The 71,087-nt window shown below is 50.7% G+C and overlaps 1 protein-coding gene across 1 annotated transcript; it reads right to left on the bottom strand.

Annotated features, from left to right (window-relative positions):
* Nucleotides 1-32,165: 32,165 nt before the first annotated feature.
* KRT8 (keratin 8) lies at nt 32,166-40,173 on the bottom strand. The gene is made up of 8 exons (XM_016923352.4): nt 39,632-40,173; nt 36,838-37,046; nt 36,133-36,193; nt 35,562-35,657; nt 34,749-35,039; nt 33,653-33,873; nt 33,435-33,493; nt 32,166-32,593 (listed from the first exon to the last, which is right to left on the bottom strand). Exons 1-8 carry the CDS (start codon nt 39,953-39,955, stop codon nt 32,403-32,405), a joined length of 1,452 nt encoding a protein of 483 aa, XP_016778841.1. The 5' UTR covers nt 39,956-40,173; the 3' UTR covers nt 32,166-32,402.
* Between the last annotated feature and the right edge of the window lie 30,914 nt (nt 40,174-71,087).

Below are 71,087 nucleotides of genomic sequence, written 5' to 3'. Positions count from 1 at the left end.
GGCAACAGACTGAGACTCTGTCTCAAAAAAAAAAAAAAATATATATATATATATATATATATATATATATATATTTCCCATAAGTGGGATCATATTACACATATGAATTTAAGCAGGCTTTCCCCCCATCTCTGTCAATAAACACATTCTTAGATTACTGTGAAAGGCTCAGAATATTCTGTTGCAAGATTCTCAGGGGTTTTCACAAGTCCACTGCCTGATTTCTTCCCCAGAGGAGATCTGAGCCTTGGTCTAGAAACCTCATCTGATCACAGACACACAAACGCACAGGCACACGATCACGCATACACACTCTGGAGTCCATAGGAGCCAGATGGTGGCTCACCAGGCAGCCCAGTTTAATCCAGTCCTGCTCTCAGACACCTGTCCAGGATTTTCCAGGGCCCAGACCCATTCCCGGTATTTCCTTGCAAGCAGGAGCAGGAGCAGGAGCCAGTTTCTCCCACTCTTGACTCCCCCTGCAGGTGGCCAGGATTCTTGCAACCCAGATGCCTGGGAGCTGGGCTGGACGCCTGGAATGGAAGCAAGGGGCAGTTCATGATCTTCCTGGAAGCCTCTTCTCTGCCACCACCTCCCTGGTGCCTGATGTGGGGATAAGGCCAGAGGCCCCCAAATGGGGACTCAGAGCGCTGGTGATTCCCAGGCCTTTTTCTGGACCTTGAGAAGTCCAAGTAGGCCCTGGGCCAACCTGCGAAAATTCACAGTGCATAGACTCTCTCAGAAGCTCTCTTGGGATCCTGGAGACGCCTTGGGCAGAACACAAAATGAGGCTGAGGATCAGGGAGAGAGGGGCCCTAGGGGCTGATGGTCAAGATCAGATCAGGGGTCCGACACTATGGGTTCAGACACTGTCTTCACTACGGCCTAGCCATGCGGCCTCAAGCTAGCGACTTAACCTCTCTGTGCCTTCCTCCATTTTCCAGCTATCATAAGGGGATAATCGGCCAGGCATGGTGGCTCATGCCTGTAATCCCAGCACTTTGGGATGCTGAGGCAGGTGAATTACCTGAGGTCAGGAGTTCAAGACCAGCCTGGCCAACATGGCAAAACCCCATCTCTACTACAAATACAAAAATTAGCCAGGCGTGGTGGCAGACACCTGTAACCCCAGCTATTCAAGAGACTGAGGCACAAGAATCACTTGAACCTGGGAGGCTCGGGTTGCAGTGAGCCAAGATCGCCCCTGCACTCCAACCTGGGTGACAGAGCAAGACTCAGTCTAAAAGAAAAACAAAAAATCCGGGCGTGGTGGCTCATGCCTGTAATCCCAGCACTTTGGAAAGCTGAGGCGGGTGGATCACCTGAGGTCGGAAGTTCGAGACCAGCCTGACCAACATGGAGAAGCCCCATCTCTACTAAAAATACAAAATTAGCCGGGCATGGTGGTACATGCCTGTAATCCCAGCTACTCCGGAGGCTGAGACAGGAGAATCACTTGAACCCGGGAAGCAGAGGTTGCGGTGAGCCGAGATCACGCCATTGCACTCCAGCCTGGGCGACAAGAGCGAAACTCTGTCTCAAAAATAAATAAATAAATAAGGAGGGATAATCATTCCTATATCCTAGGGCTGTTGTGTGTGTTAACCAAGATGACACGTGCAGAGTGCTCAGAACAGTGCTTAGCACAGCAGTGCCCACCAACTATTCGATTTTTTTTTTTTTTTTTTTTTTTTTTTTGAGACAGAGTCTCGCTCTGTCACCCAGGCTGGAGTGCAGTGGTGCTATCTCGGCTCACTGCAAGCTCCGCCTCCCAGGTTCATGCCATTCTCCTGCCTCAGCCTCCGGAGTAGCTGGGACTACGGGCGCCCGCCACCAGGCCCAGCTAATTTTTTGTATTTGTAGTAGAGACGGGGTTTCACCGTGTTAGCCAGGATGGTCTCGATCTCCTGACCTCGTGATCTGTCTGCCTTGGCCTCCCAAAGTGCTGGGATTACAGGCGTGATCCACCGCACCCAGCCTCGATTTTATTATTATTATCATTATTATTATTACTATCTTCTGAGCCCCACTCCCCACCAGGCTTGGCCTACTAGATGCTGACTTGCCTGGATCTCCTCTTGCTCTCACTGTCATCTGAGGACAACCATCCCTTCTGGCTCCCTGAGATGAGAGGGGAAGAGACAGAGAGAAAGAAAGAAAATGTGTAGGGACAAGGGTATACAGGGAGCTTGTAGGATGTGTGTAAATAAATGGGGGGGGCATGAGTGCGAAGGTGCAGAGATCATCTATGATCATGCAGGGGCATGTGCGGGCCAGTAAAATCATAGGGGCTATGAAAGTGACACAGTTATGTGTGAGTGCACCAGGCATCGGTGTATGTGGAAGGGTGGGGTGGGAATGTGTACCTTCTGGGATGGGTATAGTGGATGCTTGCATGTATCAGTGTGCACGGGTGTGTGTGAGAAAGACAGAAGCTAGGCATGTGAGTGTGTATGGGGGTGTGTTATAAATGTGCAGGTGCGGGTGTGTGAAGGTTGTGTGTGAATGTTCACCTTCCCCACCTCCACCCCAAACACGTATCTCTTGGTAAGGTGGCTTCAACAGAGACAAAAGTACCCCAGGCTGAGAGAACAGTGTTCCTGACTCTGGAACAAACGATATTTTTCTCTTTCAAAGCTTTCAGATTTCCTGAAGAAGAGCTGCTAGCTCAACCAAGCTCAGCCTTAAACCCGCCCCTCTGATCGAAACTAAGGAAGGAAACCAGCACCAGCCACCCCCGCCCTGCACCCCCACCCCTGCCAGGGAATGCTCTATGCCAGCAGAACGCACGCCACGCCCCCCATTTCTCCCTCCCCGCTTGGGCCCACGTGCTCTCCCCAGCCACTCAGGTGCCCAACCACCAACAGAAGTTTAAGCCCCTCTCCAGGCTTTGGGAGCACTTTGCTACCTGCCCAGGCAGGCACTACCCCAGGGCAAGCAGGCCACTCCCTGCCAGGGGGAACTGAGAGGTGGGGGGTAGGGGGTGGCAGCTTCAGAGCACACAACCAACCCCCTTCCCGGGAGGCAGGCACTCCACCCCACCCCGCATCTCTTCAAGAAGACAAAATCAGGAAAGAGGGCTGGGTGGGGAGGGCATCTCAGGAGGAAAGGGTCACTTAGAGGCAGGGTTTGAATGTCAAGAATGTCCCTTCCTTTCATTCAAGGGTCCCAAAGAAGACCATTCTTCCAGGAAGTTGTCTCAGTTGTCAGTAGTATTATATGTATCAAGAATAATTAGGCCAGGTGCAGTGGCTTACACCAGTAATCCCAGCACGTTGGGAGGCCGGGGCAGGTGAATCTACTTGAGCCCAGGCATTCAAGACCAGCCTGGGCAACAAAGTGAGACCCCCCCATCTCTACAAAAAAAAAAATGAAAATTTGCTGGATGTAGTGACTCATGCCTATAGTCCTAGCTACTTGGAAGGCTGAGGCAGGAGGATCACTTGAACCCAAGAGTTTGAGGCTGCAGTAAGCCATGATCGCACCACTGCACTGCACTCAGCCTGGGAGACTGAGGGAGACCCTGTCTCAAAAAAAAAAAAAAAAAAAAAAGAAGTAGAATTATCACTTAATGTGCAACTACTACATGCCAGGTGCTTTACATAGCATACCTCTGATTAACCGCATATTATAGATGGGGAAACTGAGGCTTGGTTGTCCTAGATCACACAACCAATAGTGGCAGAGTAAGAATTTGAACCCAGGTCTATCTGTAAAGCATTTCTCAGGTCTATGCCTGCATCTGTCTGTTCTCCAGCTGGAATAGCCACCCCTCCACCAGAGGGGATGAAGGAATCCAAAGAGAGAATGCACTCAGGCCAGATGGGGCAACTAGCAGAGCCATGGGCTGGGCAGCTGGTGAAGGCTCCAGTGAAGGGGAGTGTAAGGGGCCTTGGGAAGAAAGGGAGAGAGATTGTTAAGTGAAAGAAGGGATGAGGAGGGGGGCCAGGCCTCTGTGCCACCTGATTGAGAGGGCAGGCGCATGGTTGCATGCAGTGTGGGAGGGAATAGGGTGCAGAGATGGTGGAAAGGAGGCCTGTGGCTGAGCCCAAGTGCCTACTTCCCTGTGCTGTCACTGCCCCAGGGAGGCCTGGGCCATTTGCCTCAAAGCCAGTGGTGGGCCAGGGGCCTCAGACCCCAAGGAGTGTACATGCTGGGAGCTTCCTGAGCAACCAAGAGCCTCCAAACTCTGGAACGTGCCAGGGTTTCATTCCTGGAGCCACCTCATTCCCAGCCACAGAGAGGAGTGCTCAAGCCCCGAGGGTCTCCAGGGAAGAGAAATTCAGTGGGACTCCAGAGTGACCAGCCAAGAAGGTTCCCAGAGGGGGAACAGAGAAGAGGGGCACCTGGCTGGAGATTCAGGAGACAGGAGATGGGCAGGGAGCAGGGAAGGTGCGGAAAGCAGCAGAGACAGCAGGGGAGGGGAAATGAAGAATGTGCGAGGAGGAAACTGGAATGAAAGTGCCAGCTGGGGCTTGAGCACATCACTTTGAGGAGGAGACAGAGCAAACCTCACCTAAGGCCACCACCCCCAGCCCCATCCCAGCTTCCCCAGGCCCTGCTAAGTGCCAGGAAGAAGCAGTGTCAAATGCAAGGAGGAGCAGGGCATCAGTTCCCCACAGCCCTTTCCAGGTCTCTGGAGCTCTATTCCGGAAAGGAGAGGGGAAAAGTGTCACTTGAAGCCCCCAGGCCTCATGAAGGCCTTTTGCAAGAGGGAGGCACAGAACTACATCAAACCCCCTTTAAAAGTTTCTTGGCAAGCCTGATCCACCACAGGGTAATAGGCTGGTGATGCCACAAAGGGGACTGAAGTTAGGTGACTACAGCCATCTCTGAAAGGACAAAGTCAATATACAGAAGGACTAGGTCCAGGGACCCTGGTCAGGCAGGGATAGGTGGCCCCATGGAAGCTGGGAAATAGTCAAAATGTCTTCTCTAGATCCCCCTCCCACATTTGACCCTCTGCCCCAGTCTTTTTGTGCCAAACCACAGCCCAGAGTCCCCATTCTCTGGGACCTCTCAGAGGAACTCTGCTCTCTAGGTGGTGGGGGTGGGGCCCCCGTTACATTATTTTCAGACTCACTAAACACCTATTAATTTGTAGGGGGCAGGAAGACTGGGAAACACTAATCCAACCCCATGGGAGCCATACAGAAACCATATGAAAAAATGAGGATAATGGTCCCTGCCATGGGTTATAGTGACAATTGAGGTTTCCAAGTACTTAGCACATGCCTGGCGCAGTTGGTTACTTGTGGGGAGGGGCAGAGAAACCGACCCTAACGCACACAGACAGGTAGAGAAGAGGCAGACAATTGCAGGGCTGCTGGAGACAGTGCCTGGGCCCAGACACCCTCTGGCACTGGCCAGGCTCATTTGCATGTCATTTGGATGTGCTCTGACACTTGTCACTCCTGTCGCTTCAGAGCCTCTGGGTCACACATTGTCTCTGTCCCTTCCTCATGTCACTTCCTGGATTCCCAAGGGCTGAGGGGACCCCACAGAGAGAAGAGAACCCTGAGTCTGGGGGTCAAGGAGCCTGAGGGAGGACCCGGAGTCTGAAAAGGGTGGGTGCTTTGGCCGCCTGGAAGCCTGGCTTAGGGCGACCCCTGCAGGGCAATCCTAGAATGGAGGGAGGAGGTGGAGAGGTGAGCTCGGGCTCCCCCCAGCTCCCGCTCCCCCCAGCTCCCAGGGCGGCACCAGCCTGGCCCTTTTACCTCCAACACGCCCTATGCTCCCTGGCACCCCGGAGTCTGAAGGCAGTCCACCGACCTGGGCCAGATAGAATCCAGAAACTCACAGCTGCCCCAATTAGCTAAAACAAAGGGGGTCAATGTGGGTTGTACCAAGCATCAAAGCAGGAATATCTGGGGGCTCTAGGCCATCAGCAACACCATCCAGATACCACTGGACCTGCACCAGTGCCTACCCTGGGTGCCACAGCCCCATCCTGCCACCCAGCACTGGAAGGGATTGTGATTTTAATTGGGGAAGAATTTAGGGAACAGAGAGGATTGTGAGGGACTGGAGAGAACCTCACATAGCCTGTACTGAAGGTGGACCCACCAAGGTTTCTCCAGCTGGGGTCCCATCCACAGAGGACGACATCGGTGGGAATAGACTGCAGCTGGCGGGATTGAGGTCAGGCCAGGGAGGGATTCCCCACCATAGTGGCGTTATTTGGGGCCCACTGGGAGACACCTAGTTCCCTTCCCACCCAGAGGCAGTTCTGCCTGTCCAGTTCAGCCGGGAGGGAACAGCAGAGGAAATGCAGCGACTGCAACATTTGACTAAGGGGAAAAGAAATGTCAAAAATGCTCTGAGCCTGCAGTTTGCTTGTTGACATACACAGATGCTCACACTTTTGCCATTGGGTTCCCTCCACCCACCGCCCCTGCCTTGGCTCAGCGTGTGAATGGGGGCAGAAGGGAGGGCAGGGCAGAAGGGTGTGTGTGTGAACAAGTGAAGTCATTCTCTCTGGGTGGCTCCTTTTAATTAGCACCCTGAAAAAACTCCCAGCCAGCAAAATTGAGTCTTGCCAACTGGGAGCCCCATCATTCTGACTCATCCAGGCCCTGGGGGCAAGAGTGGGGGCACGAAATCTGAGAGTCAGGAAGGGGGTTGTTGAAAGCCTGGGCATTTGAGAAGGCTTCTCAGTCCTCTGGAGGACCCTCAGGAAGGACGTGGTCACATTTGAGAGTCAGTTGGCCCCTGGGAAGCTTGGACTGAGTTGGTTCAGAGCAAGAGAATGGAGGTTGGCAAGGCATCAGAGAAATCACCGCTTTCCCCAGCTCCCCCGAGGAGACCAGCCCCTGAGCTTGGCCAGGGTCAGCCCTGGAGGTCATACTACAGGACATTACATCAGGTCCAGGCCTGGGTGAAGCATTTGGGCCATTTCAGTTGTACTCAACATTCTAAGCAAAGAGTCACCTGATATCTTATGGCCAACCCCCAGAATCTAGTCCCCGGAACTGGAAGCAGCAAGTTTACTCTATGAAGGGGACAGAGCAAGCCTCAGGCACCTTCCCTCAAGACCCCTCGCCCCATAGTCCAGAGGACTGTCCATGCCCCTCCTCTCCCTCAAAACTTTTCTGCAGGCAACTGCCTGATAAACCTCCCAGAATCTGTGCCAGCCTCCTGGCCTGGTGTGTTCAGTTGCTCCACTGTTGCCTGGATCTGACACTCTCTTCCCCTATCAGGCTGGGAGTCCCAGAGGCCAGGGCCCAAGCATCTCCTTGCTCTGGTCTTCAACAAAAGCCCTTAGGACCATATAGTCCACGGGAGGGGCACAAACCTGCTCCCTGTGAAAATGGGCAGTGAGGGAGGTGGTGGGAGCCCTGAGACTCAGGGCTTCTCTGGATGGGGAGACAGGAGCCCCAGGTTCAATCCCACTGCTGCTGCTACAGAATCACTGTGTGACCTCAGATGTGAAATTTTCTACCTCGAATCTAGACCCAGTAGCCTTGGGGGTCCCTTGCAGTCTCTGATACTAGGATTATCTAGTAACCGAGGGTTCATTGTCGGGGGAAACACCAGGGTAATGGGAAAACACTACTTGGAAGACCAGGCTGGTATGGCCGTGATTGAACAGGAAAGGATTCTTACTGCCAGGGTCAGGAGCAGGGATGCCTTCTAGCTCTCCCTGGCTCTAGAGCACCATTTCCAAATGCCCCCAGCTCCAGGGAGGAGTTCAGGCAAGAGCTGGGGAGCTGCACAAGGCAAAGTAGAGCAGAGCTGCCTAAAACTGTCCAGGGCCCAGAGGGCCATTCCCAGGGGCTGCCGGTCCCCCTCGGGCTACTTCCCAGGCCAAGCAGCCAAATCCCCAAAACCGGAATCCACCAACCCAGAGGACCACCGCCCCTGCTGACCCCCAAACCGTCCCTGGAGAACCAGACCATTGTGCCCTCCCACCAACCACAACCACCCTGGGGGCCCCCACCCTGGAGCTCATGCTGTTGGGAGAGGGTAGGGCCTGATTTCAGGTGATAGTGGAGAAAGGATGGGGTGACTGCTCTTGGGGACAGAGAGTGGCGTGTTGGAAGAATGAAGGCGTCCTGTCCCTGGGGCTGAGTGGGAACCTGAGCAAGGCAGGCACCGCCCGACGCGGAGGCCTCCACCCCCAACCCAGCTGGGCTGCCTGCTCCCATCACACCCTGGGCAGTAAAACTTGCTTTTATGGTTGTTGCGGGGGTTGTTTTCCTTGGTGGTGGGGGCAGGGGGTTCTGTTTGTGTCTTTGTATCTTTGTGCAAATACACCTGTGTTGATATGTGCCTGCTCCTATACATGTATTGATGTCTGAGGTTTTGTGTGTGTGTAAATCTGCATGTGTCCATGCCTCTGTGTGTGGATATATCTGTGGGGGAGATCATCATAGCTACCATTTATTATTTCAATGTACTCTCCAGGTGTTGTTTCCTTTAATCCTCGGACAATCCTTTAAGGAAGATATTCTAGCTATCCCCATTTTACAGATAGGGCCATAGGGTTGGAGAGATCCGATAAGTGACCCAAAGTCAGATCACCAGTAAGAGGCAGAACCAGGAGACTTCCCTCTACTGCTGAATGTGTCTCTCTGTGTGCCCGAAAATAAAGAGCTATATATGAGAATCGTGTAACATCTGTCTGTGTGTGTGTCTGCACCGTCTAAACCTGTGCATGTGTGTGGGGGGTGTGTGTGTGTTTTGTGGCCCAGGTGCAAGTCAGGTGCACCTGCCAGCAGCTGGCATCACCAAGGTCTTAGGGACAGTGACCCTCTGAGCATATTTTCTGACTGTATTGTCCCTAGGACATATCCCTACCGCATTTTCTGAAGCAGACAACAGCGTGTGGTGTTGCTGACTGTGGACAGAGAACTTCTGCCGTCAAGACCGTAGCAGGAAATGCCCCTGTGCCCCTGAGCCTGGCAAACAAGGCAGCCTGTCTCCTTCAAGGAGGAGCTAAGTGCCCCGCAGAGACATTCCAGGAAGAGCTCAGAGGGGGGTAAGAAGGAAGAAGAGCGAGGCTGCCTCCCAACCCCCGCAGAGCCACCCGTGCCCCTAATCCACAGGTGGGAGTGGCGGGGAGTGGCCCCTCGAAGAGGAGCTGAGACGTCTCCGCTCGGTTCCCCTGAGAGCCTTGTGCTCCGTCACCGACAGCCTCTCTCCAGAAGTAGAGACCATGGGGTCTGGCTGGGTGCCGCGTCAGGGGTCTCTCGAGGCGGCTAGATGCCCTGGGAACCTGGAAGCCCGCGGGGCGCGGCGGGGCGGGGCAGAGCGCTAGGGCCGGGTGGCGGCCGCCGATTGGCTGGGCCCGAGCGCTCCCACGGCGGCCGGGGGCCCAGGGCGGCGCCGGCCGCGCCCGCTCCGCGGTGACTCATCCAGCACCCCACCTCTGGAGCTGGACGGGCGCCCGGCCTCTTCCCACCCCAGACCCGCCCGCTAAGCCGGGAGAGCCTGACTCAGCAGGGGGAGCCTGGCCTGCCTTCCGCCCCCTTCGCGTCCTCCCCCGGGGCAGAGGAGAGTGTTGTGGGGAGAATGCGTTTCTGTCCCTGTGGGAGAATTTGTCCCGCTCTAGGGAGGAGAATCTGGTATCTGTTCTTCTGGGAGACTGTGTGTCTGTCCATGGGCGGTGGGGCCTTCTGTCCCCACAACGGGAGGTTGTGTGCCTGTCTTTCTGGGGGTGTCTCTGTGTCTTAAGATCTTTATGGGTGTGGCTGATGGACTGTGATCTTTTGGAATCTGCCTGTTGGTCTCTTTGGAGCATCACTGACCTCCACCACTCCAGATCATCTCTGCGCCCCCCTACACCCCACTTCCCCAGAAGTGGGGAAGAGCTTAGCAGCTCTGTGCCTCTGTCTCACAGCGGCCAGGACAGGCCCCTCAGGGGTTAGCTCTGGGTAATTCTCCAGCTCTGGCTCTGCCCCCTCCACAGTGCCAGGGCCCCTGAAGGTCAAAGGCCAGATGCTACCCTGCAGGCCAGGCTCAATCCCTACAGCAGTGCCTGAAATATCTCAAAGTGATTTTAAAGCAAGATCTCAAAAGTGATCTTAAACCAAGTGATCCCTCAAAAAGGGAAAAGGACCCACAATTGTCCAGAGACTACTGTGGGCCATGTGTGCCATGCTAGGAGCTTCGTGTTCACCTTATCGATGCTTCTCACAGCAACTCCAAAAACAAACATAATCCCCATTTTACCAGGGAGAAACTGAGGCCTATGTGGTGGCTCAAGGTCACACTGGCACAGTATGTGAGCAAATCTGGATTTGAACCCAGGACTCTCTGGCTCTAAAGTGTATGCTCTTTCCACGGCTGTGGCTGTTCCCTGAGCGCCTTAGCCAGGAGTGGCCTCCACCTGGCCCCACAGCAAACCTGGGGGAAACTCCACCACCTCCACAGGGAGACCAGCCTTCAACTTCATCCAGGCTTTCCCATACCAAGAGAGGATCCCCCAGGACTGTGAGAGGGACTGGGGTGGGAAGGAGAAAGAAGCCAAGAGTCAGTACATGTGGGGTTTGGAGTAGGCAACAGGATATGCCAGATCCCGGGGCTGGGGAAGAGGACCCTGCAGCTCGACCCACGCACACTTTGTAGGACACACACACACTCACATACACATGCACAATGGCTGCTGGACACACTCAGTGCACAGATCCAGCTGTGGGGGTCATTGCAAAGATGCCCAGACACACACATGTGCATGTTTCATGTGGTGCACACCTGATATATAGAGCTGTTACCAACAGACATGAAGGAATCAGTGGAGTCATTACACACAGATTCACAATGGTGTGCAGGTCATTACACACACACACACACACACACACAGTCAGAACCACCAAAAAGAGGATGATGAGGGAGTGAGAAGAACGTTTGAAGCTGTTGTAGGAACAAATCAGCTCAGGGGCCTGACCAAACCCACTCAAGCCCCGACCCAGAAAACCTAGACCTCTTCCTCTGCTCCCCACAGGCACTCACAGTGGACAGCCCACCGGTGCCCCTCTGCCCTCTGGGCCTAAGACCCGGACTACTGATATACACACAGAGGAACAGGCATGCACACACACATGCCTTTGAGAAAACACCTATGTGAACACAAACTCACAACAGATGTGTTCCCCAAACATAATATGCAAAAGCCACATAGGCCTTTCCAACAAGCATGTACACACAACAGTCACTTGGGCGCACAACCATCCCACAAACATATATCCATGCAAGACTCTCACACAAGCACATCCAGTGCCAGTCACACAAACACACAACCACCCATGCACTCACACAGACCCATGGAGCCATGTACACAACGTAGGAAGGAGGAATACAAATGCACACACAAATCAAATGCACACGCAAATCAAATGCACACATGAGTTAAATGCACTCACGATGGGGATATGTGTGCACAGACCATGAGCATGACACACCTTCCTCCCACAGCACGCACCACTGCCCCTCAACCTTCCATCTTGGCACAAACAAGGCCTGGGCTTGCTCCATCAGCTCCATCTCCTCCATGCCTGAGACAGGCCCTGCCCAACCTGCCCCAGCCTGCTTGAGTGGGGCCCCTCCTGCTCCCAGCACCAGCTGCCAACCCAGCTCAGCACAGGGCAAGCTGCCCACTGCTCGGGCACGTCGCTGCCCCACCCCCTCCTCCTTAGGCCTGCCATCTCAGCATCTGGGCCTCAGCCTAGGCCGCACCTAGCCCATTTCTGCAGATGAGTGGGTAGGCAGGGTGCTTGATCCCCACAGCTGGAGGTGAGGAAAGGGACCAGGCAGTTAAGACCCCACGAGGAAGGGGCAGCCTGGCTCAGAGCCTCTCACCTCCAACCCTGTGCCTTCTTTTTCATTTTTGTTTTATTTATTATTTACCTATTCTGAGACAGGGTCTCACTCTGTTGACCAGGCTGAAGTGCAGTTGTGCGATAGCTGCCTGCAGCCCTGAACTCCTGAGCTGCAGCAATCCTCCTGCCTTAGCCTCTCAAGTAAGCTAGGACTATAGGCACATGCCATCATGCCCGACTAATTTTTTAATTTTTAATTTTTCATAGAGACAGGGTCTCACTGTGTTGCCCAGGCTGATCTCAAACTCCTGGCCTCAAGCAATTCTCCCATCTCTCAAAGTATTGGGATCATAGGCATGAGCCATCGCACCCAGCCCTTCTCCTTTTCAGATGGACCCCTCCTCACCACCATTGGGTCCCCACAGGTAACTTCTTGGTTGCAGTCAGCAAACACATCTAGAACTACAGTTCCACTGTAAACAAGGTATTCTGTCCACACTGCCCCTAACCAACAAACACATCTACACACACACACAGACACACACACACACACACACAGGCTTTCAAGCACACACACCACCACTGGAACAGATACCTAACCAGCACTCCCTGTCACAGGCCCACAGCACACAGCCCTGCACGTGCAACTCAATCATATATACTCTCAGCACACCACACGGTGTCCCAAACCCCCATCTCACACATAGTTTCATGCATAGTCCCCATAAAATATGCACAGCTGGACACAGCGTCTCTATGCATGTCTCAACACACAGACTTGCACAGTGTCAGGAGGCTCTTATCATTGTCCCAAACACAGTCATGCCAGCTCTGCACTGGGATAGCTGGTTCTGGGGGACAGGTCTTTGCACACTGCCCACCCATTGGCTTTGCAGTTCCAGGACATTGGAGTAGCCTTCGTTTTATCCCTGCTGCCCCTACTCAAGAGCCATGATAAGCCTGGCTGGGGCAAGGAGCTGCAAAATGTCACTGCCAAAGCCATGCCCTCTCACAGACCAGCCCCTCAGGCATGGGGAAAAAAGCAGAAATAAGCCAATGGCTGGTAAGAGCTCAAAACCGTAGAAGCCCTATGGCACCTGAGGTGGACCTGGGAAGAGGACACATAAACCCTTGAGCCTGCTGGCCCAGGAGGGAGCTGTGCAAGGGCCGGGCAGACCCAGGAGGGAGCTGTTCAAGGGTCCCGCAGACCCAGGTGCTGGAGTAGTAGGGGCAATGACAGTGGCAGGAAAGTCGTCAGAGATAGGGCCTGAGGTTAAAAAGCAGTAACACCCCTAGAGCAACTCAGGGCAGGCCAGGCCCTTGGAGGGCGCCAGACTCTCCTCCCTGTGCCCTTCCCCCTCCGCCTTTCAGGTTAGGAGTCAGGCAGCAGGTGTTCAAAATGCTCCCACTAGCCTGGGCGACGTGGTCAGAACTTGTCTGTACAAAAAATAAATAAAAATTAGCCAGGCATGGTGGCACACATCTGTGGTCCCAGCTACTCAGGAGGCTGAAGTGGGAGGATCACTTGAGCTTGGGAAGTTGAAGCTGCAGCTGCAGTGAGCCTTGGTCACACCACTGCACTCCAGCCTGGACAACAGAACGAGACCCTGTCTGGGAAAAAAAAAATGCAGCTTTCACTGGGACTCCTGGGGGCTGACTCTGCTCTGCTTCCTGACATGAGTGCTGGTAGCATGATCTGTTCAGTTTGTGAAACTTCATCACACTGTAGACTTATGACTTGAGTACTTCTCTCTATGTATGTTACACTTCCATGAAAATTGTTTTTGTTTTAAATAAATCTCCCCGTGTGTATGAAGCTCCACATCTTTCTGGGTTGGTGTGCACATGTCTGTCTGTGCCTGTCTGTACCTGTCTGCGCCTATGCACATACAATCTCCCATAGGAATTATTCCTTGTCTCTGGTGCCTGAGGCCCTCCATATGTGCACCTGACAGTACACACACGCGCACACGCATGCACACACCCACAGCCCCCTGCCTGCGTGTCTTCCCTCCATGATGGCAAGGCTGCCGCTGCAGAGGGTGGGGAGGGAATGTAGTAAGGCCTTTCTTTCATTTAGCAGCAGATATTTACAACCATCTGCTCTGTGCCAGGCACGGGGATACAGATGCATTCCAGTCAGACTGGGCCCTGGCCAAGCTCACCGTCTGCTGGGGAGGCTGTGGTGTGGTGAGAAGGGCCCTGTAGGGTAGCACAGGGTAGGGGGAGCCCAGCCTCGGAGGGGCAAGGACGGCTTCCAGAGGAGGAAATCCTAACTAAATTGGGAAGATGAAAGGCTCACAAGTGGATGGGTCAGCCATAGGAGGTGCATTGCAGGCAGGGGGACAGCAGGCACAGGGGCTAAGGGTGTGAGGGGGTGCGACTTCCTCAGGGAACCCCCAGGGGATTCAGCTGCCTGAGTGGAAGGCCACGGCAGAGGTGACTTCAGCGGGGTCAGGCGGGCCTGGAGTGCCAAGCTCAGGGGCTTGTGTGTCTCCAAGGAAGGGTTTGGGCCAGGCTGGGACATGATTGGGATCAACTGGAAGGAGTGCTGTGGAGGAAGGCGCACTGAACTGAGAGTGAGGACACGGAAGTTCTCACCCTGGCTCTGCCCGATGCTACCCAACTCCCCTCTCTGAGCCTCCAAAACGACAGCGTGCTGCACCTCGGAGCCGCTGGCTCACAGGCGGCTGCTTTCTCCTGGGGCCTGTCTGCTGCCGGTTTGCCTGTCCTCCTGGGTCCTGCCCACGCGCTTCTGCCCCCAGGCCCGTGCAGGCGTGGACCTCCCGCGAGGGCCTCAGCAGTCTCCAGGACAGAGAGTGGAACCCGCCACCTGCTGGAAAGGCCGGAGCCGGCGCAGAGCTAGCGCGGGGCAATGTGGCGCCCTCTGCGGGGAGCCCCTGCTGCCTCGCGCCGGCACTCAAACCTCCAGTACACAGTGCAGTGGAGGGCACACCAGCAGCAGCACGCCTGTCTCACCCTGCTCCTCAGTGCCCTCCGCCCTCAGCTCCCCCCACCCACCCCCCACCATGGCCCCTGCGTTGCCAAGGGCACAGGGCATAGGAGGACGTGGACTGATCCACCCCAAGCTCCGCTCACCAAGTCATGCCCTAGCCTACATTTCCCATGAGGATGGGAGCTTCCTCTGATTTGCACAAAGCCACCCTGTCGGTTAGTGGCGGCCTGCAACCCAACAACCTCCCAAGTCAGCCTCCTGGGATAGGGAGGATGTAGTCAGGGGGTGGGAGGGTGTGCAGGCTTGGCTTCCAGAAGCCGGGAGAGCAGTTTCTTTCCCTGCTCCTCTGCTGCCTCCTAGTGGATGTCTGATGTCTCTCCGTTTTGCACAAATCCATCCCGCTTCGGTCAATCCTAGCCCTCTTGGTGCCCATTCTTCAGAAGTTCAAGCAGGCTGACAGCAGGCTGCAGGGAAAGAGGATAATCTACGGCTGCCCACGCTTCTCTGTGTCCCTTGGGTCCCCAGCACAGCACTGTCCCCCAGTGCCAATACTGGATTCTCAAAGTCTAGAAATGAAGGCAGAAGCTGGTGTTGGAGATTTTGCCCCTTTAATCAGCTCCACCTCAATCCCCTCTGCGCTGGCTCAGGTTCTTATGCTGCAGGAATCAAGGCGAGCCTTGCCTCTCTAGCCTCGGTCTCTCTGCTGTGTTTCCTGTGGCTTGTTTGATTTTGTTCAGGACAGGTTGTTTTGTTTTGTTTTGTTTTGTGTGTTTTGGGTTTGTTTGTTTTTGTTTGTTTTGTTTTTTGGCTTTTTGTTTGTCTGTTTCGAGCCAAGGTCTAGCTCTGTCACCCAGAATGGAGTGCACTGGCACGATCTCTGCTCAGTGCAAACTTTGGCATACCCCCCCAACCCCCGCCCCCAGTCAAGTGATCCCAAGTAGCTGGGACCACAGGCATGCACCACCACCCCCGGGCGTGTGTGTGTGTGTGTGTGTGTGTCTCAGGGTCTCACTCTGTCACCCAGGCTGGAGTGCCATGGCGTGATCTGGGCTTACTGCAACCTCTGCCTCCCAGCTTCAAGCGATTCTCCTGCCTCAGCCTCCTGAGTATCTGGGATTACAGGTGTGTGCCACCACACCCAGCTAATTTTTTGTGTTTCTGGTAAAGACAGGGTTTCACCATGTCAGCCGAGCTGATCTCAAACTCCTGACCTCAAGTGATCTGCCCGCCTCGGCCTCCCAAAGTGCTAGGATTAAAGACATGAGCCACTGCGCCCGGCCCCAGCAATTTTTTTTTCCTTTGGTAGAGATGGGGTCTAGCCATGTTGCCCAGGCTGGTCTCAAATGCCTGAGCTCACGCAATCTGCCTGCCTCTGCCTCTCAAAATGCTGGGATTACAGGCATGAGCCACTGCACCCCCAGCCATTTTTTCTTTTGTTTTTTGTTTGTTTGTTTGTTTTTTGTTTTTGAGACAGAGTCTTGCTATGTCACCCAGGCTAGAGTGCAGTGGCACGATCTCAGCTCACTGCAACCTCTGTCTCCTGGGTTCAAGCTGGGTAGCTGGGATTACAGGTATGCAACACCACACCCAGCTAATTTTTTGTATTTTTGGTAGATACAGGGTTTCACCACGTTGGCCAGGCTGGTCTCAAATTCCTGACCTCAGGTGATCTGCCTGCCTCAGCCTCCCAAAGTGCTGGAATTACAGACGAGCCACCGTGCCAGCCCTCTGCTCCTACCTTGTTTGGATTTTGTGAGATTCCATCTTGAGCCTGGAGAACGGTACATGTATGTGCTTCCTGCACTGAGTAAAAGAGAACCATTCAAAGGAGGGGAAATTGAAGAGGAAAACTAGTAGACAGTATTGGGGTTACAAACGTGAGCCACCCCGTCCCTGGCCGTTTTTTCTAAACATTTGAATTAGTTGCCAACATTTAAAAATCAGAGGCATATGCAGGAGGATCACTTGAGCCCAGAAGGTCGAGGCTGCAGTGAGCTATGATGGCACCACTGCACTCCAGCCTGGCAACACAGCAAGACTCTGTCTCTAAAAAAAATAAATAAATAAAATAAAATAAAATAAAAATAAAGATATTTCATGTAAAAATCCAAATTTCTAATTTATTTTGCAAAGTTGAAAATTCTGGCCACTCTGGAACCACATTCCCGGGTGGCTACATTGGCAGAGGGTGAGTAAAGAGGCTGCCTCAGACCTGATCCCAACAGTTGAGGAACCAGGAAAAGGTGCAAAAGGAGAGCCATAGTTCCCAGCTCTTCTCACCTCAGCTCCTTCCTGCAGGCCAGGGGCCTGGCACACAGGTCTGTGGATGCCCCAGCTGCTCTTCCAAGTGCTATCTGTACTAGGCCAATAGAAATATATAAGTAACCATCCTGGCTAACATGGTGAAACCCCGTCTCTACTAAAAACACAGAAAATTAGCTGGCTGGCCATGGTGGCTCACGCCTATGATCCCAGCACTTTGGGAGGCCAAGGCGGGCGGATCACGAGGTCAGGAGTTCGAGACCAGCCTGGCCAACATGGTGAAACCCCGTCTCTACTAAAAATACAAAAATTAGCTGGGCGTAGTGGTGGGCACTTCTAATCCCAGCTACTCTGGAGGCTGAGGCAGGAGAATCGTTTGAACCCAAGAGGCAGAGGTTGCAGTGAGCTGAGATCATGTCATTGCACTCCAGCCTAGGCGGGGCGAGACTCTGTCTCAAAAAAAAAAAAATTAGCCAGGCGTGGTGGCATGTGCCTATAGTCCTAGCTACTCAGGAGACTGAGGCAGGAGAACCTCTTGAACCCGTAAGGTGGAGGTTGCAGTGAGCCGAGATTGTGCCACTGCACTCCAGCCTGGGCAACAGGGTAAGACTCCATCTCAAAAAAAAAAAAAAAAAAAGAAATATATAAGTAAATTAAATACAAATGGAAGCCACTTATGGAACTTTCTAGTAAACACATTTTAAAAAGTAGGTGAAATTAATTTTAATAATATATTTTATTTAACCCAATATACTCCAAATACCATTTCAATATGTAATTAATATAAAAAATTAATAATATGATATTTTACATTCTTTTTCCCTTATATTAAGCCTTCAAGATTAAGTGTACAATTTATATTCTCAAAACATCTCAATTCAGATTAGCTGCATTTCAAGTCACGTAGCCATATGTGACTAGTGGCAAACTTACTGGACAGTGCAGATCTAGACACCCCTAATTCTCACCCCAGCTGCCCCAGGACTAATAGTATGCAGGAAGTGGGGCATGGGGAAGAAGTCCAAGCAGCTCCTGGAAGAATGCTTAGGCCATTTGGACAGGACTTCAGGACACAGGCCCTTTCTGGGCGTGTGCACTCCCTGGGCCCCTCGGATTTCTCACCCGGGGGGAAGAGCGAAGCCAGAGGAGAAACAGAAAATTAAACCACACTTGTGTCTACATTTCAATCTATGTGAGAGAATAAGAGCCCCATATGCTTCAAAAAAAGTAAGGCAGGCTGGGCGCGGTGGCTCACACCTGTAATCCCAGCACTTTGGGAGGCCAAGGCGGGTGGATCCCCTGAGGTCAGGAGTTCGAGACCAGCCTGACCAATATGGTGAAACCCCATCTCTACTAAAATGACAAAAATTAGCCGGGTATGTTGGCATGCGCCTGTAGTCCCAGCTACTTCGGAGGCTAAGGCAGGAGAATTGCTTGAACCTGGGAGGCGGAGGTTGCAGTGAGCCAAGATCACACCACTGCACTCTAACCTGGGTGACAGAGTGACAGTCCGTCAAAAAAAAAAAAAAAAAGTAAGGCAAAGCATAATTCTTTGTGAACACAAGGAATATGCCAAAGTTTCAATGAGCAAACAGCATTATGTGTCTGTCTACATTTTCTTTTTTTTTTTTTTTTGTGAGATGGAGTCTCACTCTGTCACCCAGGCTGGAGTGCAGTGGTGTGATCTCAGCTCACTGCAACCTCCACCTCCTGGGTTCAAGCGATTCTCCTGCCTCAGCCTCCCTAGTAGCTGGGATACAGGTGCACGCCACCACACCTGGCTAATTTTTTGTATTTTTAGTAGAGATGGGGTTTCACCATGTTGGCCAGGCTGGTCTCGAACTCCTGACTTCTTGATCCTCCTGCCTTGGCCTCCCAAAGTGCTGGGATTACAGGCGTGAGCCACCATGCCCAGCATAATGTCTGTCTGCATTTTCTTATAGACTTACTTTGTTCTTTTACCTTAGCTGCCTGCCCCCATTGGCATTTAAGATTTTTATTCCCTTGGCCAAAAAATAAATAAATAAATAATAAAAAACCAAGGTCTTATATTCTGTCAACTTTTAACAATGACAGTCAGAAATATGCCTAAGTATTGAGGTTATCTGAGCATTAAGTTTGAGGATAGGCCAGGGCATGGTGGCTCATACCTGTAATCCCACACTTCTGGAGGCCGAGATGGGCGGATCACTTGAGCTCAAGAGTTCGAGACCAACCTGGGCAACATGGTGAAACCCTGTCTCTACCAAAACTACAAAAAATTAACTTGTGGTGGTGGCATGCACCTGTAATGCCACCTACTTGGGGGGCTGAGATGGGAGGATTGCTTGAGCCCAGGAGGTAGAGGCTGCAGTGAGCTGAGACTGAGCCACTGCACTCCAGCCTGGATGAAAAAGTGAGACCCTGTTTCTAAAACAAAAAAACAAAAGTTAGAGGCTAGCCACCCAGATGGCCTCCCAGAAAAGACAGACTTCAAAGGAATGGAGTCAGTGTTCCCAGGGTTTTACTCCTATAGGCAGAAACAGGGAAGTCTAACAGAGTTCCACATTTTCCATACAAAGCCAGTACATAGGTCACACCGATTTGATTGATTACAGCTTGCTACATTCCAAAGAAGATTGCGTTAACATTCCGTGAGGAGGGGTAATGATCTGAGGGAGTCTTATCTCTGACACTATTTGGTTATTTCTAATCATTTACAGGAAAAGGAGGAAGTCACAGCTGCATGTGTGTGGCACGGGCCACATAGTTATCCTCCACTCAAGGCTCAAAATAATTTAAGTTCCAACACCTTTAAGTTTGAATTATTTAATTTCACAAGTCTTACTGTTTTAATAAATACCCAAAAGTAGACGGAGCTGGAAGGAAATGTAGTGTCAGGACCACCTGGAAGCCAGGAGACGGTGGCACTGCGGGGTGTTTGGCTGGACACTCCCCACAATGCCCTCCAGGGGGCGCCAGGAGCCTGGATAAACAGACCCGCAGGAGCAAAGGTGGTGACTGTCTCCCTCTCCACCCCAAGGCAGGCCCATCCAGCATGGTCCCACTCGGGTCCTCTCCTCCAAGCCTGCAAGTTTCTCCTAAGTTAGAAGCGTCTGGGCAGGAAAAATAATCTGGAAAAAGCTCAGGTTTAGAGCCCTTTGTTCTGATCCATGCGGCCACCAAATAGCTAGGCAACCCTGAGAGTCTGCCCCTCCGGGGCCTATAAAATGGGGTTTTAATCAGCCTCACAGGGCACATGTGTGGATCAAACAAGGCAGAGCCTTCCTGAGCGCTTTGGAAACTGAAACCCAATACAGACATGAGGAGGAAAACCTGAATGGAGCTCTTTCCTGGCTGGAACCATGGAGGTGTCCTGGAAAAACCTGAGCTTTTTTCCATATTATTTTGCCTGCCTGAGAAAGAAGTTTGCCCAAACGATGCTTCAAAAGGCAAGGAGAGCCAAGCTCAGTGACTCACACCTGTAATCCCAGCACTTTGGGAGGCTGAGGCGGGCCGATCACCTGAGGTCAGGAGTTCAAGACCAGCCTAGCCAACATGGAGAAACCTCATCTCTACTAAAAATACAAAAATTAGCCGGGCATGGTAGCAGGCACCTGTGATCCCAGCTACTCGGGAGGCTGAGGCATGAGAATTGCCTGAACTCGGGAGGCAGAAGTTGCAGTAAGCCAAGAGCACACCATTGCACTCTAGCCTGGGAAACAACAGCAAAACTCTGTCTCAAAAAAAAAAAAAGAAAGAAAGAAAGGCGAGGAGGAAGCTTATCTATGGAAAAGTGAAGCACTATCACAAGGAATATAGGCAGATAGATAGAACTGTGAGATTCAACTGGCTCAGATGGCAAGCAAAGCTGGCAACCTCTATGTACCTGCAGAACCCAACCAAGATGGTGGTCATCAGAATCAGAGGTATCAGTGTGTGAGCCCACAGGACCAAAAGGTATTGCAACTTTTTCACCTTTGTCAAATCTTCAATGGAAGCTTTGTGAAGCTCAACAAGGCTTCCACTAACATGCTGAGGATTGTAGAACCATATATTGCACGGGGGTACCCAAATATGAAGTCAGTAAATGAACTAATCTGTAAGTGTGGTTATGACAAAATTAATAAGAAGTGAGCTGCCTTGACAGAGAACACTTTGATTGCTTGATCTCTTGGTAAATACAGCATCATCTGCATGGAGGATCCGATTCATGAGATCTATACTGTTGGAAAACTCTTCAAAAAAGCAAATAACTTCCTGTGGCCCTTCAAATTATCCTGTCCATGAGGTGGAATGAAGAAAAAGACCACCCATTTTGTAGAAAATGAATGTTGGCAACAGGGAAGACTACATCAATAGGCTTATTAGAAGGATGAACTAAGGGTCCACCATAATTTTTTTTTTTTTTTTTTTGAGATAGAGTCTCACTCTGTTGCCCAGGCTGGAGTGTAGTGGCATGGTCTTGGCTCACTGCAACCTCTGCCTCCTGGGTTCAAGCGATTCTCCTGCCTCAGCCTCCTGAGTAGCTGGGATTACAGGCACCTGCCATTACACCCAACTAATTTTTTGTATTTTTAGTAGAGATGAGGCTGGTCTCAAACTCCTGACCTTGTAATCCGCCCCCCTCGGCCTCCCAAAGTGCTGGAATTACAGGCATGAGCCACTGTGCCCGGCTACCTTGATTATTTTTCTAATCTGGCCAATTAATAAACAGTTCCTGCTTTCAAAATGAAAAAAAGAAAAAGAAAACCTGAATAGAGGTTATGGAAAGTGAATGTGCTGCCCTGGGGTGGGTGAGGGACACAGAAGGGGACAGAGAGATAGTTCATCTCGAAGGGGATCCTAAGGGAAAGAGCATGCATCTTTATTTATAGTTTGCAAAACATCTTTACGTGCATCACCTTAATAAACATTACTGCCTTTAATCCTCATGAGCACACTGCAATCTGATTGTCCCCATTTCACTGGCAGCAAACTGAAGTTCAGAGCAGGGAGGCAACATCCTCAGGGTCATAGATCCTGTGTGAGTGGCAGAGCCAGGGTGCCCACCTAGGTCTTCTGCCCCCTCACCCAGGGCTTATCCCACTGTGCTGACTTTAATCATGTGTCCCTTGCAGAGGATGCCAGGGCCCATCTTCCTGAAACTGCTTCCATCAACTCCCTTCCTTATTCCCCATGCCTCAAGAAAAACAAAAAAAGAAAAACAGTCCAGGCAAGGTGGCTCACACCTATAATCCCAGCACTTTGGGAGGCTGAGGTGGGTGGAGTACCTGAGGTCAGGAGTTCAAGACCAGCCTGGCCAACATGGTGAAACCCCATCTCTACTAAAAATACAAAAATTAGCCAGGTGTTGTGGCGCGCACATGTAATCCTAGATACTGGTGAGGCTGAGGCACAAGAATTGCTTGAACCTGGGAGGCAGAGGTTGCAGTGAGCTCAGATCGTGCCACTGCACTCTAGCCTGGGCAACAGAATAAGACTCCATCTCAAAAGAAAATAAAAGAGAAAAGAAAAGAAAAAGAAAAAGAAACAAGAAAAGAAAAGGGCCGGGCTCGGTGGCTCACGCCTATAATCCCAGCACTTTGGGAGGCCGAAGCGGGCGGCTCATGAGGTCAGGAGATCGAGACCATCCTGGCTAATGCGGTAAAACCCCATCTCTACTAAAAATACAAAAAATTAGCCGGGCGTAGTGGTGAGTGCCTGTGGTCCCAGCTACTCGGGAGGCCGAGGCAGGAGAATGGCATGAACCCGGGAGGCGGAGCTTGCAGTGAGTTGAGATTGTGCCACCACACTCCAGCCTGGGTGTCACAGAGAGACTCCATCTCAAAAAAATAATAAAATAAAATAAAGTAAAAATAAAAATAAAAAAAAGAGAAGGGAAGGGAAGGGAAAAGAAAAGAAAGAAAAACAATCTCCAACGTCACCCACTGCTGCTGAGATCAACTACAAATATCTCAGCCCAGCATCCCAGGCCTCTGTGACCCACCAAAATGTCCAGAGAATAAAGTGGGTTGGCTCAAAGGTATTGTGAAAAGCACCAAGTCCAGCCCCTCTTCTTTGTTCAAGAAAAGGGGACCAAGGCCCAGAGAAGGCAGGGATTTCCCAAGTGTCCCAGAGCAAGCCAAGAATGTGGAAGCCAGTTTGCTTCCCTGCCAGTGTTTTCTCTGCTCATCACCCAGCCACCTCTGGCAACCACACCTCTGAGACAAGCTGATGTGCTCAGTCTTAGGATTTGCTTCAGCTGGGAGTAACAAAGAAAAAAAAAAAAAAAAGCAGTGGCTCAATCCAGACAGATATTTATCTCTCAATTCCCAGACCTATAGAGATAGTCTGTCCAAGGCCAGTATGGCGCTACTTTATGGAGGGGACCCAGATCCCACCTCTTTCTTGCTCGGCCAAGGATGACTTCCATTCACCAGGTCACTCATGGTCCAACATGGCTGCTAAACTTCGGCCATTATGCGTGCATTCCTGCTGGCAGAAAGGAGGGGCGAAAGAAGCAGTTCACACTTCCTCTCCCTTTAAGGACACTTTTTTTTGTGTGTGACGGAGTTTCGCTCTTGTTGCCAGGCTGAAGTGCAATGGCACCATCTCGGCTCACCGCAACTTCCGCCTCCCAGGTTCAAGCGATTCTCCTGCCTCAGCCTCCCGAGTAGCTGGGATTACAAGCATGCGCCACCAACCACGCCCAGCTAATTTTGTATTTTTAGTAGAAACGGGGTTTCTCCATGTTGGTCAGACTGGTCTCGAACTCCCGACCTCAGGTGACCCGCCCACCTTAGCCTCCCAAAGTGCTGGGATTATAGGCATGAGCCACTGCGCCTGGCCTAAGGACACTTCTTAGACCCTGTACCCTCCACTTCTACTTCTATCCCTTTGAAACATGGCCACAGCTTAATCATAAACAATGCAGGAAAATGTCTTTATTCCAGAAAGCCGTATGCCCAAATAAAAAATAGGGTTCTAATTACTGAGGAAAAGGGGAGAACAGGTATTAGGGGACCACCAGGGTTCAATGCCTCACTAAATCCCCAGAGTCCACCATGCACACTCTTCCTCACCTTGCCATGTTCCAAACACCTAGTCCCTCCTCCATCCTGTGCCTGAGACAGGGCCTGGTTCACCCTAGATGGCCAATGTTTGCTGAATGACTGAACAAATGAAATTGACTTTTCTGGAATATGTATTGTTTTTCCAGATCAGCTAGAAAGAGTTTGAGGACAAGGATCCTGTGTTATGTGTCTTTGTATTCTCCTCTGCCACCATCCCCCCCAGCTCCCAGGCACCAGGCACACACTCTAGACATGTTGCAAGCCAAGTTCTGCCCTAACTCTGTTCTGCTCACCCCTTCCTCAGGCACCTAAAGAGTGTCAGTTGCTGTCATGGGCTGGGTGTGGTCCAGAATCTCTTCAAGGCCACTTCATGGGGAAATACTTTCAAAGATCAATCCACCAGCTGTTTCTGGACTAGGTCTGAGCAAATTAATATATCTCCCCAAAAGGAAAGAGTTTAAAAGGGTTAAAATTGCAGAAAAAGAAATAGATGGCTGGCCAGGCATCGTGGCTCACACCTGTAATCCCAGCACTTTAGGAGGCTGAGGCAGGCGGATCATGAGGTCAGGAGATCGAGAGCACCCTGGCCAACATGGTGAAACCCTGTCTCTACTAAAAATACAAAAATTAGCTGGTTGTGGCGGCACATGCCTGTAGTCTCAGCTACTCAGGAGGCTGAGGCCAAACAATCACTTGAGCCCAGGAGGCAGAGGTTGCAGTGAGCCAAGATCATGCCACTGCACTCCAGCCTGGCAACAAAGTGAGACTCTGTCTCAAAAAAAAAAAAAAAAACTTATCAAACTCCCAAATTGTTTGGGCCAGGCTTGGTGGCTCACGCCTGTACTCTCAACACTTTGGGAGGCCAAGGTGAGTTGATCATGAGGTCAGGAGTTCAAGACCAGCCTGGCCAAAATAATGAAACCCCGTCTCTACTAAAAATACAAAACTTAGCCAGGCATGGTGGCACGTGCCTGTAGCCCCAGCTGCTCAGGAGGCTGAGGCAGGAGAATCGCTTGAACCCAGGAGGTGAAGGTTGCAGTGAGCCGAGATCATGCCATTGCACTCCAGCTTGGGCGACAGAGTGAGACTTTGTCTCAAAAAGATAAAAAAGATGGCTATCAATATGGAAATGGTTCATTCCTTTTTATTTGATAATTTTTATTGACCACCTACTATGTGCCTGGCACTCTGCTAAACACTGAAGAATCAGTGGAGAACCAAGCAGATATGGTGTGTCCCTGCCCTCATGGAGCTTACAGTGTATGGGGAAAAGCTGATATTAATAAAATACCTCTGCAGATGAATGAGTGACTGTAATTTACAAGGAGAAAATACAGGGTGCCTTGGGAACTTATCATAGAAACACGCCACTCAGTTTGTGGTGTCTAGAAGACTTTCTTGTCTTGTGGTGTCATAAAACTTTTTGTCTTGTCTTGTGATGTCAGAAGACTTTCTTGGGGAAGCTACGTTTGAGCAGAAAGCTTGGGAGTGACTAGGAAAGGCAGGGTGTTCCAAGCAGGGGGCCAGCCATGCAATGCCCTGAGCAGAAGCAAATTCCATGTAGGCTATGCCCTGAAAAGCCTGCACCACTGCATCAGAGAGCAAGGGACAGAGTGGCCAGGATGAGGCCTCAGAGGAGGAAGAGTAGGCACAGCCTGTGGGCCAAGTCAAGATTTAGGGCTTTATTCTGGGTGTCAAAAATAAAGGGTTTTCCCATCATTCTGAGCAAACTATTGCAAGGGCAGAAAACCAAACACCGCATGTTCTCACTCATAGGTGGGAATTGAACAATGAGAACACTTAGACACAGGGTGGGGAACATCACACACCAGGGCCTGTCGTGGGATGGGGGTAGGGGGGAGGGATAGCATTAGGAGATATACCTAATGTAAATGAAGAGTTAACGAGTTAACGGGTGCAGCACACCAACATGGCACATGTATACATATGTAACAAACCTGCATGTTGTGCACATGTACCCTAGAACTTAAAGTATAATAAAAAATAAAGAAAGAAAAGAAAAACATAAAATAAAAATAAAGGGTTTTCCATATAAGGAAGTAACTGAATCTGATTCATATTTTTGAGAATGCACTCTGATTTTGGGGACAGTGAACTATTCTGTATGGTACTGTAATGGTGGCTACATGGCCCCCACAGAATGTCCACACTAAGAGTTAACTCTAATGTGAACTATGGACTGTGGGTAATAATGATGTGTCAATGTAGGTTCATCAATCGTAACAAATGTAGCCCTCTGAGGTGGGATGTTGATGATGTTGTAACAAATGTAGCCCTCTGGTGTGGGATGCAGGTGTAGGGGCAGAATGTGTATGAGAACCCTCTACCTCCTGCTCGATTTTGCTATGAACCTAAAATTGCTCTTTTTTTCTTTTCTTTTTTTTTTTTTTTTTTTTTGAGATAGAGTCTTTCTCTGTCGCCCAGGCTGGAGTGCAGTGGCATGATCTCAGTTCACTGCAAGCTCTGCCTCCTGGGTTCACACCATTCTCCTGCCTCAGCCTCCCGAGTAGCTGGGACTACAGGCGCCTGCCACCACGCCCAGATCATTTTTTTGTATTTTTTAGTAGAGACGGGGTTTCACCATGTTAGCCAGGATGGTCTCGATCTCCTGACCTCGTGATCCGCCCGCCTCAGCCTCCCAAAGTGCTGGGATTACAGGCATGAGCCACAGCGCCTAGCTAAAACTGTTCTTAAAAAATAAGTCTACTAAAAAAAAGTGCACTCTGGCAAGGGGCCCAAGTGAACCTTCTGTGATATAGGAAATGTTCTACATTACAGGTGTGAACATAAGTTAAAACTCATCAGGCGCCGGGCACGGTGGCTCACGCCTGTAATCCCAGCACTTTGGGAGGCTGAGGCGGGTGGATCACCTGAGGTCGGGAGTTGCCTGACCAACATGGAGAAACCCCGTCTCTACTAAAAATACAAAATTAGCCCGGCGTGGTGGCGCATGCCTGTAGTCCCAGCTACTCAGGAGGCTGAGGCGGGAGAATCGCTTGAACCTGGGCAGCGGAGGTTGCAGTGAGCCGAGATCGCGCCATTGCACTTCAGCCTGGGCAACAAGAGTGAAACTCCATCTCAAAAAAATAAATAAAAATAAAAATAAAAAGACTCATCAGGTTGTACATTCCCCATTAAAGCACATTTTGCATTTTATTGTATGTACAATATGCCTCAGCAAGGAGGAAACAAAGGGACCTGTGATTGGCCAAGGCTGGCCCATTGTGAACCCTGTGTGCCTGGACAGAGGTCCTGTGATCTTAGGAGGAACAGTTCCTGAAAAGAAGTGGGGCGTGGCAGGAGTGGAGGTGGGGGAGCTTTGCATTACTAGAAGAAGGGGGAAGGGGTCCTGGCTAGACAAAGCAACTATGCCCACCACAATGTGTAAAAGGGCAGCGCGGAGAGTGAACTAGGGGGCCACCCACCATGCTGGTATCCTTCCCTGCCTTCCTTTCCTTGCAGTGGTGCTTCCTCTTCCTTTCCCAACAGGTAGAATCTATGATATATAATTACGTAGGGACATGCATGCACACATTTCTATCTATCCTTCATGAAGGGTATGTACTGTCCGCATTGTCACATGCCTTGCTTTAACATTCACTCCTCCATTCCCACCACCTTACACTCAAGTCAGCCTGGCCCTCGGTCCTTAGCCCACCTTCAGATCCCCCTACTACAGGGGAGCTCCTAGACCACCTTAGCCCAGATCAGCGGGCAGGCAGAGCAAAACCTTGGAATTAAAATATCTTCAGAAGAGTCCACAAATGCTTGGAAGACTCATCGTTTTAATCCTGGGTGGTTGGGTCAGGAAAGGCAGGGTGGAGGGAAGTGGGGGATAATGCCTGGCTCATCTGGAATAGTCAAACAGGAACCTTCTTCTACACATGTAAATTTTCTAAAAAACTAAAATTCAGTCCCATAGGAAATCAAGCTTTAAAAACAAAAAGTCTACTAAAATTTAAATGTGCACACATTTTGCTTCAGCAATTCCACTTGTAGGAATTATTAAGATATCCTCACCATTGTCATAGCAAATACCAATAGAGGACTGGTTAAGTAAATTGTGGCACATCCCAAAGTGGAATATTATGCAGCTGTGAAAAAGAGTGCAGAAGCAACTTGTATACTGATATGGAAGGAACAGGTATTGAGTGAATGTTAAAGCAAGGCATGTGACAACACATATAGTACAATACCCTTCATGAAGGATAGATAGAAATGTATGCATGTATGTCCCTATGTAACTATATATAATAAATTCTACTTGGAATGAATCACAGGAAACTGGTAGCATTAGTTGCCCTCTGGAAGAGAAACTGGCTGACTGGTGAAGGGTCCTCTTGTACTTTTGAATTATGTATAAAGGCCGGATGTGGTGGCTCACACCTGTAATCCCAGCACTTTGGGAGGCCGAGGCCTCCTGGCTAACATGGTGAAACCCCGTCTCTACTAAAAAATAAAAAAAATTAGCCAGGTGTGGTGGCAGATGCCTGTAGTCCCAGCTACTCGGGAGGCTGAGGCAGGAGAATGGCGTGAACTCAGGAGGTGGAGCTGGAGCTGGCAGTGAGCCAAGATCATGCCGCTGCACTCCAGCCTGGGTGACAGAGCGAAGACTCCATCTCAAAAAAAAAAAAAAAAAAAAAGAATTATATATAAAATGTATTTGTTACCTATTCAAAAAAAATTGTTGGCTGGGTGCAGTGGCTCACACCTGTAATCCCAGCACTTTGAGAGGCTGAGGCAGATGGATCACTTGAGGTCGGGAGTTCAAGACCAGCCTGGCCAACATGGCAAAACCCTGTCTCTACTAAAAATACAAAAATTAGCCAGGTATGGGGGTGCACGCCTGTAATCCCAGCTACTTGGAAGGCTGAGGCAGGAGAATCTCTTGAACCCGGGAGGTGGAGTTTGCAGTGAGCCGAGATCAAGCCATTGCACTCCAACCTGAATGACAGAGCAAAACTCTGTCTCAAAAAAAAAAAAAATTGTTTTCATTTATATGCGTTAAAAATCTAGTATTACTGGCCAGGCACAGTGGCTCATGCCTGTAATCCCAGCGCTTTGGGAGGTCGACATGGGCGGATTCCTTGAGGCCAGGAGTTCAAGACCAGCCTGGCCAACATGGTGAAAACTCGTCCCTACTAAAAATAGAAAAATTAGCTGGGCGTGGTGGTGGGCACCTGTAATCCCAGCTACTTGGGAGGCTGAGGCAGGAGAATCATTTGAACCCAAGAGGCAAAAGTTGTAGTGAGCCGAGATTGTGTCACTGCACTCCATCCTGGGTGACAGAATGAGACTCTGTCTCTTAAAAAAGGCTGGGCACAGTGGTTCACGCCTGTAATCCCAACATTTTGGGAGGCCGAGGTGGGCGGATCACCTGAGGTCAGGAGTTCGAGACCAGCCTACCCAACATGGCGAAACCCTGTCTCTACTAAAAATACAAAAAATTAGCTGGACGTGGTGGTGGGCACCTGTAATCCCAGCTACTTCGGAGTCTGAGGGAGGAGAATCTCTTGAACCTGGGAGGTGGAGGTTGCAGTGAGCCGAGATCGCGCTACTGCACTACAGCCTGGGTAAGAAGAGAGAAACTCCGTCACTCAAAAAAAAAAAAAAAGCTAGGCTTAGTGGCTCACGCCTGTAATTCCAGCACTTTGGGAGGTCAGGAGATGGAGACTATCCGGGCTAACACAGTGAAACCCCGTCTCTACTAAAAATACAAAAAATTAGCCGGGCATGGTGACGGGTGCCTGTAGTCCCAGCTACTCAGGAGGCTGAGGCAGGAGAATCGCTTGAACCCGGGAGGCGGAGGTTGCAGTGAGCCGAGACTGCACCACTGCACTCCAGCCTGGGTGACAGAGCAAGACTCTGTCTCAAAAAAAAAGAAAAGAAAAGAAAAAAAGAAAGGAAAGAAAGAAAAAAAGGAAGGAAGGAAGGAAGGAAGGAAGGAAAGAAAGAAAGAAAGAAAGAAAGAAAGAAAGAAAGAAAGAAAGAAAGAAAGAAAGAGAAAAAAAGAAAAAAAATCTAGTATTGTCAAGAGTCAGGACACCACTTACATAAGCTTAGACTGATTCTACCTCCATGAATGGGGTTTTAAGTCCTGCCTCACAGGATCGTTGGAGACTTGAAATGAGATGACACACAAGCAGGTGAAGTGGATATTTAAGAAATGTCAGCTCCTGTCCTTCCTAAGTTTCCTCATCTAAATGACCATTGGATTTCCAGCTCTTCTGTCTGTGTAGTTTCTGAAAGATAAATGGGAGGGATGGTGTCCCCTTAATGCTGGGTGACCTTGATCCCATGGTAGATGCACCAGAACCTGGAAGGAGCAAGCAGGGAGGGAGGGAAAGGGAATTCTCCCTGGAGCCATCCTGCCTTTCCCTGAGCAAACACCCAGGGCGTGGAAACTCCCAGGAGACTATCTGGTGGGGCCCCTGGCTGCCCCCAGCATGCCTGCTTCTGGGAACAGGGCCAGATAAGACAGGTGACTGGTTTCAGGGAGGATTGGGAGGGGCACAATTGAAAATATTGACTTAGGGCACCCATGGTAAGAGATCCTTCTCACTGGGTGCTGTGACTGCGCTGGGCTCTTACACCACCCACCTGATTCTTGCTGAGGGCCAGGCTACATGTGAGCAGAAGGCAGAAGGTTGGTATTGTTTCACGAAATTTTTGTTTCAGTTATATATATGTATATATACATATTTGCAGGTGGTGATAAAATGAATTTCTTACTGTGGGCCACTGCCAAAATAGATCCCCTGCTCTGGATAATGGTGCTGTTAATGTGTACTACCAAAGAGTGAGATCCTCTAAGGTGACAGTGTGCAAATCCCTGGGCCTGGCCCTGGGTGGAAGGGGTTGGCGGCGGGGGGTTCCTGGGCTCAGTCTGGAAGCCCAGCTCCATCCATGTGGGTAGCTAGGGAGGCACTGTGTGGTAGTTAGGGAGGTGCAGAGATGGGGCCCTCAGAGGGGAGCCCAGGGGCTGGGAAGCTGAGGACCCAGAGACAGGAGCCCTGGAGAGAGACCCCACAGCAGAGCCTGACAGGAGCTTCCTGCACCAGCCTGTCCCCACTCACAGTACCCTCTGCCTGTCTCTGTCTAATCTCCATTGGTGTTTCAGAAAGTCTGGAAATGCCCCCATCTCAGTCGTGCTAAGGGCTTGTGCTCTTAGCCCAATGCTGAATGGACAGGGTGGCTGCCTGGAACTCTGTGCTTGTGGCAGTGGAGCAGGACTGTGGGGATGCACTGCCCCACCCAGCTGTGTCCTAACCCCTCCTGCCCTGAACCTTGGAGGTTGTCTCAAGAGTCAGGCAGACCCCTTCACACACTGTGCACACCCATGCACACACAGTACACCCTCCACATGCAAACACAGAATGCACACACACCCTTTATATCATACACACAGCTTGTAAAAAGGATAGGAAGGGGGTGGTGGCTGTGACTGAGTGGAGTGGGTAAGGGCCAAGTCCCATACAATCCTAGCTTCTAGAAATTGTGGGTATGACACACCCAATGGCTGAGAATAGACTCTGAACCTCTGAGGGGATGGAAAAGCCAGGATGCCTTAGTCCCTGACTGCAAAGATTGAAGGTGATAAAAAGATATGTCTGGCCACAAGGAAAGGCCATGTGCCTGGCCAAGGAGGAGTACAAGCCTGAGAGCTGGACAGCTCTGGGTTCCAATGCCAAATCTGCTAGTTTCTAGATTAGCCAACTACTTGGCTTCTCTGAGCCTGGCTTTCCTTATATGCAGATAGTCCTGATGCCAAGGTGTAGGGGAAGCACACTAAGCTCTCTGCTGATAATGCCCTCAAAAACTTGCTCTGCCTGCCTCTTGGGCCTTGCTGCACAGATCACATGAACCTTGGTATTTGAAAGCACACTGTAAACCAGAAAGCACTGTGCACAGGTCAATGACTATTATACAGGTGTAGATATCTATGGCAACAAGCAAGGTTTCAACCAGGTTTCAATAAAGGAGCCTCTTTAGGAACAGCTGAGGGGGTCAGACTTTCCCGCTGTGCACCCCCTGCTTCCTGGACCCCTCCCAGCTTCTCAGTCCCAAGAAGAGGCCTCCTGACCACCTCCCTCCCACCCCAGTGGACATCAGATGCACACACAAGCAAGGACATTGGCAGAGCTAGCTGAGGTTTTATTTTGGACCAAAAAAAAAAAGCAATTGAATTGTTTTGTAGCTGGAGGCATGGGCAAGGGGGGTCCCCAGGTAGTAAACTCCCCAGGTGGGCTGAGGGCTAGGGCTGAGCCTCAGGTGGGTCTCCTGTTCCCAGTACTACCCTGCATAGCGGCCTCCTTCCCAGGCTCTGGGGCAGCGCAGGAGGGGTAGGCTGGGAGGGGCTGCCGCAGCTGTTCACTTGGGCAGGACGTCAGAGGACTCAGACACCAGCTTCCCATCACGTGTCTCAATCTTCTTCACAACCACGGCCCTGGAGGAGCTGGTGCGGCTGAAGGAGCTGGAGCCCGCGCCAGAGCCAAAGCTGGAGCCCAGGCCGTAGCTGAGGCCGGGGCTTGTGAGGCCCCCATAGGCCGAGCTCAGACCACCTGGTGAGGGACAGAGGTAGCCACATGAGTACAGAAGCCCACCCCGTGGCAGGCTCCATGCCCCTTCTCCCTGCTCACTCCCAACACAGCCCCAGGGATGGAAGGTTAACCCAGCTCTGCCTGATCAGTGATTGCATGGTTCACTACTCCAGAACTGTCAGGGAAAACCAGGAGCAGGGTGGGAAACAGCTGCCATATATATAGCTGTGTGACCTTGGACATTTAGCCGCACCTCAGCTTCCTCAACTGAAGACGTTTACAGGTGTCATATAAAAAATAAATTACAGCCAGGCCCAGTGTCTCATGCCTGTAATCCCAGCACTGATCACAAGGTCAGGAGTTCAAGACCAGCCTGCCCAACACAGTGAAACCCCGTCTCTACTAAAAATACAAAAATTAGCTGGGCATGGTGGTATGCGCCTGTAGTCCCAGCTACTTGGGAGGCCTGAGGCAGGAGAATCTCTTGAACCCAGGAGGTGGAGGTTACAGTGAGCTGAGATCATGCCACTGCACTCCAGCTTGGGTGACAGAGCGAGACTTCGTCTCAAAAAAATTAAATTAAATTAAAAAATAAAATAAATCACATAAAGCCTGTAGGATACTTAGCACAGTGCCTGGCACACAGCTATGGTTTATTTGGGTGCTTTCTAATAGTAAAGTTACTAAGTAATAAAGTTATTACTGGGGTCCTGAATATGTGCCTCCCCACCCTAGGATTCTCCCAAGAACATGAGTGCTCAGGCTGAGGTCACTGTGAGCCACTGAGCACAGCCCCCTCCCTGGAGCTGAGGCCTCCCTGGGCCCTGCCTCCCGCCCTCATCCCAGGGCCCTGGACACCCACCTGCATAGCCGCTGGTGGTCTTCGTATGAATACTCATGTTCTGCATCCCAGACTCCAGCCTGTACCCAGACAAATGGGGTGTCAGGACCAACTCCTAGCCCTTCTTGGCCCAGAACAACAGGACCCCAAGTCCCAAGGGGCTTCAGGGGGCTCCCACCGTCCCCACCCCAGGTCCCAGGGATAGGGAAGCAGGTCCGGTCAGAGGTACCCACACCCACCGGCTCTCCTCGCCCTCCAGCAGCTTCCTGTAGGTGGCGATCTCGATGTCCAGGGCCAGCTTGACATTCATCAGCTCCTGGTACTCACGCAGCTGCCGCGCCATGTCCTGCTTGGCCCGCTGCAGGGCGGCCTCCAGCTCGGACAACTTGGCGTTGGCATCCTTAATGGCCAGCTCTCCACGCTGCTCGGCATCTGCAATGGCGGCCTCCAGGGAAGCCCTCTGTGGGGTAGGGGACAGGTAAGTAGGTCAGGTTGGGTATGCCTTCTCTTCTCCCGTGCTCCCACCCTCCCTCAGGGTCCTCCCCACCACCACCTAGGCTGACTCCTCCCAGCTCAAATTAAATGAGACTAAGGGCCGGGCACAGTGGCTCATGCCTGTAATCCCAGCACTTTGGGAGGCCGAGGCGGGCAGATCACGAGGTCAGGAGATCGAGGCCATCCTGGCTAACACGGTGAAACCCCGTCTCTGGTAAAAATACAAAAAAAATTAGCCGGCCTGGTGGCGGGCGCCTGTAGTCCCAGCTACTCAGGAGGCTGAGTCAGGAGAATAGTGTGAACCCAGGAGGCGGAGCTTGCAGTGAGCTGAGATCGCGCCACTGCACTCCAGCCTGGGCGACAGAGCGAGACTCTGTCTCAAAAATAAATAAATAAATAAACGAGACTAAGGAAGCAGATCAGGGAGACATGAGCAGTTTCCAGGTGCTTCCCCTCCACACCCTTCTCACCTGCGACACTGTAAGGTCCCCCCACCCTAACTGGACAAGATCCCTGGGTTCTAGACTTTCCTTAAAGCAGCAGAGCTCAACCTTACCCTGATGCATATGACTGATTAAAGCAGGCTTGGGAGCATGTATCACGAGCCCCAACATACCTGCCCCAGTCCCCTTTCACCTCTGTCCTGGCCCAAGGGACCTTCCCTGCATCCCTTTGCTTCTCAGAAGCAGACTGAGAAGCTGAACTGTGGCTGCCCCTCCAACTCCTGAACCCTGGTCTAGGATTCCTTCCCCAACTCCCAGAAACTTCACTCTTCCTACATTATCTCCTCTCACCAGGATGTGTCCAAGGAACCCCTCCCACCCCCAACTCGGCCCATACCTGGCCTTTGAGGCCCTCAATCTCAGCCTGGAGCCGGCTGATGTTCCGGTTCATCTCAGAGATCTCAGTCTTTGTGCGCCGCAGGTCATCCCCGTGCTTCCCAGCCAGGCTCTGCAGCTCCTCATACTTGATCTGGTACATGCTCTCAGCCTCAGCCCGGCTGCGGTTGGCAATATCCTCGTACTGTGCCTTGACCTCAGCAATGATGCTGTCCATGTCCAGGGAGCGGCTGTTGTCCATGGACAGCACCACAGATGTGTCCGAGATCTGGGACTGCAGCTCCCGGATCTCCTGTGGGGGAAGAGGGCAAGTGGTGAGGCCCTGTCTCTGCACACAGGCAGCCCCCTTTTCCACAACAGCCTTTCTTAGGGGATAAGACAGGGGCAGCAGAGGAGAGGAGCAGGTGGGAGTCAGGGTCAGGGAGAGGGCAAAGTTCCTGAAAAAGGAACTAGGTGCACCAATACTAGGTGCACAGAGGGATCCAATGCAGCTCAAAGATTAGGAACAAGGGCTTTGGGGACAGAGTTGCTGCTGAATCACCACACCCTATGATGACCTTGGATATGTTATTTCACTTCTCTGAGCCCACTTTCTCGTCTGTGAAATGGGGTAATGACTCATCCCTCATGCGGGGGACAGAACATATAGACCCAATAAATACTAGCCGAGCAAATATTGGTGGCTGTAATTAGTCAGCAGTGGGCCTTTGTCTTATTAGTGTGCTGGGGGCTGGGAGGAGCCTCTGGTTGAGTCTCAGGGTGGAGGCGCTGACAAGGCTGGGGGACCCTCACTCTCCTGCGACCAGGAACATACCTCTTCATACAGCTGCCTGAGGAAGTTGATCTCGTCGGTCAGCCCTTCCAGGCGAGACTCCAGCTCTACCTTGTTCATGTAAGCTTCATCCACATCCTGGGGGATGAGGAGAGGGGAGCCTGAGCTGGGTTTCCACACCCAACCCCAACCAAGGGGCTCCCAAGGTCCACCCAATGGCCTGGTCACAGGACTTTCTAGTTGCCCACTTTGTGGATTGATCTTCCAGCCCAGCCTCTGCCCATCACATGTGCATTCTCAGCCCACACACCTTCACCTCTGCTTCCTGCAACGCACCCTCTTCCACCTCCTTCTCTAGGGAGCCTTCTAGAGCCAGATCTCCAGTTCTACTGCTCTGTTTTCTGAACCATGTCCCAACACCGATGTCAAGAGTTCTGTCCAAATGCACCTACCACTCCATCCTTGTCTACCTTTCTGTGCACCCAAATGTTGACATAAATGAGTTTGTCCCACTACTTAGGAATATTTAGGGAGAAAACCCAGAAAGCCTCTTGGTCTGAGTCTCTGAGCCCCAGCCTCCAGTGTCCAGATAGGAGAAGGGAGACTCCCTCACCTTCTTGATGAGGACAAATTCATTCTCCATCTCTGTACGCTTATTGATCTCATCCTCATACCTGTGAGGAAAAGACTTACAATTAGAGGATGAAGGCAAAAGGGAGATTGCCCTTGGTCTTTTGGGAGACAGGGGCGTTGTGAAAATCAGGAAAATTCAGTTCACAGAGATGCAGGATATGAGAAGGCTGGTCCTTCTGCCTTCCCCAGCTGCCCTCTTCACCCTCACCCCTCCCTCAGCCCGTGGGAAGCAGGAAATCTCTCTCCAAATCCATGAATACACATCGGATTGGACACCTTGAGAGTGTTCACAGCAGGGCCTGACATGAGACCTCAGACAGAACTTTCTAGAGTTTGCTAGAGGTCAAGGGTCAAGACTAAAGAGGGGCCAGAATGATAAGTACAAAAGTGAGGCCCATAGGCTGCCTATCTCTCCCGTCTCAGGTTTACCACATCAACATTGACACATAATTTGTTCTTCAAATCCAGACAGTTGAGATCGAAAGGGGGTGGGTACTATCAACAATTGTGCTAGGAACCTGGGCATAAACACAGACTGTTCCGAGCAAACCTCATCAGGTGGTCACCCTAATTAGATAGGACTGCACTGCCCACAACAGAGGGCCATGGGGACTTAGTCCCAAGGCCCCAAGGGGTGGAGGAGAGCATGGTGACTTCAGTTGGGTGGAGGGTGGGAGTTGCTCACTTGTTCTTGAAGTCCTCCACCAGCCCCTGCATGTTGCCAAGCTCCGCCTCCAGCTTCAGCTTCTCCTGGCCCAGAGTCTCCAGCTGCCGCCTAAGGTTGTTGATGTAGCTCTCGAACATGTTGTCCATGTTGCTTCGAGCCGTCTTCTGCTGCTGCAGGAGGCTCCACTTGGTCTCCAGCATCTTGTTCTGCTGCTCCAGGAACCGTACCTATACGAAGGAGGAGAGAGCAAAAAGGTCTACATCAGGCCAGGGCTCAAAGTCTGGAGGGAAGCAAGCAGTCTTTTCTCTTAATTCACTCCTCAAGCAGTAAGGTCTCCAGACCCCAGGCACCTGGTTAGCTGTTCTGGAAAGATCACCTATGACCAGGGGGAGAAAGCATGGCATGATGGTGAGGTGGGGAGCAATGTCCCTCAGCATTGGGTAGGGGAAAGAGACAGGTAAGGTAATTATGTTAAAGCTGCATTTGCAAACCAATAGTCCTAACTTCATTTACATAGGTTGTATATTACAGATAAATAAAAATAGCCAAGCTTTCATTGGGAGTCTCCGGCACCCAGGCTGGAGTGCAGTGGCAAGATCTCAGCTCACTGCAAGCTCCGCCTCCCAAGTTCATGCCATTCTCCTGCCCCTGCCTCAGCCTCCCGAGTAGCTGGGGCTACAGGCACCTGCCTGCCACCATGCCCCACTAATTTTTTTGTATTTTTAGTAGAGACAGGGTTTCACCATCTTAGGCAGGATGGTCTCGAACTCCTGACCTTGTGATTGGCCCGCCTTGGCCTCCCAAAGTGCTGGGATTATAGGCGTAAGCCACCGCGCCCGGCCAAAAATAGCCAACCTTTCTAAAGATGTTAAGATTGAAAAAGAGGCCGGGCGTGGAGGCTCACGCTTGTAATCCCAGCACTTTGGGTGGCCAAGGCAGGCGGATTTCTTGAAGTCAGGAGTTCGAGACCAGCCTGGCCAACATATTGAAACCCTGTCCCTACAAATAATACAAAAATTAACCGGGCGTGGTGGCACGCACTTGTAGTCCCAGCTACTCGGGAGGCTGAGGCAGGAGAATCGCTTGAACCCAGGAAGCGGAGGTTGCAGTGAGCTGAGATCACACCACTGCACTCCAGCCTGGGCGACAGAGTGAGACTCTGTCTCAAACAAACAAAAAAACTTGTAACTCCTTCTAAACTGGAGGGGACAGAAATCTTTTAAGGGTACAGCCTAGTTCCCTCCACCACTCTCTGCAAATCGCTTTCTTCCCCAGGTCATTCTGTCCCAAAATTATTTTTTTAAAAAAAGTGATTATAACATCTTATCCTAATGGAATGTGGGCCAAGCACTGCTGAACTCTTTACATATGTAGGTTTGAATAGGCAAAAACTTTTGCCTATATGGATTTAGGGGCTCTCATATTCATTTTATAGATGAGGAAATAAGACTTGGCAAGGGAGTCCATAACCAGGAACCGGCAGAGCAGTGCGAACCAAGAATTCAGATTCCAAAGCCTATGCTTAGCTGCTCTCTATAAGGACCCCAGGGCTAGCAAAACGCAGTCAACAAGTCAAGTCCAGGCGCTTGGAGCGCCAAGGGCCCCCGACCACAGGGTTCCTGGGGCTCCGGTTCCTTCCGGCTTACTCTGCCCCAGGATTTCCCTCCTCCCGTTCCCACAATGCCTCCCAGGAGCCAGTCAGCGTGAAGGGCCCAATCCTCGGGGCCGCAGGGGGCCCGGGGCCCCTCAGGCAGCGGAGTCCCAGGGCTGCAAAACCCGGCCTGGCTCCTGCTGTGTGAACGTGGAGCCAGGCCGCTGGGGCGGAGCAGGGACAGGACGCGAGAAAGGGACACGGGCTGAATGGGCGAGGGGCGTTGGTGGGCGACCGCGTTATCTGAAGCCATAAACTTAACAGGACGTAAACCCCGGGCGGGGCGTCCCACGCCCGCAGACTTTGAATCCTGGATGGGCTTTCCGAGGCCAGGCCCTGGCGCCTCCTCCTCCCCACCCCAGCCCACCCCACCCCACCCCACCCCACCCACACCGCCCCCGACGCCGAGCTCCGCCAGGTGGAGGAGAGCGTCCCGAGACGGCTGCCCGCAGCCCCTCACCCCGCCCTCGGCCCCGCCCACGCTGCCGGCGCAGGGGCCGGGGTATGACTCATTCTGTGACCCCCGCACTCAGGCCTCCGGGCGCCAAAGACCTCAATCAATATTTGCCCGTTTGAACCGAGACACCCACTTCCTTCTCCTAGAATGCTAGAATCACACCAAACCCCTATGTAAAAAAAAGAAAAGAAGGAAAAAAAATCACAAAGGCACTACTGGGGAGCCCTTGGGGTAGTGCTGGCGAAGAGGCGAACCTGGAGGAGGGTAGTCCCCGAACAGCTGGGACTGCCGCAGGGCGATAGCTTAAAAGACGGTCAGAACTCGGGTTGGGGTGAGAACAATAACCGCTATTATTTTTTATAATTTGGGGACAGAATGACCTGAGGAAGAACGGGATTTGTAGAGAGGGGTGGTGGGAACTAGGCTGTACCCTTAAGTTGTCTCTCTCTTCCAAGACCCTCCAGTTTAAAAGGGAAGGAGGAAGCCCCAGGATTCATCCCGGCTGTCCAGACCCTCTCCCCACCCTCACCCAGCCCAAACCAAGGTGCACGGGAGGGGTGAGTCGGAGGATGGAAGGGAGAGTGTCGCCAGGGCGGATGAGGCCCAGCAGGACGCCAGTTGGGGGCTGGAGATGTGCATAGGGACCGGGACTACCAGGAGAAAGGGGCTGCGGGCACAGTCAGCCACGCAGGGGGGACCCTCACCTTGTCTATGAAGGAGGCAAACTTGTTGTTGAGGGTCTTGATCTGCTCCTTCTCCTGGGTGCGCACGGCCTGGATGTTGGGGTCCACCTCCAGGACAAGGGGGCTCAGCAGGCTCTGGTTGACCGTAACTGCGGTGATGCCTCCCATGCCGCTGGCCCCACCATAGCCGCCGCCCAGGCCACCGCGAAAGTTGCTGCTGCCCACTCGGGAGAAGCTCGAGGAGCTGATGCGGGAACCGGGCCCACTCGTGTAGGAACGGCTGCTGAAGGCCCGGGGGCCAGAGGTGGACACCTTGTAGGACTTCTGGGTCACCCTGATGGACATGGTGGAGGCGGGAGTGGAGGCAGGCGGGCCGAACCAGGCGGAGATCCTAGAAGGAGCGGAGAAGCTGCTTCTTGGTGAGGAGAGCTCTCAGGAATGGCCTTTTATAAAAGAGATCCCAGCCCCGGGGGATGGGGGGGAAAGGCCTCGTACCTGAGTGGCTAGGCCCAGAGGGGGCTGGGCCTAACCCGTCACCTGCCACCTCCGGGCAGGACTCAGGTGGGGGCAGCAGAGAGCTGCCGCCACCCAAGGGCCCGTTCCAACCCTGGAGCCCACTCCAGCACCACCCCCAGAAACCCAGGAAAAGGCAGTTCAGTGAATATGAAACTGGAAGAAATCCTGTCCTGGCACAAGTGCCTGTAACAAGCAGACTTGCCTGGGCCGCCCAGCCACTACAACCCTGACTCCTGGGTCTTGTCTCCCTCCCTCCTGGGGGAAATAAACTGGAGGACTGGGAAGCATGGGAAAAAGGGGTCTCCTAGCATTTGGGTCTCCTCTGAGCTGCCGACACCCCAGAGAAACTCTCCTGTGTTCTCCCTGATTGAAGCGATTATGAGGGCCTGCCTGGGCTGGATGACAGAACAGCTGGAGTCCAAAGCCTTGAATCTGAAATCAACCATTTGCCTCATCTCTCCAGGTTACTGTTCTACCCCTAGCACCTGGTGCAGTGCCAAGAGGGTCTGGGTAGATATTTGTGGAATGAATGAATAAATAAATGAGTGAGTAAACATCACACGCACACACACACACACACACACACACATAGTGGCTGTCATCCCTCTACATCTGAAGGTGCAAGATAAAAAGAGATCCAAGGCCAGGCACGGTGGCTCACGCCTGTAATCCCAGCACTTTGGGAGGCTGAGGTAGGCGGATCACGAGGTCAGGAGTTCAAGACAAGCCTGACCAACATGGTGAAACCCCATCTCTACTAAAAATACAAAAATTAGCTGGCCATGGTGTAATCCCAGCTACTCAGGAGGCTGAGGCAGGAGAATCACTTGAACCCGGGAGGCAGAGGTTGCAGTGAGCTGAGATCGTGCCACTGCACTCCAGCCTGGGCGACAGAGCGAGATTCCATCTCAAAGAATAAAAAGAGCGAGATCCAACACAGCACTTTTCCTGAACATAACCCAGGGGCTTCCTCTCCTTCCAAGATCCTAGGATCCCCTGGGCCAGGTGAACACTGTAGGCCTCACTGAAGGGCCTAGAGAATGATGAACAGGGCTAGAAGGCAGAGAACGCAGGGGTGGGGGGGGGGGGGCGAGAGGAGATGGGAGCTATGTCAGGGACTTCATAGTTCTTGCTCTTTGCGGGAGTCACTCCCATTGCTCCCAGTGAGTGAATCACGGGAAGTGAGACAGGACGGCAGGGGGTACAGTGAAGTGGTGTGGCACTCGTGGTGCTACCTGGACCCTCCTGCTTTTCCCAGGTTCCCAACGGGCCAGAGGAAATACAGGAAGAGTCCCTGCACCTGTCTCCCATTATCAAAGTGAGTCAGGAGGGCAGGTTGGGACGTAGCATGCACCTGTGGGAGGTTGGAGATTGGGGAGCTGAGCAAGGCACCCCAGGCCTGGGTGGGGCCGGGCAGGGCATGCTGTGGGTGGAAGGCAGGAGGTTTAGGTCCCCAAGGCAGAGATTCCACCTGCAATTACCTGATGGCTGGGGCTGGGTTGTCTGGAAGATACTGCAGGGTGTGATGTGGGGACTGGATGAAACTGAACTCAGAGGACCAACAGATGACAGCCAGATCCCCTTGAGGAGAGGGACAGGTGACATAGCCCTGACCCAGGGAAGGGGGTGACCACCTACTGGGAGGACAGATGTACAGTTTCTTCCCCATCCTTCTCTAGGAGAGACACCCAGGCTCACAGAAAGACAGGCACATAGGACCCCTACCCAGAAGGACAGAGAGACCCAGAAGCCCCCTCCTTGGAGGACAGACAAACTTAAAAAGACAGACACACAGACAAGCTCTCTTCACAATGCACGCGTGCATACACACACACACACACACACACCCCACACATTGAAGTCCCTTCCAGAAAAATGCATAGATCCCCAGAGCGGGCACAGTGAGTGGCTCCTTCACCTCCCCTCCCCTCCCCAGGCCCTGCCTCCTGCTATGCTGAATGGAGCAAGGGAAATTCAGTTAGCACCTATTTACACCAGGCCTTCTCCCAGCTCCTTTAAACAATGCCTAATTTTCCCAAGAGTGATTGGAATGCATGCTACCACCTCCCCAACAAACACCCGCACCCACCAGGGCTGAGAAGCTTTTTCCAGAAGACCAAAGGGAGAAGGACTGGGCCCAGTGCCAAACCTGGGACAGGGAAGGCGGAAGGAGGGAGGGAGGGGCTGGTCAGACGGGTATGGCAGCCCTAGAAAGGGAGGACAGGCGCTCTCCCTATCTTCCCTCCCCCACGCTGCTGTTAGAGGGAGCAGGGGGCACTCAGGTCCTGATCTAGGCAGCACAAGGAGCAAAAAAAACAGCACCCCAAAGCCCTTCCTGAAATTCCAGTCCCCTCCACCCCACCTTTCTGGTTCCCTGGTTCTAGGAGTGTCCCTTGTTTAAGGTGAGGACAAAGGGGGTTGCCAGGAACCCTGCAGTATGCAGGCTGGAGGGCTGACCCAGACCTTACCCAGCCAGGGGAAGCCCTTTTTTTCTGGGGCAGCCCAGAACCGTCTAGGGCCAGAAGTGTTTGTGTCTCATTTGTCATCTCTCTATTGCCCAGAGACCCCAGCCAAACCTTCCCCCAGATGCCCCAAGCCCAGCCTCGGTGCAGGAGAAGAGGCCAGAGTTGGCCTCTCTGATGGCCCCTGCCTGGGACTTCAGGGTTAAAGGCAGAAGGAGAAGGCCCCTGGGACTAGGGCCAAGTGGTGAGGGAAGAGAGAACCAGACTGGGGCAGGCCTACAGGTACAACTCCTTGTAAGGCATTGTGGTCTACACACAGCTGCCTGCCGGACAAAAGGGAACAACGTGTTTGCGGTGCCTGCCCTACCCAGACAACTCTGCCTCAAACCGCCTTTCCTGGAGAGTGAACCAGGGAAGGAGGAGACACTCACTCCCTGTGGGCCAAGAGTGAGGGCCAGGCCCCCTACTTCTGATGGTGCAGGATAATTCAGAGAAGGCCCTGAGACCCTGAGCAGTGGCATTAAGTCTTGGGGCCAGTGGGGTGGGGAGGTAGCTGTTATCATCACTCATGATCATGGGAAGAGATGGTCTGAACAAGTTTTTTTTTTTTCTTTTTTGAGACGGAGTCTCGCTCTGTCACCCAGACTGGAGTGCAGTGGCGCAATCTCGGCTCACTGCAAGCTCCGCCTCCCGGGATCTGAACAAGTTTTGCTTAGAGATCAGGACTGATGATCTCATTCGCTGCAACCTTGTTCATAATAGCCAAAGAGTGGGAACAAAACAAATGTCCAGCAAATGACGAATGGATTTCTTTAATGTGGCATATCCATACGATCTAATGTTACAATTAAAAGGAATGAACTACTGATGCATGTTGGATGCAGATGAGCCTTGAAACCCGTATGCTCAGTGAAAGGAGACAGTCATAGAAGATCAGGTACCCTATGATTCCATTTATATGACATGTGCACAACAGGCAAAGCATAGAGACAGGAAGTAGATTAGTGGTTGCCTAGGGAGGGGAGGAATGGAGGTGAATGCTAACGAGCACAGGGTTTCTTTCTGGGGTGATGAGAATGTTCTAAATTTGATGGTGGTGGGCAGGCACAATGGCTCTACCTATAATCCCAGCACTTTGGGAGGTCGAGGCAGGAGGATTACTTTAGCCCAGGAGTTTGAGACCAGCTGAGCAACATAATGAGACCCCCGTCTCTACAAAAAATACAAAAATTAGCCAGGTATGGCAGCACGCGCCTGTAGTCCCAGCTGCTCTGGAGTCTGAGTTGTGAGGATCACCTGAGCCCCGAAAGTTGAGGCCGCACGCATTGAGCCAAGACTGCGCCACTGCACTCTAGCCTGCCTGGGAGACAGAGTGAAACTCTGTCTCAAAAATAAATAAATAAATAAACAAATTTGATGATGGTGAAGCTGCACAAGTCTGTGAACATACTAAAAATCACTGAACTGCAAGCTTCAGATTGTTGAATTATATTGTATGTGAATTACAGCTCAACAAAGTTGTAACAAAAAGATAACCACAAAAGCATAAATGAGCTACATATAAAAAGCAGGGGCTTTGTGCCCAGCATAAGGGGTCAGGGGAAAGAAGGAAAGAGTTTGTTTAGATGCCCCAGGTAAAGAGGCTTCCTGCCTCTGGGTTAAGGCAATGCCCGAAAAGCACCCGAAATCCCTTTAAATGATGGAGCATTTTGAAATGTTATTATTGGTATAGAAATAGCTGCATTTAGCATAGAGACAGCAGAACAATTTGTTTAAATAGGAAGCCACAGGTGGTGGGTACACCCCTCAGGAAGCAGCATCATGAATAATAGAGTCAATTCGATTGCTAATTTTGTGTTATGTGCCTCAAGGCTAAAATTTTTCATTGTCAAAGCTTAGCAAATGCTGACTTTTTTGCTCTTGATCAGTGATGGATCTGATGATTAAAGCCAGCCAGGATGGAAATGGACTGCCTAGAGAGGGAGCAAGCTCCTGTCCCTGGAGACATGGAGAGGGACCTTGCTCACCAGCTGTCCACTGGCTCAGTGGGAGGGGGTTCTCACATCTGCTAGGGTTTGAATTAGAATGTCCAAGTCCCGCCAACTCTGAAAGCTTTTGATCCACATCCACCAACATAGAGCTTTACGCACTGAAGATGAAAATCTGTGAATGTTCTCTGGTTTGAAATTTTGCTTGTGATAAGAGATATGATTAGAAATTATTAGAACAAGAGTGAGGGAGGACAGCACAGCCTTGTTGTGGAGGGAGGAGACACAAGCCTAGCAGCCTGGAGATGTTGAGGTCTCCCACACTTTTTTTTCTTTTTTTTAGAGACAAGATCTCGCTATGTTGCCCAGCCTGACTCGAACTCCTGGATGCAAGCAGTCCTTCTGCCTCAGCCTCCCAAAGTACTAGGGTTACAGCGTGAGCCACTGCACACAGCCTGTCTCACATTTTCAACATTCTCTCACCCTCCTCTCCACTGATGCCAAACCAAGAAGGTCATCCCACTGGGTGAGCATGAAGCCTAGGCGGAAGGTCCCAGCTATGGCTCAGTCCACAGAGTCCTTCCCCTTAACTCTGGTTCTCCATCACATCAAGATCGCCCGTGGGAGATTATAACAGTATACGTGCTCAGGTCGTACCCCATCTGCATTTTCAAAGCTTCCTCGGTACAGCCAGAGTCAGGCACCAGGCTTTAGCTCTGGTCCCAACACCAAGACCTTTAGGAACACACTTTCTTCCTCTTCCCAGAGGAAATAGGCCAGAGCTCAAATCCACAGCACTGCAGGTTCCTGCTTAGAAAGGGTGATATACTCTGTCCCTCAGGAAGGAAAACAGAGTGGTTCAGTCCCCAGAACCTGAAACTCCACCACCGTTGGCCAGGGCCACAGAGACAGAGACAGAGACTGCGAGAGGAGAGACACAAATGGGTCGGTCCCACTCCTGACAGTGAAGACAGCGGTGCTGGGGACTTGAGTGACAGGAAGTGGAAGTTATTGAGAGGATTTCAAGGAAACTTCAGAAGCTGACATTGCAATAGGGGAAGCCCTCATGGTGTTCAGGCAACCGGACAGGAGTGCAGGAAAAGAACAAACAGGAAGGACCTGGGGCTCCGCTATAGGCATCCTGCCCACCCCCACCCCAGCCCTGAGGATTCCCCTGGCCTGAGCTGCCTAGCACTGGAGCTGATATCCAGAGGCCCACTGTTTTGATTTTCCTGCTGGGCAACCTGAGGACTAAGGTGGGAGTTGGGGACAGGGACTAGAGGCCTTTATTCCTTCCTGTATTCACCCATTCATTTATCCACATATTTGCTTATCAGGCACTAGTCTAAAAAATTTCAGGAGATGAGGTATTTGGGTCCTCTCAAACCAAAGGAGGTAGGAGTCTCCTTTGACCAAGGCAAGGTATTTCCTGAAAGTCCCTGTTGAGAAGTGACCATCAGGCCAGACGTGGTGGCTCACACCTGTAATCCCAGCACTTTGGGAGGCCGAGGCGGGCTGATCACCTGAGGTCAGCAGTTCAAGACCAGCCTGGCCAACATGGTGAAACCCCATTTCTACTAAAAATACAGAAATTAGCCGGGCGTGGTAGTGGGCACCTGTAATCCCAGCTACTTGGGAGACTGAGGCAGAAGAATCGCTTGAACCCAGGAGGCGGAGGTTGCAGTGAGCTGAGATTGCGCCATTGCACTCCAGCCTGGGTGACAGAGTGAGACTCCGTCTCAAAAAAAAAAAGAAAAGTGGCCATCAGTAATCCTTCATCATTAAATCAGCATATTGATGGCTGACTATATACTGGGCACATGCTGGGAAGACACTGAGGGAATCAAGTCCCTAATGGCCTTTACTGTACATCATGGGGAGACAGACAGATATATAGTCACTTATTCCAATACTGTAACAATAACACATACAGTGCAAAAAAAAATGCCTTACAAATATTAATTCATTTAACCTTCGTAAGAACACTATAAAGTAGGTGCCATAATCTCTATTTTTACCAGATGAGGCACAGAGATGTTAAGAAACACACCCAAGGTCATGCAGCAGTGTGGCTCTTTTTCCATGCTCCTAACCACTATACCACACTTCCAGTATAACGATGGAGAACAAGAAAAGTGGTATGGGCCGGGCGTGGTGGCTCATGCCTGTAATCCCAGCACTTTGGGTGGGTGGATCACTTGAGGTCAGGAGTTCGAGACCAGCCTGGCCAACATGGTGAAACCCCATCTCTACCAAAAAACAAACAAAAAAATTAGCCAAGTATGGTGGCACATGACTGTAGTCTCAGCTACTCGGGAGGCTGAGGTAGGAGAATTGCTTGACTCTGGGAGGTGGAGGTTGCAGTGAGCTGAGATCGTGCCACTGTACTCCAGTCTGGGTGACAGAGTGAGACACTGTCTCAAAACAAAAAAAAGGAAAGAAAAGTATTTATGTTTTTAAAAAGTGGTCTGGCAGTTTAACAACCAAGAGACTGTCCTCAGAGCAGCAACCAGGCACCTACCACAGGGCAGGGTCTGAGGGAAAGGGACTGAGGGCTGGCACATTTTGATGGAAAGAGGAGCAGAGTCACAGCATTGGGCCCAAAGGTCCCCCAAGAAGGCAGGAGGACTCCTGCGGTGGGGAAGGCAGCAGAGGGGAGATTCCTTACTGCAGCGTTGCTTGAAATCAGTCTTACCTCTGATGAAAATTTCTGAGTCTCTGTTTTGCAACCCACTCCTCCCAGCCCCAGCCTCTTGGAAAAGTCCCCTTTACAAAGAGAGCCCTTCATGGTTTAGAAAACACCCCTCGGTCATCCCTTTAAAAACCCACAACTCTTGGGGTTGGACAGAACTGTTGAATGTCCTGACACCCTGGAACTTGACAAAGCATCCCAGGTAGAAGCCACACTGGCATGCCCTAGCACAGATGCCCACCCTAGGCCTGGCCCCTTTCTTGCTTTCCCAATCCACGGGACCAGTGACACTTCCATGCCTGATACAGAAGAGAAAGTTGCATAGGACTGGTGAAAAGACGTGGGCAGGGGATGGTCCTCTGCAGTCCCCTGGCCTCCATGTCTCATCCCACCTGACACAGGGAGGCAGCCACAGTTTAGGCTATTCCCAGCCTTTTCCATGGCCATGGCCTCCATGAAATGATAATTCGTGTGTGGCAGGCTGGGGCAAATGAAAGGGTCTGCTGAAGAGCAGGTGTGGTCAGGCCAGGGGCTGTGGACACTCAGAGAGCTGATGGCCTAATATGTCTCACAGTCATAGCCACTTAGCACAGGCAGCGTGACCAGGTACCCTGGCTGGGAAGCGCTTGCTTGCAGAAAGCAACCTGGTTTTGTGAAATGAGGAGCTAAGGGAGGAGCAGGAAGGAATGGGGAGCCAAAAGATAGTTAAAGGCCTGCCTGCCTTGGGTTGAGGCTTGGGATCAAGGGCACTCATCAGACCTGGAAGCCATAAACACCCAGGTATCAGAGGAGGCTCAGCCGAGGTTAATCACCCACCATAAAAGCAACCACAGCCCATGGAGAGCAGAGTCAGGTGGCAGGGCTCCTCAAAAGTGAGCCGCCCCAAGGCCAGCCCTGCCCACCCCATCCCCACCTGCTGGAGTGGAAGGAAGCAATGACTCCAACCTTGGTGAAATCTGGCCATGCCCCAACACACCTGTCAGTTTCCTCCTCTGATATTGCAGGGTGGCCCTAACCTGATTCTGGTATTCCCCGCTTCACCACCACCGTCAACAAAAGTTTTATGACTCTATGTACCTTTCAAGGACTCTAAAGAATCTGGCTTCAGTCTGAAAACAATGAGAATTTTCAGGAGGGCAGAGGTGCATGATGATAAGCAGGTGTTTTTGAGCACGTGTCTTTATATGCATGTATCCATATAAATACAAAGCACACATGTTTGATGGGTTATCTCCCAGAACAAACAGCCTCACAGGCCCACCCCCCACCCTGTGGGCACACAACCTCAGCCTATAGCACACACGCCCTCTTGTCCCTCACACACTCTCTCAGGTTCACACACACCCCACCTGCCCTCTCACTTGCACGGCCTGACGCACACGCCAAGGTGCAGTACCACCTGACATCCTCATCTCAGGCACAAGCATGTGCGTGTACCACCCATCAGAGTCCCGTGCACACCACCTTCCTACGAACGTCACACACATACCTGTGCACACACAGCCGTATATAACACACATCCAAACCCAAATACACAGTTACAGGTTTGTTTGTTTTTTCTTTTATACAGACAGAGGTTTCACTATATTGCCCAGGCTGGTCTCAAAATCCTGGCCTCAGGCTGAGAGAGGTGGCTCATGCCTCTCTAATACTAGCACTTTAGGAGGCCAAGGCCAGCTGATTACCTGAAGTCAGGAGATCAAGACCAGCCTGACCAACATGGTGAAACCCCGTCTCTACTAATAATATAAAAATTAGCTGGGCATGGTGGCGGGCACCTGTAATCCCAGCTACTCGGGAGGCTGAGGCAGGAGAATCGCTTGAACCCGGGAGGCAAAGATTGCAGTGAGCCAAGACTGCCCTATTGCACTCCAGCCTGGGCGACAGAGCAAGACTCTGTCTCAAAAATAAAACAAACAAAACAAAAAAAAATCCACCGGGTGCAGTGGCTCATGCCTGTAATCCCAGCACTTTGGGAGGCCGAGGCAGGCGGATCACCTGAGGTTGGGAGTTCGAGACCAGCCTGACCAACATGGAGAAACTGTCCTTACTAAAAATACCAAAAAATTAGCATAGTATGGTGGCGCATGCCTGTAACCCCAGCTACTCAGGAGGCTGAGGCAGGAGAATTGCTCGAAGCCGGGAGGTGGAGGTTGCAGCGAGCTGTGATCATACCATTGCACTCCAGCCTGGGCAACTACAGTGAAACTCCGTCTCAAAAACAAACAAAAAATCCTTGCCTCAAGCAATCCTCCCACCTTGGCCTCCCAAAGTGCTGTGACTCCCATAGTTACAGGTGTGAGCCCCAGCTCCCAGCCAAAGGATACACATTCTTGATTGCAAGTGGCTGAAACCCAACTCAAACAGACTTAAGCATAAAAAGATCATTTCTTATAATTGAGAAGTTCAAGGGTGCATTCGGCTTTCAGCCTAGCCAGATAAGGGGCTCAGTGATATCATCAGGACCAAGACTCTCTCCCCGTCTTTTGGCTATTTTCCTCCATGTTAGCTTCGTCCTCGGGCAGGCCATCTCCCTGCTGCAGGAAGGGCGACCACTAAGGGAGCACCTCTTTCCCGATGCTTCCTGCTGAAGTTCCAGGGCTGACTCTCCAAGGCTGATATAGGTCACATGCTCATCTCTGAACCAATCCCTGTGGCCAGGGGAATAGAATACTATCATGTTGACTAGACTAGACCACATAACAAGACCCTGTGGAGGGGTGATCAGCCCCACCCAACCTATAGAGAAAGGGGACAAAAAAATGTGATTTGGGCCAGGCGCGGTGGCTCACGCCTGTAATCCCAGCTCTTTGGGAGGCAGAGGCGGGCAAATCACGAGGTCAGGAGATCGAGACCATCCTGGCTAACACGGTGAAACCCCGTCTCTACTAAAGATACAAAAAATTAGCCGGGCGAGGTGGCGGGCACCTGTAGTCCCAGCTACTCAGGAGGCTGAGGCAGGAGAATGGCGTGAACCCCAGGGGGCGGAGCCTGCAGTGAGCCGAGATCTCGCCACTGCACTGCAGCCTGGGCGACAGAGCAAGACTCCATCTCAAAAAAAAAAAAAAAAAAAAAATGTGATTCACCAAAAGACCAGGAAGAAATGCTGGACAGGGCCGGGAACCATGCCTCACGCCTGTAATCCTAGCACTTCAGGAGGCTGAGGCGGGTGGATCACCTGAGGTCAGGAGGTCGAGACCAGCCTGGTCAACATGGTGAAACCCCATCTGTACTAAAAGTACAAAAAAATCAGCCGAGCATGGTGGTGCATGCCTGTAGTCCCAGCTACTTGGGAGGCTGAGACAGGAGAATCACTTGAACCCAGGAGGCAGAGGCTGCAGTGAGCCAAGATCCCACCACTGAACTCCAGCCCAGCCTGGGTAACAGAGCAAGACTCCGTCTCAAAAAAAAAAAAAAGAAGAGAAAAGAAAAGATAAACAAATGCTGGACAGGCAGAAACAACAGATGTTCACTACATACGCTAACCAAAATGTACACCAATAAAGACGTGGAACCAGAGAAGCCAGGTATAAAGATATCCGTGTACACACCGAGCCCTTGTATAAATACAAATACTACCTGGCCAAAGTCTACCTTCTGTACCTTATCAACGGAATATTGATTTCAGATAAATAAATGATTCAGATGTATGCTATAGGACTTCAGGGGAAGGAGAGAGCCCTTAGATCAAGCTGAGCTTAGGAAAGTAAGATATGGATGGAAAGATCTGGAAATGTGATAAGCCACTGGACAGGAGCGGGATTCCTATGGAAGAGTAGAAAAGCTAGATATTGGGGAGGAGGGTGGGACTAGGGGTTTCAGAGGCCAGACAGAGCTTTTTCTGCAGGCTGCAGGAAGGGAGGAGCAGGATGATGAGCTTAAAGCAGTGCTTTAGGAAAATTAAGCTGGCTGGGGTGTTCAGGATAGATGTTAGGGGCAAAAACTAGGGGCAGGAGACTAGAAAGGGGGCTACTGCAGAAAGCAGGTCTGGAGGCCTGCAGTGTGGTAGGAGCAGGAAGATAGGGATGGACTCAAGCTAGAACCAACAGGAGGTGGCAGTTGACTGCATGGGCGTGAGTCCAAGGTCACTCAGCTGCACTTCTAGCAGCTCCCTGCTGAACCCTAGCACCTTCTGTTCCAGCTAGACTGTTCCATGCACTTGCCATGAGCCACTGGGCTTTCCATCGTGTCATCCAATCAGTTTTAGACACAGCTCCTTGGAGACAGAGCAGGTTCCTCCAGCGTCTGTGTCTGGTTCCTGTCTCAGTGCCAGCATCTGCCCAGCAGGGTACTGGCCCAGAGTAGATGCTCCAGAGTAAATGTATAGACCCTCCCCTGAACATGCAGTTTATACTTGCCTCCTTAGCTTGGTTCATCCCACATACACCCCTTCACTCTGGTAACAGCACGATGAGGCTGTCTCGAAACCCACCACAGTCCTCAGCAGCAGAAGCAAGTGTGGACAAGCCCGCCTTCTCGCATGCTGACCATGCTGGAGCAGGGTATGGCTTTGGTCTGACTCTTAGGACTGACCAATGCAAGGAGGTGCCTGGGATAGAGAGGAGAATGGGCACCATATTCCAGTGAGACATAGCGCAGGAGCTGGGAGTGCCAGCCCTGGAGAAGAGGTTCCCAATGTGTACAGAACCTCAGGACTGCCTGGAGGAAGAGGGGACATTCATCGGTGTGACCCAAGGGATATAACCAGCACCAATAGGAAGGACTCCCCCAGAGAGAGACTTCTGCTCCCTGTAATCAAGGACTTCCCAAAAGTTGGAGCTTTGTGAAAAGAGAGTCTGCGGCCGGGCACACTGGCTCATGCCTGTAATCCCAGCACTTTGGGAGGCTGAGGTGGGTGGATCACTTGAGGTCAGGCTTTCAAGACCAGCCTGACCAACATGGTGAAATCCAGTCTCTAGTAAAAAAAAAAAAAAATACAAAATTAGCCGGGTGTGGTGGTGGTGCACACCTGTAATCCCAGCTACTTGGGAGGCTGAGGCAGGAGAATTGCTTGAACCCAGGAGGTGGAGGTTGCAGTGAGCCAAGATCACACCATCGCACTCCAACCTGGACAACAAGAGTGAAACTCCATCTCAAAAAAAAGAAAGAAAGAAAAGAAAAGACTGAGTGTGGTGGCTCACACCTGTAATCCCAGCACTCTGGGAGGCCAAGGGGGGCGGATCATCTGAGGTCAGGAGTTCAAGACCACCCTGGCCAATATGGTGAAACCCTCTCTCTACTAAAAATATAAAAAAGTAGCTGGGCATGGTGGCACACGCCTGTAATCCCAGCTACTTGGGAGGCTGAGGCAGGAGAATTGCTTGAACTCAGGAGGTGAAGTTTGCAGCGAGACAAGATTGTGCCATTGCACTCCAGCCTGGGTGATAGGGCGAGACTCTGTCTCCAAAAAAAAAAAAAAAAAAATTAGCCAGGCGTTGTGGCAGGTGCCTGTAGTCCCAGCTATTCAGGAGGCTGAGGTAGGGAGAATTGCTTGAACCTGGGAGGCATAGGTTGCAGTGAGCTGAGATCGCGCCACTGTACTCAGCCTGGATGACAAAGCAAGACTTCATCTCAAAAGAAGAAGAAGGAGAAGGAGGAGAAGGAGAAGAAGAAGAAGGAGAAGGAGAAGAAGAGGAAGAAGAGGAAGAGGAAGAAGAAGAAGAAGGAGAGGAAGGAGAGGAAGAAGAAGGAGAAGAAGAGGAGGAGGAGGAGAAGAAGAGGAATAAGAAGAAGAAGAGGAAGAAGAAGAAGAAGAGGAAGAAGAAGAAGAGGAAGAAGAAGGAGGGGGAGGGGAGAGGGAGAGGGAGAAGGGGAAGAAGAAGAAGAAGAGGAAGAGGAAGAGGAGGAAGAAGAAGAAGAAGAAGGAGAAAACAGAGTCTGCGTCAACTGGGAAGTTCATGAGGAGAGTTCAGGCAGAAGGTCAAGGGGCTTCTACTGTATCAGCTGGGTTGTTGGAGCCTCAGAAACATGCGGGCCTACTGTATGCGCTGCATGCATCACCTCATTTAAATTCATAAAGATCCCGCCAGGCCGAGATGGAAAAGTGCCTACATTCACACAGCTGTGAAGGGAAGAACTGGCATCTGAGCCCCACCAGACAGACGCCGCGCAGGTGCAGCTGCCCCGAGCCTGCCCATGCATGTTCTGCTGCCCCAAAGCCATGTGTGACCAAAACCCAAAGGACAGAGGGTGCAACCAAAAGAATTTCGCAGCCACTTCCTAATGGTGTAAAGAGTTATGTCACCAGCTGAAAATGCAGATAGTAACAACTACCTCAGAAGACTGATATGATCATCAGGTAAGGAACAGTGCCTAAAATAGCAGGTTTTCAAGACATGTTAGCCTGACTCTCACCAACCCTCCCTGCTTGTCCCCCAGCCTTTCCCAAAGCCTTTCTCCACACAATTTCCCCCATTCCCTCACCACCTTCAGACCACCCTCCCCCATGGAACTTGTGTTCACATCACTTTGATACATTTGCCTTGTGAGAGTTTAAGCCTTGTGTTTCCCTGCATGAAATAACCTCCTTGCAGAACAGAACAGTGTCTGATGCCTCTTCCCAGGGTAGGTGGTCAAGTGGGAGAAAGTGCTAGCTCAGCAGGGTGGAGGGTAACTAGGAGGTGGCAATTGGGTCTATAAGGAGGAGCTTATAGGATAGTAATAAAGAAATAGCATGTAAAAATCCGCCATTATGCAAAACAGAAGCTTGCAAATCCAATTCCTAGGGAGCTAGCCATGCAAACAGAGCCCTGCCTACTGACGCCCACTTGCTTTCCCCAACTCTCAACCCAGGGCTCCTTTCCCTGCCAATGATGGTAGCAGTGGTAGTGATTAGGGTTGGGAACCATGGTGATCATGATGGGTTTCTTTTTTGTTTTTTTGTTTTTGAGACAGAGTCTCACTCTGTCACCCAGTCTGGAGTGCATGTAGTGGCACTACCTCAGCTCACTGCAACCTTCGCCTCCCGGGTTCAAGCAATTCTCCTGTCTCAGCCTCCCAAGTAGCTGGGACTACAGGCATGTACCACCACTCTCTGCTAAGTTTTTGTATTTTTAGTAGAGACAGGGTTTCACCATGTTGACCAGGCTGGTCCCAAACTGCTGGCCTCAAGTGATCTGTTTGCCTCAGCCTCCCAAAGTGCTGGGATTACAGGCGTGAGCCACCATGCCCAGCCATGGCTTTCATTTTCAGGGTTCCTACCAAGTGTCAAAGTGTCAGATCTCTTACATATATTATATATTATTTTATTTTATTTTATTTTAGTCTATTTTATTTTGAGACGGAGTCTTGCTCTGTTGCCCAGGCTGGAGTGCAGTGGCACGATCTTGGCTCACTGCAACCTCCACCTCCTGGGTTCTCAAGCTATTCTCCTGCCTCAGCCTCCCAAGTAGCTGGGACTACAGACCTGCACCACCATGCCCGGCTAATTTTAGTATTTTTAGTGAGACAGGGTTTCACCATGTAGGCCAGGCTAGTCTTGAACTCCTGACCTCAGGGGATCTGCCTGCCTTGGCTTCCCAAGGTGCTGGGATTACAGGCGTGAGCCACCGCACCTATTATTTATAATCCTAAACTAATCCATGAGGAAGGTAACGTTGTTCTCATTTTACAGACAAGGAAACTAAAGCCCAAGGTCCTTTGGTTAGTGTGACAGAGACGGGAATTGAACCCAAGTCTGGAGTAATTTTAGAGCTTGAACATTCTCTTTTCAATTATGCTGTTTTATAGTCAGGATCCAATTATCTCCATTAAGAGATGCAATAATGTCAATAACTCAAAAGGGAGGATTCAAAACATGTTTGTTATTTTATTTAGCAATCCAAAAGAGCTATATTACATTTATTTATTGAGCATCTGTACTACCTCTCCTACAGTAGGGATTCTGGCAGACTTGGGGGACCTCTCCCCATCAAAATGGACAGCCCCAGCCCAGGCACGGTGGCTCACGCCTGTAATCCCAGCACTTTGGGAGGCCAAGGCAGGCAGATCACCTGAGGTCAAGAGTTCGAGACCAGCCTGACCAACATGGAGAAACCCCATCTCTACTAAAAATACAAAATTAGCCAGGCATGGTGGCACATGCCTGTAATCCCAGCTACTTAAGAGGCTGAGGCAGGCGAATCAATTGAACCCAGGGGGCAGAGGTTGGGGTGAGCTGAGATTGTGCCATTGCACTCCAGCCTGGGCAACAAGAGCAAAACTCCATCTGAAAAAAAATTAAAAATGGACAGCCCCATGAGGGCAGAGACCTTGACTATGTTGTTGACCGTCACATCCACAGCATTAGAAAGACATCTAACAGGCACTCCACCAGTATATGATGAACGAATTCACAAATGGCTGAACCAGCCTGCCAGGTCAGCCTGTGCCCAGCCAGGCACAGTGGCTCACACCTGTAATCCCAGTACTTTGGAAGGCCAAGGGAAGATCACTTGAGGCCAGGAGTTCAAGACCAGCCTGGACAACCAGCGACATAGCAAGACCCTGCATGTGTGCATATATGTCTGTAAGAGAGAAAATGAGACAGAGAGACTCTAGAGAGCACGCAGCTCAGCTAAAGGAAAGACCTGCTACCCACCACTCTGTAACCAACCTGCCCCCACCCCATTCCCTGGTCTCTAAGGACTAAGATAACCCCAACTCAGATACAATGACCCATTCATAGGCCTTTAGGAAAATCTGTTGACCTGGATGGTGGGAATGGGCTAAGCCCAGGCCAGCCCAGGCCAGTTTAGCCTCAGGGACCTGTTAGTCAAGTTCCAATGGCAACACAACTAATTGTGTGTTTATGCATTCCCTACAGAACTCCAGGCAGAGGCCATCTATTCCCCAAGGCCACATTCTACCTTCTCTCTCCTTCCTTGCCTCCCCAAGTTTCCTGGGTGACCATCCAGGGAACATTAAGAGAAGCTTAAGTAGCAATAGCAGCCTCCAGAACATGGAAGGCAAAGGAGGGAAAGCCTCTCCGAGGGAGAGGACCAGTACTTCTTGCTCACAATTGTCCAGCTGCAAAACTCAAACTCCCTAGTCCTCCTCCTGGACCCACAGTTCAATGGCTTCGATGGCTCCCACATGTCACCACACTAACCCTCCACCCCCAGGCCCCCATGGCCTGACCCTATCCTACTTGACTGCCAGCTCCTGCACAAACTCCCTCTTCACTTACGCAGTGCACAGGCCCAGGGCCCCTCCTTCCTCTCTCTTTGTGTCCCTCTAGCCTGGCTCTACCCCCAGGGACTTCCTTCAGGAAGCCCTCCCAGATGGACTATTCCTCCCAGGCTTCTCCCTCCAGCCCTCCAGCCTGGAGCCTCTGATTGTGCATCCCCAGCTCTGGCCTGATTTCCCAGAGCTGGGCATGGATTCAGCTATTCCCCCATGGCCTAGCAGTTTCCTTAAGGTGGTAAAGCTTTTAATTCTTACAGAAACTATAAAATAAGCATTATCTGCATTCTAGAGTGGAGAACACTGAGCCTCAGGATTAAAAGCAATGTGCACTGCTTGGCACAGTGGCTCACACCTGTAATCCCAGCACTTTGGAAGGCCAAAGTGGGAGGATGGCTTGAGGCTAGGAATTCAAGACCAGCCTGGACAACACAGCAAGAACCTCTCTATACCCCCCTCCCCCACAAAAAAATTGTTCTAATTATCCAGGCAGAGTGGTGCACACCTGTATTTCCAGCTACTTGGGAGGCTAAGCAAGAGGATAACTGGAGCCCAAGAGTTTGAGGCTGTAGTGTACCATAATTGCACCTGTGAGTAAAAATGGCACTGGGTGACAGAGTGAGACCCTGTCTCTAAAAAAAAAAAAAAAAAAAAAAAAAAAAAAAAAAAAAATGTAGCAAATGGGAGAGCCAGAACTGGACCCCATCTGCCTCCAAAGCCATGTCTCTCCTCCCCACCTTATACCTCCCTCTCTCCCTGAAGATAGTACCATATGGCAGGCACTCCCTGTACCATAGGTTTTTATAACTGCATTTATTCCTCACAATTAAATCTATGAGGAGGCCGGGCACGGTGGCTCACGCCTGTAATCGTAACACTTTAGGAGGCTGAGGTGGGTGGATCACTTGAGCTCAGAAGTTCAAGGCCAGCCTGGCCAACATGGCAAAACCCCGTCTCTACTGAAAATACAAAAATTAGCCAGGCGTGGTGGCACATGCCTGTAATTCCAGCTACTCGGGAGGCTGAGGCAGGAGAATCGCTTGAACCCAGGAGGCAGACTTTGCATGAGCCGAATTTGCGTCACTGCACTCCAGCCTTGGCGACAGAGCAAGACTCTGTCTCAAAATAAATAAATAAACAAACTTATAAGGAAAGTACAAATAACCTCATTTTACAGATGAGGAGATGAAAGTTCAGAAACTTTCCATCCACTTCCTAAGTCATGTAGCGTCTAAGTGCTAGGATCAGAATTCCACCCAGCTCTTCTGGCTCCAAAACCCAAAGTTTAGCTTCCCAGTCCCCTGGATCTAGGCAGACAGTCTGGGAGATGCAGGAGGCAGGAAGGCAGATTCTGCAGCCAGCATGAGAGCTTGAACTGATCGGCCAGCACCTCTGATAAAGGAAGGTGCCTTCCAGAAGACCTCCAGGAGCTTCCCCGCTGATCTGGGGAAGCTCAGGAAGCCCAGGACAGCTGAGTGAGGGTTCAGTAGCCAGGCTCCCAGCTCTCTGCCCTCCCACTCGTCCTGTGAACTGACCCTCCCTCACATCATTGCACTTCTGCAAATTCCTACCACTACCTCCAAAGTGCTCTAGGATGTGTGATTAAAATCAAAGCGTTCTAAGGTTTATAATGAAATTAAGTTAAATTTTTGTTTTGAGAATTGTTTTAGACTATTCCTAGAAGAATGTGCAGTAGCAGGAAAACATAAGTTTGGAAATTAAATAGCCTGTGTTCTAGTCTCAACTCGGTCTCCAAATTGCTGTGTGACATTGGACAAGTTACTGCTCCTCTCTGAGCTACAGTTGCCTCATCTATATAATGAAGGGGCAGGACCATTTATTTCTAAATTGTTTTGTTTTGTTTTGTTTTGTTTTGTTTTTGAGATGGAGTCTCGCTGTGTTGCCCAGGTTGGAGTGCAGTGGCTTAATCTCGGCTCACTGCAAGCTCTGCCTCCTGGGTTCACGCCATTCTCCTGCCTCAGCCTCCCGAGTAGCTGGGACTACAGGGGCCAGCCACCACGCCCGGCTAATTTTTGTATTTTTAGTAGAGACGGGATTTCACCTTGTTAGCCAGGATGGTCTCAATCTCCTAACCTCGTGATCCGCCTGCCTCGGCCTCCCAAAGTACTGGGATTACAGGCGTGAGCCACCACGCCCAGCTCTAAATTATTTTATTACTAATTATTAATTTTTGAAATTATTAAAATTACCTGTATTATTACATGTAAATTAATATGGATTTTAGAGCTTTGAATTGCTTAAAGTGCTTGCAGTGTAGTGAGAAAAGCATTATATATATATATTTTTTGAGACGGAGCCTTGCTCTCACCCAGGCTGGAGTGCAGTGGCATGATCACTGCTCGCTGCAACCTCCGCCTCCCGGGTTCAAGCGATTCTCCTGCCTCAGCCTCCCGAGTAGCTGGGATTACAGGCGCCCGCCACCACGCCTGGCTAATTTTCGTATTTTTTCAGTAGAGACGGGGTTTTACCATGTTGGCCAGGCTGGCCTCAAACTCCTGACCTCAGGTGACCCGCCTGCCTCAGCATGAGCCGAGTTGTGAGCCACCCACCACACCCGGCCAAAAGCATTATACTTAAAATCATACTTTAGGCCAGGCGCAGTGGCTCATGCCTGTAATCCCAGCACTTTGGGAGGCTGAGGCGGACAGATCACAAGGTCAGGAAATAGAGACCATCCTGGCTAACACGGTGAAACCCTGTCTCTACTAAAAATACAAAAAAAATTAGCCGGGCATGGTGGTGGGCATCTGTAGTCCCAGCTACTAGGGAGGCTGAGGCAGGAGAATGGCATGAACCCGGGAGGCGGAGCTTGCAGTGAGCTGAGATTGCGCCACTGCACTCCAGCCTGGGCGACAGAGCGAGACTCCATCTCAAAAAAAAAAAAAAATCATACTTGATTTGGGCTCTCAGCTTTTGTTCTCTCATATGTAAAATAAATTAGATTGAGGCTGCAGTGAACTATGACAGGCCACTGCATTCCAGCTTGGGCGACAGAGCCAGACCCTGTCTCAAAAAAATAAATAAAAATTTAAAAATAAAATAAATTATATGATGATAATGTTTGTAAAGATAATTGTAAAGATAATTGTCATTTGTAAAGATAATTGCTTGTATAGGACACTACTGTATAGGACACTACTGTGATGGGAAAAGACCATGCACTCTTCTCTAAGAATTCACCGTTCCTTCTGTCTTTTGCCTTCCTCCCCTCAGCTAAAGGGCTCCTGGAGTGAAGCGGACCCTCAGCTGTACTCTGTGGTCTGCGGCAACAGCCAACGCACAGAGGAGTATCCTCTCCTTAACTAAGCACCGAAAGGGAGTAAAAGGGTAGACTGAAGGAAGGACTTACTAATTCAAGGAGTCATTGGAGCAGAAATGAGTGACCAGGAATGGGGAGGATGCGTCTGTGGAAAAGGAACAGGGCTGGGCCCCCTTCTCACTGGTCCTAGATGGGATCAGGCCTGCCCAGAAGCCAAGAAAAAGATGTTGTATAGACCTCAATGGGGCAAGGCCGGGATGATTGAGGGGATACCTTCAGGGGAGGAGGTGCTAGGCAGTTTTCTGAAAATGGTGCATTCAGACAGCTCACTATTTCCTGTAGTAATTCCAGGAAAAGACTGAGTAAGACAAGGTCAGGCCCGGGAGGAATGCAGCTGGAGGAGGTGTGTATGCACAGTCTCCCCAGGGTGAGCCTGTCCAGAGCCATAAACCTTATCTCCTTCCTCTGAATAGCTGGGATAGCTATCTCTGGCTCCCAGGGGCTCAGGCTGAGTCAGGGCTGGAGGCTGGGAGAGACTGTGGGCCCCGAAGCATACCTAAAACTGTGGGACCACTCAGCACTTAGGTATGAATGGCGCCATTTAGGGTCTGAAATGGTCACCATTTTCAGAAACCTGCTCAACACCTCTTCCCCTGCAGGTATCCCCTTCCGTCATCCTGGCCTTGCCCCATTGATACCTGAAGTGTGGCACATTCAGGAATGAGATTGGAGCGAAAGGGATCTCTTTGGCGGAGGTGGGGTCAAAGAGATAGATTAGGATGATTCATCTCCACAAAGGCTAAGGCCTTAGATTCCTACCAGCCAGCCCCAGGCCAGAAATTTCCCCCTCAAGGAAAGTTGGGCTCCAGGGCTGGGCAATACTATCACCTCAATTATCCCTCTGTTCCTGAGTTCTAGGGTTTATGCACAGTTCTTAATGGGGCCTAATAGTTTCTTGGTCTCTTCCAGCCCTCTATCTTAGAGGACAGGAGGTGGAGCCTACCAACAAAGGGACCCAGGTTCCAGTTCCAGGGCTGCGTTTCTCTCCCCCTCAGGGCCCATTACTCTGAGCTGGGCCCCAGGTAGGGGAGGAAGGAGGAGAAAGGAGGCAGTGTTCTCATGTTCTCTGTGTCCCTGAGAAATTCCCCACCTCCCTTTCAAGCTCCCTCCTAGCAGGCTGGTGAGACCTGCCCTGGAGACAGGCTGGTGCGAGAGGCCCCCTCTGTAGAGTGGAAGGGGGTGACATAATTGCCTGTCCTGAGACTTCTACACATGTACACACTGTCCCTCTGCCTGGTGTGTCCCTGCCCCCCCACCCACCTCTCCTGCTCGCTCAGGTATCCTCTCCAGTGCCCAGCCAGACTGATCTTCTACAAACACTGCTTTGATCCTGTCACTCCCCAGCCCAGAGCTTCCCGTTGCCTTCAGAATAAAGGTCAAATTCCTCATCTGGTGGCTGAGGCTTAGCCTTCCCCACCTGGCACTAGCTGCCCTCCCCACCCCACCCCCAGGACTGTGCCCTCCTCTCCTGAAGCACCTCCTTGTCACCTGCACCTGTTGAAACCTTACCCTTCCCTGCAGGTCCTGGCTCCAGCTCACCCCATTCATTCCGCAAACATTTGCTGAATGAAAATCATGCATCAGGCACCTCCCCACAAAGCCTGCCCCAGTCACCTCTGCCGGAAGTGGCCACTCCTATAGAGACCCCAAGAATAGGGCTTTGTTACACCCCTGGGCTGGGTTACACTTGCTGTGGGCATGTCTGAGCTCCCCTCCCTGATTGTAAACCTGATCCACAGTCATTTAGCATGCACTGAACATCCACTATTAATGAGGCATTTTCCATATTTGTCTCATTTGACCCTCACAAGGACCTTGGGAGTTCAGTCTTCTTATCCTTATTTACAGATGAGGAATCCAAGGCTCCAAGAAGTAATGTGCCCAGCAAGTAGTAGTCAGAGCTCAAACCGGAGTCCTGTACCCTAAGTCCAGGGCCCGCACATCAGCGCCAAGGCATCTTCCTCAAAAGTAGGGGCGTGTCTTATACATGTTTCTGCTTCCCTCCACACCCAGCACAGGAACTTGTTTGATTCACTGAATGAATGAATGAATGAATGATTCAATTCTATCCCATGAGTCCTCTTCTCTACTCTGACCCTATCTCCTCTCTCCCACATTGCTTTTTTCCTATCAGAAGATAGGACCCCAAGGATTCCCCCCAAGGGAGGAAAGAAGCTGTGATTGTTTCATGGATACCAGAGATGGGAGCTAAGCCTCAGAAGGGTGTCCACAGCCTGGACACACCCCATGGAGGAGATTCAGGACAGGAAGACCCCTTCACCTTCACCACCACTCAGTTTGATAGACCCAGGAGAGTTCCAGTCCTTCTCTCCACCCCTCCCCAACTCCAGCAGGAAATAGGTGGGCCCAAGGGAGCAGCAGGACAAGCCAGAGAACAGTGAGAGGGTGAAGAGGGGCCCAGATTCAGTGACTCACCACCCTTGGGCCTCCCCGGGGGAAAGGGTGGGGAGCCTGGACACTTGGAATTCCTGCCTGTCCCTAGGGAGACACTTGGGTGTTAGGAGGCTGAACAGGAGGAGGAAGAGCTCTGTTTGTCCCAAACTAAGGGGTGGCCATGGCAACAAGGCCAGAGCCATCAGGGCTGGGAGCAAAGGTCCTGGCCAGGGGTGGAGTCGCGAGGGCCCTGCTGCCTGCCTGCCAACTGGGCCACTGTCCACACCATGCCAGCCAGGCCTTCTCTGACTGAGCACCCCCTTGTGGGCAGAGCCGAGCCTGAAATCTGGGGACGGGCAGTCCTGAGGGGGAAGCCACCTGCTTTACAGACACACATGTTCTTGTCCTCTCCCAGTCCCACCATGTGTCTTCTCAACTGCAACCAGAGACAGACAGCCTCTAGAACAGGGAGTGCTCAGCCAGGCGCGATGGCTCACTCCCGTAATCCCAGCACTTTGGGAGGCCAAAACAGGTGTACCACCTGAGGTCAGGAGTTCGAAATCAGCCTGGCCAACATGGTGAAACCCTGTCTCTACTAAAAATACAAAAATTAGCCAGGCTTGGTGGCAGGCACCTGTAATCAAGGAGAATCGCTTGAGAGGCGGGAGGCGCAGGTTGCAGTGAGCCAAGATTGCGCCATTGCACTCCAGCCTGGGCAACAAAAGCAAGACTCTGTCTCAAAAACAAAAACAAAAACAGGGAGCGCTCTTGGCCTTTGTGCTGGGGAAAAGAAGGCATGGAGAACTGAGTCTGCTGCTGGGAAGTGAGTAGATTGGAGGTGTCAGTCTGGGAAGGCTTCCTGAAGGAGGATGTCTCAGGCTAAGGAAAAGACAGCAAAGGCTTCAGAGCAGAAGAGTGTGTCTCCTCTGAGAGACCAAAGCAATGTGGCTGGAGTCACAGATGACACCATCACTCCTTCTCTTCTGCTAGTCACAAGAATCTTGGTATCCCAAGGAGCCCCCAGTGCGCCACCGCCATCCTTAACAATGCCCCCTACTATTATGCATGTCCATTCCCACCCTTACCTCCCCTTGGAGGTGGAGATGGCACTTCCTCTGCCCAGGGCCAGACCTCCACCAGTGCTCTGATCCACACACCCCTCCCTTCACACACAGAACCTTGTCTCATCAAATAGTATCTCTCCCTTGCCATACTCCTCCCACCCCCATCCCAGGCTGAATTTTATTCCCCTCTACTTGTAGTCATGCTCATGTCACTTCTTCCTTTAAAAAAAGAAAGAAAGGGGCTGGGCACAGTGGCTCACGCGTGTAATCCCAGCACTTTGGGAGTCCGAGGTGTGTGGATCACCTGACGTCAGGAGTTCGAGACCAGCCTGGCTAACATAGTGAAACCCCATCTCTACTAAAAATACAAAAAATTAGCTGGGCGTGGTGGCAGGTGCCTGTAATCCTAGCTACTTAGGAGGCTGAAGTGAGAGAATCGCTTGACCCCGGGAGGTGGAGGTTGCAGTGAGACAAGATCGTGCCATTGCACTCCAGCCTGGGCAACAAGAGTGAAACTCCATCTCAAAAAACAAAAATAGAAAGGGAATCATCCTTGACCCGTGTCCCACACCCACTACAGCCCTCTCTCCTTGCCTCTACAGCCAAGCTTCCCAAGAGGGGAGACCATACTCGTTGTCAATTTTTCACCTCCTCCTACATCCCCACCCCTAGCCACCATCCATGGAAATGGCTAAACCAATGATCAACTCCTAGCCAAATTTGATGGACTCTTTTCAAATCTTTTCTTCCCTGCATCCCTGGAATAGTGGATACCACTGACCACTCCTCCTTCCTTCCTTCCTTTCTTTTATTTTTTATTTTTTATTTTTCCAGATTCTCACTCATTCGCCCAGGCTGGAGTGCAGCGGTACGATCTCGATCTCAGCTCACTGCAATCTCCACCTCCCAGGCTGAAGCCATTCTCTTGCCTCAACCTCCCGAGTAGCTGGGATTACAGGTGCCCACCACCACGCCCAGCTGATTTTTTTGTATTTTTAGTAGAGACAGGGTTTCACCATGTTGGCCAGGCTGGTCTTGAACTCCTGACCTCAGGTGATCCGCCCACCTCAGCCTCCCAAAGTGCTGGGATTATAGGCGTGAGCCACCTCGTCCAACCCCCTTTCTTAAAAGACAATTCCTTTGGCCTCCTGACATTGCCTTCTGCATTTCTTGCTATCTCTCTGGCCACTCCTTTCCAGTCTTCTTCCTTGAATCCTTTTTATCTATTCACCACTTACACCTGTAATCCTTAATCTTCTTGGTGGGTCATGCTCCACTTTGAGACTCTAATGCACAATCAGAGATTGCTAGCATCTCCCATGCAGCTGAAGGGGCACATGCATTTGTGAAAGCCACCCACAGAGGCCAGATTAAGAGCCTTGCTCTTGAGTGTTAGGATTCCCACCTCCCTGCCTCCACCTCTTCAGGCCAATTCCCATCCACTCTCAGGGATGATGAATCCCAGATCAACATCTCCAGACTCTCCTCGGAGCTACAGACCCAAGTTTCTAATTGCTGCCTGGATGTCCCACCCAAGCCTCAAACTCACAGCTTCCAAACTCAAGTCATTATCCAATGCCATCGTCCAGGCCTCACTTCCTCTCATAATTCCTCTCTGGTGGACATCACTGCCTCCAAAGCAAGAAGTCTGGAGTCAGCAAAAGTGCTGAGGATGGCACTAGAACCTCTCACAGGATTGCTATGTTAAATAATGTGATACATGTAAAGCACATAGAATGGTGCCTGATACATCATAGATGCTCAGTAAGTGTTATTATTGTTACTATTATTGCTGCTTCTTTCCCTTTACATCCAATTAGAAGCCAAGTCCTGCCAATTCTATCATTTTTTTTTTTCTTGAGACAGAGCTTCGTTCTTGTTGCCCAGGCTGGAGTGCAATAGCACGATCTAGGCTCACTGCAACCTCTGCCTCCCAGGTTCAAGCAATTCTGCTGCCTCACCCTCCTGAGTAGCTGGGATTATAGGCGTGTGCCATCACACCTAATTTTGTATTTTTAGTAGAGATGGGGTTTCTCCATGTTGGTCAGGCTGGTCTCGAACTCTCGACCTCAGGCGATAAACCCGCCTCGGCCTCCCAAAGTGCTGGCATTACAGGCATGAGCCACCGCGCCCGGCCCCCAATTCTGTCTTCCAAACTTTCCTTTTTTTGTTGTTGTTCTTTTTTCCTTTTTTTGAGACAAAGTCTTACTCTGTCACCCAGGCTGAAGTGCAGTGGCACAATCACAGCTCATTGTGCCCTAGATCTCCTGGGTTCAAGTGATCCTCCCACCTCAGCCTCCTGAGTAGCTGAGACTACAGGCATGCACCACCACACCTGGCTAATATTTTTATTTTTTGTAGAGACAGGGTCTTGCTCTGTTGCCAGGCTGGTCTTGAGCTCCTGGGCTCAAGCAATCCTCCCACCTTGGCCTCCCAAAGTGCTGGCATTACAGGCATGAACCTCTGTACCCAGCCCCTAAATTTCCTTTGAATCTACTTTCTTCCGTATATTTCCACTGATTCTCTCTTAGTTTGAGTCATCATTACTACTTATCTAGATGACTGCAGTAATCTCCACTCTTGTCTTTTCAAATCTTTCCAAGACATCTGGCTAGCATGTTCTTGTCAAACTGCAGTTCTGATCATGATGCTTCCCCACTTTTAGCTTCAGTGTCTCCCCCAGATTCTTTTTTTTTTTTTTTTTTTGAGACAGAGTCTCGCTCTGTTGCCCAGGCTGCAGTGCAGTGGCATGATCTCGGCTCACTGCAAGCTCCACCTCCCGGGTTCATGCCATTCTCCTGCCTCAGTCTCCCGAGTAGCTGAGACTACAGGCACCTGCCATCAAGCCTGGCTAATTTTTTGCATTTTTAGTAGAGACAGGGTTTCACTGTGTTAGCCAGGATGGTCTCGATCTCCTGACCTCGTGATCCTCCCGCCTCGGCCTCCCAAAGTACTGGGATTATAGGCGTGAGCCACCACGCCTGGCCAGTGTCTCCCCAGATTCTAAAATAGTTTCCCTTGGTTTTTGGTAATTTCCTAGGGAACTTGTTATAGAGATCCAGCCCCAATCCCAGAGAGTATTATTCTGCAGGTCTGGGATGATATTGGGCACCTGCATTCATGACATGTTCCCAATCATAGCTGGTACAAAACAAAGTTGAAAACTAAGGCAGTGCAAACTCTTCAAGGTCTAACAAGGCTCTTCTTGACCTGGTCTTCACTAACCTTTCCCACTTTATCTCCCACCTCTTCCTTTCTCCACTACTTATTGGCTCCATATATATATATATATATATATATATATATATATATATATATATATATATATATATATATATATTTGAGACGGAGTTTCGCTCTTGTTGCCCAGGCTGGATTGCAGTGATGTGATCTTGGCTCACTGTAAACTCCGCCTTCCAGTTTCAAGCAATTCTCCTGCCTCAGCCTCCCGAGTAGCTGGGATTACAGGCGCCCGCCACCATGTCTGGCTAATTTTTGTAATTTTAGTAAAGATGGGGTTTCACCATGTTGGCCAGGCTGGTCTTAAACTCCTGACCTCAAGTGATCCATCTGCCTTGGCCTCCCAAAGTGCTGGGATTACAGGCATGCGCCACTGCGCTTGGCCATATGTTTATTTTTTGTAGAGACAGAGTTTTGCCATGTTGCCCAGGCTGCTCTTGAACTCCTGGACTCAAGCAATCTGCCCGCCTCTGCTTCCCAAATTGTTGGGATTATAGGCACCTGGTAAATCATTCTTTTTTTTTTTTTTTTTGAGATGGAGTCTCACTCTGTCACCCAGGCTAGAGTGCAGTGGCACGATCTCAGCTCACTGCAACCTCCACCCTCTGGGTTCAAGTGCCTGCCTCAGCCTCCTGTGTAGCTGGGATTACAAGCGCCTGCAACCACACCTGGCTAATTTTTGTATTTTTAGTAGAGACAGGGTTTCACCATCTTGGCTAGGCTGGTCTTGAACTCCTGACCTCGTGATCCACCCACCTCTGCCTGCCAAAGTGCTGGGATTACAGGTGTGAGCCACCGCGCCTGGCAAATCATTCTTAATAGTGAAAGAATGATTACTTTGTCCACAAGATCAGGAACAAAGCAAAGACATTTGCTCTCCCCACTTCTTTGTGTTTGTTTTTTTCTTTCTGACCTCTTCCCTGTAGGTATGTTCTCATCACTTTTATTCAACATTGTACTGAACGTGCTAGCCAGTGCAATAAGTCAGGAAGAAGAAATAAAAGGCATACAGATGGGAAAAGAAGCAATAAAACTATCTTTATTCACAGATAAAATGATTATCTATTTAGAAAATCCCAGCCATGGGCAGTATGCACACCTGTACTCCCAGCTACTTGGGAGGCTAAGGCAGGAGGATCACTTGTGCCCAGGAGTTCAAGGCTTCAGTGAGCTATGATCACCACTGCACTCCAGTCTGGGCAGCAGAGTGAGGCTGTGTCTATAATAAAAAAAACAAAAACAAAAAAATCCTGAAGAACCTACCTACAAAAAAGCCACTAGAACTAATAAGAGAATTTAGCAAGATTGCAGGATAAATGATAAGTGATCAATACACAAAATTACATTTTTTGTGTTTTTATTGTTTTTTATTTTGTTTTATTTATTGTGTTTTATTATTTTTATTTTTGTGTTTTTTGTTTTTGTTTTTATTTTAGAGATGAAGTCTTGCCCTGTCACCCAGGCTGGAGTGCAGTGGCGCGATCTCAGCTCACCGCAACCTCTGCCTCCCAGGTTCAAGGGATTCTCCTGCCTCAGCCTCCCAAGTAGCTGGGATTACAGGCACTCACCACCACGCCCAGCTAATTTTTTTGTATTTTTAGTAGAGACGGGGTTTCACCATGTTGGCCAGGCTGGTCTTGAACTCCTGACCTCAGGCAATCTGCCCACCTCAGCCTCCCAGAGTGCTGGGATTACAGGTGTGAGCCACCATGCCGGCCTCACAAAATTACGTTTCTATATACTGGCAATGAGAAATTGGAAATTCAAACTGAAAAAGCAGTATTATTTACAATCAGATTTAAAACATAAAATATCTTCCAATCAAACTAACAAAATATGTGCAAGATTTGTATGCTGAAAAGTATAAAACATTAATGAGAGAAATTAAAGATGTATATGAATGGAGAGATATATTAAGTTCATGGATTGGAAGACTCAATGTTGTTAAGATGCTAACTCACTTGGAATTGATCTGCAAGTTTAATGCCATCCCAATAAAAATCTCTGTAAGTTTTTATATAGAAATTAACAAACCGATTCTAATAATGTAGACAAAAAAGCAAAGGGCCTAGAATAACCAAAACAATTTTTTATATTTTTTATTTTTTTATTTTTTTGAGACGGAGTTATGCTGTTTTTGCCCAGGCTGAAGCGCAATGGGACAGTCTCGGCTCACTGCAAACTCCGCCTCCCGGGTTCAAGCAATTCTCTTGCCTCAACCTCCTGAGTAGCTGGGATTACAGGTGCCCACGACCATGCCTGGCTGATTTTTGTATTTTTATTAGAGACGGGGTTTCACCATGTTGGCCAGGCTGGTCTCAAACTCATGACCTCAGGTGATCTACCCATCTCAGCCTCCCAAAGTGCTAGGATTTTAGGCGTGAGCCACCTCGCCCAGGCTCAAAACAATTTTTAAAAAGAATAGCCAGGAACGGTGGCTCACGCCTGCAATCCCAGCACTTTGGGAGGCCGAGGAGGGTGGATCACAAGGTCAGGAGTTCAAGACCAGCCTGGCCAACATGGTGAAACCCGGTCTCTAACTCAAAATACAAAAATTAGCCGGGCATGGTGGCATGTGCCTGTAGTCCCAGTTGCTCGGGAGGCTGAGGCAGGAGAATTGCTTGAACCCAGGAGGCGGAGGTTGCAGTGAGTCGAGATTGTGCCACTGCACTCCAGCCTGGGTGACAGAGTGAAACTTCATCTCAGAAAAGAAAAAAAAAAAAAAGAAAAGGAAGGAGAAGGAGAAGAAGCCGGGCACAGTGGTTTACACCTCTAATCCCAGCACTTTGGGAGGATGAGGTGGGCGGATCACTTGAGGTCTGAGTTCAAAACCAGTCTGGCCAACATGGTGAAACCCTGTCTCTACTAAAAAATACAAAAAATAGCCAGGATGGTGGCACACACCTGTAGTCCCAGCTACTCGGAAGGTTGAGGCAGGAAAATCGCTTGAACCCAGTAGGCAGAGGTTGGAGTGAGCTGAGATCAAGCCATTGCACTCCAATCTGGTGACAGAGCCAGATTCTGTCTCAAAAATAATAATAAACCAAAAGAAAAATGAAAAGAATAAAGTTGGAGAACTCCCATTATCTGGTTTCAAGACTTGCCATAAAGCTGCAGTAATCAAGACAGTGAAGTATCAGCATAAAGATAGATAGATACAGGCCAGGTGCGGTGGCTCACGCCTGTAATCCCAGCACTTTGGGAAGCCAAGGCAGGCAGATCACCTGAGGTCAGGAGTTCGAGACCAGCCTGATCAACATGGAGAAAACCCATCTCTACTAAAAATACAAAAATTAGCTGGGCGTGGTGGCGTATGCCTGTAATCCCAGGTAGTTGGGAGGCTGAGGCAGAAGAATCGCTTGAACCCGGGAGGCAGAGGTTGCAGTGAGCCGAGGTCGCACCATTGCACCCTAGCCTGGGCAACAAGAGTGAAACTCCGTCTCAAAAAAAAAGGATAGATACATCTATGGAACATAATAGAGTCTGGAAGACCCCATCTCTACTCAAAATACAAATACTCCAGCATGGGCAACAAGAGCAAAACTTCATCTCAAAAGAAAAAAAAAAAAATAGGCCTGGCGTGGTGGCTCATGCCCATAATCCCAGCACTTTGGGAGGCCAAGGCAGATTGATCACCTGAGGTTAGGAGTTCGAGACCAGCCTGGCCAACACGGCAAAACCCTGTCTCTACTAAAAATACAAAAAATTAGCTGGGGGTGGCAGGTGCCTGTAATCCCAGCTACTCAGGTGACTGAGGCAGGAGAATCGCTTGAACCCAGGAGGCATAGGTTGCAATGAGTCGAGATCATGCCATTGCACTCCAGCCTGGGTGACAGAGCAAAACTCTGTCTCAAAAAAAAAAAAAAAAAAAAAAAAGGCCGGGCACAGTGGCTCACGCCTGTAATCCCAGCACTCTGGGAGGCCGAGGCGGGTGTATCACGAGGTCAGGAGATCAAGACCATCCTGGCTAACACAGTGAAATCCTGTCTCTACTTAAAAAAAAAAAAAAAGGAAAAGAAAAAGAAAAAGGAAAACCGTTCGTGACCTTGAGTTAGGCAAAGATCTCTGAAATAGAACACAAAAAATACAAACCATACAAAAAATTTCATAATTTTTTTTTTTTTTAGAGACACATTCTTGTTCTGTCACCCAGGCTGGAGTACAGTGGTGTGATCATAGCTCCATATAACCTTCAACTCCTGGCCTCAAGCAATCCTCCTGCCTCTGCCTCCCAACAGCTGGAATTACGGTGTGAACCACCGTGCCCAGCCCATTATGGAATTTTATCAAAATTAAAACTTCATCTCTTCTAACAACATTGTTAAGAAAATACAAAGATAAGCCACATATTGGGCAAAAATATTTGCAAAACACATTAACTCAAATGAATCATAGGCCAAAATGTGAAACAGAAAACCATAAAAATTCTAGATAAGGCTGGGCGAGGTGGCTAATGCCTATAATCCCAGCACTTTGGGAGGCCGAGGCAGGTGGATCACGAGGTCAGGAGTTCAAGACCAGCCTGGTGAACATGGTGAAACCCCGTCTGTACTCAAAATACAAAAATTAGCCGGGCATGGTGGCACACACCTGTAATCCCAGCTACTCGGGAGGCCGAG

Source organism: Pan troglodytes, chromosome 10, assembly GCF_028858775.2.
Source record: "Pan troglodytes isolate AG18354 chromosome 10, NHGRI_mPanTro3-v2.0_pri, whole genome shotgun sequence".
Classification (NCBI taxonomy): domain Eukaryota; kingdom Metazoa; phylum Chordata; class Mammalia; order Primates; family Hominidae; genus Pan; species Pan troglodytes.
This window is presented reverse-complemented; position numbering and strand designations above follow the sequence as displayed.

What these genes read in the sequence shown, in the direction of transcription:
- KRT8 (XM_016923352.4), bottom strand. Translation starts at nt 39,955, where the DNA reads ATGTCCATCAGGGTGACCCAGAAGTCCTACAAGGTGTCCACCTCTGGC. An exon ending in GTGGAGGACTTCAAGAACAA is followed by an intron (nt 36,194 to 36,837) that starts GTGAGCAACTCC and finishes TTTTCCTCACAG; the next exon opens with GTATGAGGATGAGATCAATA. An exon ending in TCAGGCAGCTGTATGAAGAG is followed by an intron (nt 35,040 to 35,561) that starts GTATGTTCCTGG and finishes CTTCCCCCACAG; the next exon opens with GAGATCCGGGAGCTGCAGTC.